Genomic DNA, 72,089 nt, shown 5'->3' with positions numbered 1-72,089 from the left:
AAGCTGAGGATAACTTTGGAATAGACGCCCACTGTAGTCCATGCTCTCCCCAAAAGGGTTAAAATGCATCGTGGGAAAAAGAAGCTCCAACTCCCCTGTGTGTGTGCGCATGCATCCTGTAAACACGTCAATAAAATACACGCACTTCACATTGTGTTGCTTTTCAACACACAAAAGTGGAGAGGAAGTGGAACACACAATACGACAAGCGACGTGACGCTCACGTGACGCGGTCCCGTGTGACAATGGCGCGCTCCGCGGGGGGTTCAAAGTGCACAGCTGCGCGCATCTGGCATCTCCGGCCACTCACCCCGGGGCATGCCGGGAAGAGAAAGAAAAGCCTTCTCACGGACGCTAAATTTAAAAAATTCCGACAACGCGTGTCAAATTCACGCACGGCGAGAAAGGAAGCGGAAAATTTTATGGAACTTTTGACTCTCGTCTGCCATCGACGGCGATAGATGTCCAATTCATTTGAATTGTAGCGAGCATTCTCCTCTCAGGTCGAATGGACTGGATGTCAATGGCAGTCAATGAGTTAATATACATGATTATTTCATTAATATGGCAGTACATTTTAAATAAAAGTATGCAAATTACAACAATTCATGATTATACCATACCTGTTAAGTTGTAGGAATTGCAAATAGGGAGATTTCTGTTTGCCAACCCCGATGACGCGCGCGCGCGCGACAATCGCTAAGGCAAAATGCAACCATTTTTTTTCAAGTTCATTTTGGTCACAACACTTGTGTAAAAATTAACTACACTGTCAAAGAACCTCTTTTTGGTGGCATCAGAGATAGTCTTCAACTTGCTCCATGTATTGTCTGGCATCATGTGATACTGCTATGTTGCCTGTGTCATGCCAGTTCTCCTTGTTCCTGTAATCAACATCTAGGATATCCTCAGCTTTCCTGATCACATCCATTTGCACAAATTTGGACATCAGCTTCCTCAGCAGCCTCTTCATCTCATCAACCATCACTCCAATTAGGGTTTCGTCAGACTAAATCAGCAAGATTAAAAACATTAATTACATCATTTAGAAAATTAATCATATTTGTTTTTAAAAGTATCTTTGTCATGGCAGTTTTTTAATTGAATTGTAACCTAGAATTGAAACTTTATATTTTTTGTTTCAGCACAGTAATAATGATATAATGTAATAAAGTGTATAGTATACACTTTAGCTTTAGCATAATAGCGAATCTAAATGATTAAACTTCAAGTAAGTAACGATACGCTTTCTCACTTAAATTCATATATTGTGGGGGTAGGACCGCAGTGGTTTAATATTCCATGATGTTTGATCCACGAAAACACAGAGTAAAGCAGCGACTTCTTCCTCGTCATCGTTCTCACATCATTAGCTCTAATGCTATTAGCATTAGGCTAGTTAGCTATCGCTGGCAGGTAAGACTTACGGTGTAGGCTCACTATCTACAGGTGTAGGCTCACTATCCTATTCCCCTCACTATCCACTCGCTCTCGCTATATGATTGGCCGAAGAGTCGAAATGCTCTCCCGTGATTGGCCAAAGAGTCGAAATGCTCTCCCGTGAAATGCCTGTTTAAAAATGTTCCCGTTGTTACTTCTTGCGTTCGCTTAAAAGTGCTCATTTAAAAAGGAAAATCGATGGATGATGCTACAAACAGAGCGTATTATTAACAAATGCTAAAGTTGTATATTCATATAGCGAGAATAAGGAACCTCAAGGAACCTCACTGACAAGCGCAGGCCCCCGGGAGTGGATAGTGAGGGGAATAAGATAGTGAGCCTACAACTGCAATTACGTTGACGAACGTCGTTTTTCCCGAATACTGGAGGCCGACCAGGGTCAGCTCCATCTCTTCCTTCCAAAATAAAGACTTGAACCAGTCTAAAAGCCGGTTTATTAGTGCCAGCATCTTGGGAAGTCGGTGGTGCTTCGCCTCTTCCCTCCCTGTCAGATGTATGGGTTGGGCTTTTCCAGCTCTGAAGGGGAGGGAGGGGAGGGAAGTCGGAGACGGCCAGGCTATTCGTTGTTGGTCACTTTCCGAATTGGGCCGAATGGTATCGTTACAAAACGGTGACAAACAAAAACGTAAAAAAAAAAAAAAATTGACATTTTTGGAAAATCGGGAGATTTGGCTTTCTAATCGTGAGGCGTGAGCATTGGGGTCAAAATCGGGAGTCTCCCGACCAAATCGTGAAACTTAACAGGTCTGTTATACAGCATGCAACAAATCGCACTTATAATTAAAATTATTGATCGTTACGCAGCCAGAAAAAAAACTCCCAAAATGATTTATTTGCAAAATGTTTTATCATTTTTTAAATGTTCAAGTAAACTTACAGTGCTTGCCAACAGTATTGGCACCCCTGCATTTCTGTCAGGTAATGCTCAATTTCTCCCCAAAAATGATTGCAATTACAAATGCTTTGGTAGTAATATCTTCATTATTTTGCTTGCAATGAATGAAAAAACACGAAAGAGAATCGGAAAAAAATGAAATCATTATCATTTTAATAGGGCTGTCAAAATTATCTCGTTAACGGGTGGTAATTAATTTTTTTAATTAATCACGTTAAAATATTTGATGCATTTAACGCACATGTCCCGCTCAAACAGATTTAAATGACAGCACTGTGTAATGTCCACTTGTTACTTGTGTTTTTTAGTGTGTTGTCGCCCTCTGCTGGCGCTTGGGTGCAACTGATTTTATGGGTTTCAGCACCATCAGCATTGTGTAATTATTGCCATTAACAATGGCGAGCTACTAGTTTATTTTTTTGATTGAAAATTTTACAAATTTTATTAAAACGAAAACATTGAGGGGTTTTAATATAAAATTTCTGTAACTTGTACTAACATTCATCTTTTAAGAACTACAGGTCTATCCATCCATGGATTGGTTTAACAGAATGTTGATAATGTTAATGCCATCTTGTTGATTTGTTATAATAAACAAATACAGTACTTATGTACCATATGTTGAATGTATATATCCGTCTTGTCTTATATTTCCATTCCAACAATAATTTACAGAAAAATATAGAATATTTTATAGATGGTTTGAATTGTGATTAATTACGATTAATTCATTTTTAATCTGTAATTAACACGATTAAAAATTTTAATTGTTTGACAGCCCTACATTTTACACAAAACTCCAGAAATGGGCCGGACAACAATATTGGCACCCTTTGAAAAATCATGATACTTGTCTAATTTGTGTAATTAACAGTACTTGTTACTTACCTGTGGCACATAACAGGTGGTGGCAATAACTTAATCACACTTGCAGCCAGTTAAAATGATTTAAAGTTGACTCAACCTCTGTCCTGTGTCCTTGTGTGTACCACATTGAGCATGGAGAAAAAAAAGACCACAGAACTGCCTGAGGACTTGAGAGGAAAAATTGTGAGGAAGCATGGGCAATCTCAAGGCTACAACTCCATCTCCAAAGACCTGAATGTTCCTGCATCTACCGTGCGCAGTGTCATCAATAAGTGTAAAGCCCATGGCGCTGTGGCCAACTTCCCTACATGTGGACAGAACAGAAAAACTGACAAGAGATTTCAACAAAAGATTGTGCGGATGGTGGATAAAGAACCTCGACTAACATCCAAACAAGTTCAAGCTGCAAGCAGCATGAATTCATACAATCCGGTGGCATCTGAATAAAAAGGGACTCTATGGTAGGGAACCCAGGAAAACCCCACTTCTGACCTAGAGACATAAAAAACCTAGGCTGGAGTTTGCCAAAACTTAGCTGAGAAAGCCAAAAACATTTTGGAAGAATGTTCTATGGTCAGATGAGACAAAAGTAGAGCTTTTTGGGAAAAAGTAGCAACATAAAGTTTACAGAAAAAAACAGGCCTTCAAAGAAAAGAACACTGTACCCACAGTCAAACATGGTGGAGGTTCCCTGATGTTTTGGGGTTGCTTTGCTGCCTCTGGCACTGGACTGCTTCACCGCATGCATGGCATTATGAAGTCAGACGACTACCAACAAAATTTGCAGCATAATGTAGGGCCCAGTATGAGAAAGCTGGGTCTCCCTCAGAGGTCATGGCTGTTCCAGCAGGACACTGACCCACGACACACTTCAAAAAGCACTAGAAAATGGTTTGAGAGAAAGCACTGGAGACTTTTACGTGGTCAGCAATGAGTCCAGACCTGAATCCCATAGAACACCTGTGGAGTGATCTGGAAATTGCAGTTTGGAGAAGGCACCCTTCAAATCTCAAAGACCTGGAGCAGTTGGCCGAAGAGAATGGTCTAAAATTCCAGCAGAGCATTGTAAAAAAGTCATTGATAGATACCGGAAGCGGTTGTTCGCAGTTATTTTGTTTAAAAATTGTGCTACCAAGTATTAGGCTGAGGGTGCCAATACTTTTGTCCAGCCCATTTTTGGAGTTTTGTGCAAAATGATGATGATTTAATTTTTTTTTTTCATTCTCGTTTGTGTTTTTTCATTGCAAGCAAAATAAATGAAGAAATTACCACCACAATCATTTTCTGGGAGAAATTGAACATTATCCGACAGAATTGCAGGGGTGCCAACACTTTTGGCCAGTAGTGTATATCAGCCGGCTGATATATTGGTCTACCTATAAAGGAAGTGACCGAAAATCAACAAGAGATGATGTGAAATGCCCCAAAATAAACTCGTTGCCTGGCATTGGCTGCCACTGATGGCCATAGACGTTCATTCCCACTTCAAATGGATTGGACGTCTACCAGTGATAAACTTAATTCCAATTCCCTGCCTGACCTTTCACCCCTGACATCATCAGCATCAAATTATTCATCCAAATGTGTTCCTTTGGTGTCCTGAGAGCGGAAAAACCAAGAATGCCACAGGAACTGTGTTTTTGCGCGTGTGGGTGTTTGCTCTATTGTTGCGCGTCCAGCTGCGCTCCAGTCAAACAAAGAACTTTTGTTACATGCACAACTCCATCTGATCGGTTCATTAACTGCAATTTTTGTAGTTTTTCTACTTGGTAAAGTTTGCAGGAGAAGAAGAAGACCAAACATCAATTCCCCGGGACATCTTTTTGGCTTGAAACCAGCAACCTTGGCAGCAAAAGCGCAGCTGTAGATATCCCGAGCCTTGGTAGGCCCCGCCCAAGTATGGTGTAGCCCCGCCTCCTCCTCTGCCTTGTAGTTCACACACATTCAAACACACATGTGCAACAAGTCTGTGCGGCATGTCGGCCTTTAGTGTGTCAGCGCTCACGCTTGTCTTGGTCATAGCTGCAGGTGAGTTGTTATTACTACGTTATTACTACTAATATTACCGATATTCTACCTGTGCGGCCATTGACGGCGATAGACGTCCAGTCCATATGGATTGGGAATGTTCATTAACCCATCTCAGGCAAAATGGATTGGACATCTTATCGCCAATGGGTAAAGAAGCATGTGGCTGTCAATCATCTTGAGATTGCTTTGACCGTAAGCTGCGTGATTGACAGCTGATGACGTGTGGCCACTCCCCTGTCACTAAATTGGATCGATAGACTTCACTTCGAATCAGCACTTGAACTTCAATTGTCAGTTCTTATATTGCTTGTGCATGTGTAAGATTATGTGATCTGACACGGACAGATGATGTCCAGTTGTGTTTCCTATAAATGGGAGAAAAAAAGGCCGTATTGTATGATTCACCCGCATGTTTTCTCAATGGGTCATGTTCAGACTCCCACTTGTGTTTCAGCCGTCTTATCTCTTCTTGTCTGAGCACGGAGCCTTGTTGCGCCTTGTGTTCACTCTGTGCGCGCGCGTGTGTGTGCGTACGTTCAGTTTGCGAGGCCCAGGTGACGTCATTTGCAGAATATGAAGACGATGACCTGAACGGAACACTTCGCTACAGCTTCTTCAGTGAGTCAGCAGATGGGAACACCTTCACTCACTCACACCCTCACTCACTCACAGACTTACAAACGGAAAAAATCACAATCATACACTCTGAAACTCACTCATCCATTCATACGCGCACAGGGCTTGAAACTGGCTTGAATTTTTTCCCGGAACTCCCTACCTAAACCTAAAAAAATCACCGAAATGCAAAGAAAAGTGATTTTGGCAGTTATACAGTGTTATGAAAAAGTATCTGAACCTTTTGGAATTTCTCACATTTCTGCATAAAATCACCATCAAATATGAACTGATCTTTGTCAAAATCACACAGATGAAAAACTGTCTGCTTGAACTAAAACCACCCGAACATTTATAGGTTTTCATATTTTAATGAGGATAGCATGCAAAGATGACAGAATGATAGAATGGGGAAAAATAAGTAAGTGAACCGTCTGCCTAAGGAGACTTAGAGCAGTTAAAACCAATTTTTTACCAATTTGATTCAGGTGTGTGCCCAATCACTGATGGGTGGTTTAAAGCTGCCCTGCCCACAATAAAACACACACCTAGTTAGAATTGTCTTGATGAGAATCATTGTCTGATGTGCATCATGGCTTGGTCAAAAGAGCTGTCTGAAGACAATCAAGGATTGTTGATTTGTATAAAGGTGGGAAAGGATACAAAACCATCTCTAAAAGTCTGGATGTTCATCAATCGACAGTCAGAGAAGTTGTCTACAAATGGAGAGTTTGGCACGGTTGCTTCTCTCCTAAGCAGTGGCCGTCCACCAAAGATGACGGCAAGAGTTCAGCTCAGAATACTCAGAGAGGTAAAAAAGAACCCTAGCAAGTCTGCTAAAGACTTACAGAAATCACTGGCACAGTCCAATATCTACGTGCACACATCAACCATATGTAAAACTATAGCCAAGAAGGGTTTTAATGGGAGGACTCCATGGAGGAAGCCACTGCTGTCTAAAAAAAACATTGTTACTCATTTAATGTTCACAAAGAGGCACTTGGACACTCCACAGAGGTTCTTGCCAAATATTTTGTGGACTGATGAAACCAAAGTTGAATTGTTTGGGAATAACACACAACATCGTGTGTAGGAAAAACAGAAGAGCTCACCAACATCTTATCCCCGTCGTGATGCATGGTGGAGGTAGCATCATTACTTGGGACTGTTTTGCTGCCTCAGTGCCTGGACAACTTGCAATCATTAATGGAAGACTGAATTCAAAACTTTATCAAGATCTTATGCAGGAAAACCTGTGGCCGCCTGTCAGACAGTTGAAGCTAAAAAGAGGATGGATGCTGCAACAAGACAATGATCCAAAATACAGAAGTAAATCAACTTCAGAATGGTTTCAGAAGAACAAAATATACGTTCTGGAGTGGCTAAGTCAAAGTCCAGACTTGAACCCAATTGAGATGCTGTGGCATGACCTAAAGACAGCAATTCATGCCAGACATCCCAGGAATCTGACTGAACTACAGCAGTTTTGTAGAGAAGAATGGGCCAAGATTAGTCCTGATCGATGTGCCTGACTGATCTGCAGCTACGACAGCTTCTGGTTGAAGTTACTGCTGCCAAAGGGGGGGGGGGGGCACAAAATATTAAATGTCATGGTTCACTTACCTTTTATTCCCTTTTCTGTCATTGTTTGCATACTATCCCCATTAAAATATGAAAACATGTAAATGTTTGGGTGGTTTTAGTTAAAACAGACACTGTTTTTTCATCTGTGTGGTTTTGACAAAGATCAGATCGCATTTGATGGTGATTTTATGCATACATTTGAGAAATTCCAAAAGGCTCAGAAACTTTTTCATACCACTGTACCTATAAAACACAACAGGTTTCACACATGCATTTGGCTACTGCATTAGACTTCCTCAAATAAGGCATATATGGAAAAACTGAGTTTCAAAATTGTATTTTCTCAATAATGTGCAAAATAAGCAAACAAAAAACACTATACAGGAACCCCAACCTCCATCTCCAGTTTTATTTTCCCTTCATTTCCTTACATCTAAATTCAAAACCTCAATTTTAACTGCTTAAGAACATAGGATGTACATTAAAATGTAAGATAATGTAAATATTGACTTATATTTTATTTAACAAGGGCGTAGGTTTGCATAGGGACGCTAGGGCATAACTTTTTAGGATGCTCAATTTGTCCCTACCAATTTTTAAGCAACTTTATTTGCATTATATAATGAGTTCAGTTATAGACTGTAGGTAATTTAGATGGTCTTCCGACACCTTTTCGCTTACTGGATGGGCCAGTCCATTTTATTTTCATCAAACGCACATTTGATTGGTTGATGACTTTTACAACATTTCAACAAGATGCCGCTTCCTCTACCCAATTCGAAGAGGAGGGATATTAGAAGTTTTTTTTCGGCCAGCAACAGCCACTGTGAGTAAAAAAACTTCAATGTTGTGGAGGTGGGGAACACACCACAAATTGTGCTACTGAAAGTAAAGTAACATAGTGGCATAACATTAAACTGTGAATTTGCCAACCTGAAAACTAGGAAGCTGCTTAGAAGTGTCATCCTGTATGTGTTTTCTTCTGTTAGCATGTTAATCAAACTGTGAGAAATATAGTGAACCGAGGTTTACCCTCTCCTCCCCAATTTTCATTTTATTAATAAGCACCGTTCCGCCCCTGAATTTTATACCGGAACGGCGTTCCAGACTGTTCCAGCCCACTTTCACCCCTACAGACACACACACCCACTCACACATGCACATACAGACTCAAACAGAAAACATTAAAAAACATATCGATACACACTCTTCAAACTTTTTCACTCATAAACACCAGCACAAAATATCCTTCACAAGCAGTGGCAGTTCTAGGATTTTTCTGAAAAGGGCCAAGGGGGGGCCACATGTAACCCTCAGGGGCCAAGTGTCGCTGCCATCTTTGTTCAGTGTTTGTTTTGGTCAACAAGGTAATACGCAGATTATCCTGCATGTGGCGGTAAAAACATCAGGCAAAGATGAACAAGTAGGGTTTGTAATAAAGGTATTCCCCAGGTTACAAACGTATCAATTTCTGCGTAAATCGGAATTAACCCTTTAAAGGGAATCACTGACAGAAAGACTTGTAGTTCTCAAAAGATAAATCTTACTATGAGTTATAATAATTTGAAATTCAAACCCCTCTTCTTTTCGTTTTTATAAAATTTGAAAAATTAGTTCTGCCCTTCCTATTTGAACTCGAGCAGAAAAGTGATGAACAGGACAGCACTGTCGATAGATATTTCACACAACAAGCAGCAAAGCAATTAAACGAAATTGTTTCCCGTTTGACGGAGGTGCGCGTTGACCACAGGACTATTCTTCCGTGTGACGTTAGAGTCATGATTTTTCCATGTAAAGCAATCGCAACCCACATGCGTTGTCTGTCTGTGTGGTAAAACCTGAAAGGGGAAACGCAACCGAAAAAAAAGTGCGGCTGGCTTGACCTCGGAATTAAAAAATGTGGCTCACTTACTTCAGACAGCAAGCAGACAACAATAACGGGGATTGTGTAAAAGGGTTTATTGAACACACCAAAAACACACGATTGTGAAAAGGGAGACACAAAAAGAGTGTGTGACAGTAGGTCTGGATCAATGTAAAAAAAAAAAAAAACGAGGGAAAACCGCGTTGAGAGGCAGACAAACGGAAAAAAAAAAAACAAGGCAATGATGCAACTAGCAACGAGGGGATATACAAGCTGTCAAATGGCAGTAAGTCAATTTCTCGGCAAGCCGCCGAGGATCGGTTTAGAGATACTGCTGGTGAGCTGGAGTCGGATGCAGGTATGACGTTGGGAACTCAACCCACAGCTCTGTAACAAAACAATCTAACCAGCAGCAGTCTGACAAGCTTCGCTTGCTAGCTAGCACAGCACATTCTCCCAGTCCAGCCCAACCGCGTCATCACCATCAGCATGCAGTGCGTGCATAAAACATGGTGCCCTTCGTAGGTCAAAACGTACTAAATTTGATAGATTTTTAAATCAGTGAAAGTAATATATGTGTTTCTTATCACATATTATAAAGAGAACAACTGTCAATTATCAGAGCCTATAAGTGTTCAAGTCCCAGGTTTCTTTTAAGTACCCCTAAATCTCAAAATAACCATCCCAAAAACATGTATTATACGTTAAACCTGGGAAATATGACAAAAATCTTTATCACGATAAGTTTTCTTATCAGTCAAAATCGATAATTATCACCATAATTTTTTCTTTCAAATTTGAAGTCTGATTTTTGCCCCTGAGTCAAAGTTGACAAAACCAGATGCTGTTTTAACAAATCTTTAGTGCCAGAACAAAGATGCATGCATGGTGACAAACAACTACACATTTCACAAATATGAGAAGCATTGCACAAAATCTGAGGCAGAAATCGAATCTAAAAAAAATAATAAGCATAAATAGACAAACTAATTTTAATTAACACTCAGCAACAAGTTAGTCTTTTGTGCATGAAGTCTTAAAGTGCGTATGACATCAAAAAGCATGTTTATATCCTATTTTCCGCGGTATTTTATGCTCCTGAATAGGGTTGTTTCGATCATGTTTTTTTGCTCCCGATCCGATCCCGATCGTTTTAGTTTGAGTATCTGCCGATCCCGATATTTCCCAATCCGATTGCTTTTTGTTTTGCTCCCGATTCAATTCTAATAATTCCCGATAATTTTTCCCGATCATATACATTTTGGCAATGCATTAAAAGAAATAAATGAATGAATCTCGGACGAATATATACATTCAACATACAGTACATAAGTACTGTATTTGTTTATTATGACAATAAATCCTCAAGATGGCATTTACATTATTAACATTCTTTCTGTGAGAGGGATCCACGGATAGAAAGACTTGTAATTCTTAAAGGATAAATGTGACTTTGTATATTGTGACTAAAAATTGCCATCTAGTGTATTTGTTGAGCTTTCAGTAAAGGATACTGTAGCCATTTAACTGTTCTGCCCAAATGCATGATGGGAAGTGCAACCATGACTGTGCGTAGTGGTACCAATTGATATATCTTCTCTGCGTCGAGAATTAACATAGGGCGTTAAGAAAAAGATCAACTACTACCTTTCTTCCCCACATTGCTTCCCACGATATTTCTAATTGTTGAGAGAGGGATTGTAAGGCTTTAGCCAATTAAAAAAAGGCTCCAGAGACTGCCAAAATCCACTCTACTCATTTTACGCTGCCTTTTAGCTCTATATATAGGTAAAACGGCGCCATTATAGATTGAACGTGACAATGCGTGAGTGGGTCGTGCAGCGCATGCGTTAAATGCGTCAAATATTTTAGCGTGATTAGTTTAAAAAAAATTATTTACTGCCGTTAACGTGATAAATTTGATAGCCCTACTTTAAGCCAAAACTAAAGACTCTGGATGAGTGTAAGACATTTTGTCTGTAACGTTAAATACAATTAGAAAACGATTTAATTAAAAAAAAAATATATATATATATATATTAAAAAAGTCATGTCCGATATTTTTTTGCCGATTCCGATCCTTTGAAAATGATGTGATCGGACCCGATCGCTGATCGATCGGGACATCTTCACTCCTGAATGAAATGGACCGCTTGGATGTGTGTGAAAGCGATCGATATATTTATTCAGTTTTTTTAATCTTGAGCCATAAAAATGAGCGACTTCCTGGATTGACGAGGTTTCCGAGTGTGACGTCAGCGGGATAGTCATCTTCAGTATACATCCGATACTACAGTATGCAGAACGACTGCGGATTCCGTTGATTTTGCGGTTTCTTTTTCGCATCACGCCAGCCAAATGTGCTGGAGAAACATTTTGCTGCACCAGGAAGAGGCATGAGCATTGGCGTAAACAATTCTGACAGCTGTGGGACCATTGGACTTACGAGGAAGTGAGTAAACATCGTGTTTTGTATTATGTCAAATACTGTACTGGGATCATGGCACACGTTTTGACATGGAAGTGGCTTGCATTTTGTGGCCGGCGATCGACAGCTTGTCGACCCCCCGGTCCTCTTTGCGTGCCCTCCGAGAATGCGCTTTCCTCAACTTGGTCATGAGCTGCTCCGTGCTCTGATGTTGGCCGAGAATGGGCTATTTTCGGTGTTTATTTCCGACGACGAACACTGCCAGCCCGCCGTTGTTTATGCTCTTCCCTCCATCTCAGAAGCTTGGGGGTGGTTGGGGGGGGGGGGGGGGGGGGGTTTGTTGAATGACAAACGCTGGTGGCATAAAATATCGTTCGGGAGGAGCAAGAAGTGGACAGTTTTGACCATTATGGAGTAATTTTGCAATGTTGAACTGAATAAATGCATTTTTAATATTTCATATTCCATTGAGCACAAGACTTATTTGTCCCGACCATACCATTTATTTAGCAATTGGGAAAAAAATACTTGGATAAAAAGAATATCCAGTAAAAATATTGGAGTAGAGAGATCAAAAGAATGACATTTTGCGGCTCTCTTCGTCGCATTTTCCTCATTATAAATAATTCCCTCTCAATAGGTTGAAGTCTAAATCAGATGAAACTTTTTTGACAAGCCATTTTAAACACAAAAAGCAGCATGAATATTTAACACTCTACTCTACAAATAACATTATCTCATTCTCTCTCACTTCAGAAAAGAAAGATTCGCCGATTTGCCATGCTTTGTGCTAAAATGGGAACAGGGACCATTCAAATTAGAGGTGGGGCCAGTGCCCCTGTGGCCCCACCCCTAAAACTGCCACTGTTCACAAGCGCATACTCTCAAACAGAAAAACTTACTCATTCACATGCACATCAGACACAAAAGCTCTCTCACTCGATTACTCACACAGAGACACACACAAACTCACCCCTTTCAAACACACACACTCAACTCAAATAGAAAAACACTGTCATACACATACAGACCCACAAAAATCACTCGCTTGCTCACTCACTCAGTCACATACGCACACAAAGAGAAAAACTCACACAAAAAATTCACTCACTCACTCACTCACTCACTCACTCACTCACTCACTCACTCACTCACTCACTCACTCACTCACTCACTCACTCACTCACTCACTCACTCACACAAAGACACACTCCATTCATGTGTCCACTTGCGCTTGTAGGCAACACAAGCAGCGAGGCCCTCGACGAGTTCCTGAAGAACCGAACGCACCTTCTGGACTCGCAGGAGGACGACGATGAAGAAGAAGTGTGGGTTGCCACGACAACGCCGCGCACCCGGGGGGGCGGAGTGACCGATAAGACGTCGTCGTTGACCTTGGCCACATCGGTGAGAACCACCATGATCTAAGCGTCCAACGCCACTGATGAGTCTCTGCAGACTTTGTTCACTGCCCTCTTTACCGGATTGGTTGCTATGGACAGCAATAGATGACCAATCCATTTGAGCTCTGAGGGTTGGCCGCCAATGAACGAATCATTGGCGGCCAACCCTCAGAGTTCAAATGGATTGGACATCTAATAGTGATAAAGTAATTGTTGGGAGGATGCGTCATAGTCAGAAGAAGAACAAATTTCATTTCTAGACTCATTGGCTGCCATTGACGGTGATAGACGTCCAAACCATTTGGACTGAAATGAACAGTATGGTCACAGATTACTTGAAAATCATTTGATTACACCTCAAAAAAGTAATCTAGTTACTTTACTGATCACTTTATTGTCAAAATAAGTAAGTGAGTTTAAAATTAAATATTGGTTACTTTTCACCAATTTTCCTCTCTTTGCCGCCTCAAGAATGACAAAAGAAAAATTTCATCGCATGTAATTGACTTTCCAATAATTAAATTTAAAGGGGAAAATCTGAATCTTTCACATAACCCTTAATCTTCGAGTTAGTGAAGGTGTAATTAGTTGATGGAGTTGATTTCAACCACCACTGCGTCGCGCTAGCTCAGCCACTCCGGAGCTCTGAAACTAACAAATAACGGACAAACGGCATGGAATTTTAAAAAATCAACTCCACCGACTAATTAAACCTTGCTAACTCGAAGATTACGCCTAATGTCAAAAATTCTGAATTTCGGGTTAGGGTTAACAGCATATTAGTGCCAATGTAAAACAATGCCAATTGACTGCACAATAATCAACGACACACAAATGAATTGCACAGTCCAATAAACACAAAGGTGGAGGTGGGTGCGGATGAGCGCGCACAACCCGGACGTACGCCGTACACACACGCGGTCAATTTGGCCACAAAACGTGGCGGCAACTCAGCACCTTACACTCAGTCGGACTTACAACACATCCCTCACGGCATTATTGTGCAACCTGAATATGATGTAAACAATGGTTGCCGACTTTGCGTGGAAGAGTGGGAGCAACGACTACCTGCTGTTGCAACGGCAAAGCTATGAAACGCGTGTAGCGGTTCCAGCCTATCGCTGGAACTCTCAAGAATGAAGGAAAAAATATGTTCATTCATGGATGCACACAGATCAACATTCCCTCGCACATTTCAACAGGTGGCTGCATCCGGCTCGAATGTGCATTTCTGATTCCCAAAACACTTAGCGCGTGTGACTCGAGACCAAAATGGGATTTAACCATGAGCAATTACCATGGAAACGAGCACGTCACAGGAAGCTTTTTACCATTTTCTAGTTGTTTCTTGTCTACATGACTACAATATTGATTCTATTTACATTATGAGACAATAACAAAATAGAAACGCATAGACACTAAGGACACTAACTTTAATCAGTTTACTGGTTTGGAAAATGAACACGTTAGATTACTCATGACTGAAAGAAAGTAATCAGATTAGGGCTGTCAAATTTATCGCGTTAACGGGCGGTAATCAATTTTTTAAATTAATCACGTTAAAATATTTGACGTTCATGCGTTGTCTCAAACAGTTGACAATGACGCCGTTTTAAATGCGAGTGGACACAGGCATTCATTGGACCGCGCCTTTTATAGGTTTAAGCTTTAGCAGCCACTTCTAACAGTCATGGTTGCCTAACTTCCCATCATGCATTTGGGCGGAGCAGGAGACTTCGTTTTCTTAACACACTTAATTGAACACAACGCAGAACATATTGTATACCATTTGCAGCCACTACTGACAGTCATGGTTGCCCAATTTCCCATCACGCATTTGGGCAGAGCAGGAGACATTCGTTTTCTTAACACGCTTAAATTAACACAACGAAGAACATATTGTATACCATTTGCAGCCACTACTGACAGTCATGGTTTCCTAACTTCCTATCATGCATTTAGGCGGAGTAGGAGACAATCTTTTTCTTAACACGCTTACCTGAACACAATGCAGAACATACAGTACTGTATACCATTTGCAGCCACCAGTGACAGTCATGGTTGCCCAACTTCGCATCATGCATTTGGGCGGAACAGTTAAGTCGCTACAGTATCATTTAGTGAAAGCACAACAAAAATAATATTCCTATCTCTCAAAAAATATGTTCACAAAAAGAAAAGCGCTCAATGCAACGAGAACTGGCATTCCCAATCAAAATAGCCATGCAAAATACACATAAAACTTACTCAGACTTTGCCTTGGTTAGATGTCTAATTAATTTAAAACTCGCCATTGACACCTTGTGGTGTATTTCAATCACTACCTTACGTAGTTAAAGACACTGTGGAAGAACGGCAGGGAGCCCATGTGACGTCACGCTCAGCGACGTCAACAATTGCGAGCTATTTATTTTTTTGATTGAAAATTTTACAAATTTTATTGAAATAAAAAAAAACTAAAAGGGGTAGTATAAAATTACTATAACTTGTACTCAAATTGATCTTTTTAGAACTAACTACAAGTCTTTCTATCCGTGGATCCCTTTAAAAGAAAGAATGTTAATGCCATCTTGTGGATTTATTGTTATAATAAACAAATACGGTACGTATGTACTAAAGTATGTTGAATGTTTATGTCTGTCTTGCGTCTTATCTTTCCATTCAAACAATAACTTACAGAAAAATATGGCATATTTTAGAGATGGTTTGAATTGCGATTAATTACGATAAATTAATTTTTAAGCTGTGATTAACTTGATTAAAAATTTTAATCGTTTGACAGCCCTAAATCAGATGTAACGCATTAGTGACAACATTGAGAACTCGAAACTGCAATTTCTGGAAAAATTACTCTGGGTCTTTGCTATGTGGAGACACAGATCTTAGCCCCACCCAGGTTTGTTTGGGGACATTTCGGGGACGATATCAGGTCACTTCATTTGGGGGACACGTCCTGGTCATAACAGGTCACTTCCTGTTGATTTGGGGACATGTCCAGGTCATATCGGGTCATTTGGGGACATTTGGGGGGCGTGCCCTGGTCATATCAGGTCATTTGGGGGGCGTATCCTGGTCATATTAGGTCATTTGGGGACATTTGGGGGGCGTGTCCTGGCCATATCAGGTCATTTGGGGACATTTGGGGGGCGTGTCCTCGTCACATCAGGTCATTTGGGGACATTTGGGGGACATGTCCTATTGATATCTGGTCATTTCCTCTTGATTTGGGAAAATTTGTTTTTTTGCCATTGAAAGTGAGTGAGAAATTTGGACGTCTATGGCCGTCAATGGCATCGACATCCATATGCGTCAAAGGAATCTAAGTACATTGGCATCAATAGAACTGATATACGTACATGGCCGTCAATGGCATCAATGCACTGTAAATTCCATTCGAAATTCCAGTGGAAGTGAAGGGGAAATTTGAACCAACGTTGCATCCCATTAAAAATGAATGGGAACGTTTTTGGCTAATTTCCGGGAACTGTAAATTTCAGTGAAAAATCGGCGTTTACGGGCGAACGGAAAAATTTTCGGGGTCGTCAAAAAATTCCCTGCGTCATGTGAAAATTCCCGCCGTTTCAATATTCGAACGGTGCCGATCAGTCAAACGATCGGGCTATACTGCGTGCCGAAGAAATCCCATTAAAAAAAAAAAACAGAATAACACTATATGGGTCTTTTACAAAGTCTTTTACAAAGACCCAGATAATGAAAGAAGTCCACCTCCAAACCAAAACAGTGTAATAATGCTTTTTTCTTTTTTCTTCATGTAGGCAGTGATGATGATGATGTTGATTGTCACGGAAACACACACGTGACCTGCCAGCCCTCCCGCAGTCAACGTCAATCACAAACACACATGGAGAAAAGTCTGTTTTTATCAATGATGACATCATTAACACACTGAAATACGAATGCGCTAGCTCTGTTGTTGTCATTTTCAACCTCAGCTCTTCAAATAAAAATCCACTTTTTTACATTGACTTTTTGACTCCAATTAAACCCCAGCGCCATTAACAATGACGTAGCGTACATCCAGCCTTCTGCTGTGAATGGAAATGAGTTTGCCATTAGTAGACACCCAATCCTTTTGAAGTGGGAAGGTTGGCAGCGAAGGAACAAACCGGACCCTCCCACGTCAAATGGATTGGACGTCAATGCTAACCACTGTGTTCGTTTGCCCTTCCTAGTCAAAATAGATTAGACGTCTCCTGCTGTCAATAGCAGTCACTGAATAAATAGCTTTCCCATTTACAGTGGGGCAAATAAGTATTTAGTCAACCACTAATCGTGCAAGTTCTGTCACTTGAAAATATTAGAGATGCCTGTAATTGTCAACATGGGTAAACGTCAACCATGAGAGACAGAATGTGGGGGAAAAAAACAGAAAATGACATTGTTTGATTTTTAAAGAATTTATTTGCAAACCATGGTGGAAAATAAGTATTTGGTCAATACCAAAAGTTCATCTCAATACTTTGTTATGTACCCTTAGTTGGCAATAACGGAGGCCAAACGTTTTCTGTAACTCTTCACAAGCTTTTCACACACTGTTGCTGGTATTTCGGCCCATTCCTCCATGCAGATCTCCTCTAGAGCAGTGATGTTTTGGGGCTGTCGTTGGGCAACACGGACTTTCAACTCCCTCCACAGATTTTCTATGGGGTTGAGATCTGGAGACTGACTAGGCCACTCCAAGACCTTGGAGCCTTCTTACGAAGCCACTCCTTTGTTGCCCTGGCTGTGTGTTTGGGATCATTGTCATGCTGAAAGACCCAGCCACGTCTCATCTTCAACACCCTCGCTGACGGAAGGAGATTTTCACTCAAAACCTCTTGATACATGGCCCCATTCATTCTTTCCTTTACACAGATCAGTCGTCCTGATCCCTTTGCAGAAAAACAGTCCCAAAGTATGATGTTTCCACCCCCCTGCTTCACAGTGAGTATGGTGTTCTTCGGCTGCAATTCAGTATTCTTTCTCCTCCAAACATGAGAACCTGTGTTTCTACCAAAAAGTTCTGTTTTGGTTTAATCTGACCATAACACATTCTCCCAGTCCTCTTCTGGATCATCCAAATGCTCTCTAGCGAACCGCAGACGGGCCTGGACGTGTACTCTCTTCAGCAGGGGGACAGGTCTGACAGTGCAGGATTTGAGTCCCTGGCGGCGTATTGTGTTATTGATAGTAGCCTTTGTTGCTGTGGTCCCAGCTCTCTGTAGGTCATTCACTAGGTCCCCTCGTGTGGTTCTGGGATTTTTGCTCATCGTTCTTGTTATCATTTTGACGCCACGGGGTGAGATCTTGCATGGAGTCCCAGATCGAGGGAGATTATCAGTGGTGTTGTATGTCTTCCAATTTCTAATAATTGCTCCCACAGTTGATTTCTTTACACCAAGCGTTTTAACCTATTGCAGATTCAGTCTTCCCAGCCTGGTGCAGGTCTACAATTTTGTGTCTGGTGTCCTTCGACAGCTCTTTGGTCTGGGTCATAGTGGAGTTTGGAGTGTGACTGAATGAGATTGTGGACAGGTGTCTTTTATATCGATAATGAGTTAAAACAGGTGCAATTAATACAGGTAACGAGTGGAGCCTCGTTAGAAGTTAGACCTCTTTGACAGCCAGAAATCTTGCTTGTTTGTAGGTGACCAAATACTTATTTTCCACTCTAATTTGGAAATGAAATCCTTAAAAATCAAACAATGTGATTTTCTGTTTTTTTTTTGTTTTTTTTCCCCACATTCTGTCTCTCATGGTTGAGGTTTACCCTTGTTGACAATTACAGGCCTCTCTAATCTTTTCAAGAAGGAGAACTTGCATAATTGGTGGTTGACTAAATACTTATTTGCCCCGCTGTGGTTATAACTTAATTTTACTCAATGCATTGATTTGCCCCGACCAACATGGCTGCCTCAAGGCCATATTGGTAGGGGCAAAGAAAGATCCTTTCATGCTTCTTTCGTGAATTTGAATGAATTTATCACTAGTGGACATGCAATCCATTTGAAGTGGGAGGCTGGCAACGAATGAACCTTCTCCCAGCCCTCCCGCTTCAAACGAATTGGACGTATAGCGCCGTCCGTGGCAGCCAATGAGTTCAGGATGGAATAAAACCTTGGAGTTGTCAACACTGGCGAGTTAAAGGTACGCACGTGGCGTGTGAGTGTTGACAAGGACCCCAGTGGGCTTGGTGACAGCCGCCCCTGGCCTTTTGTTTATTTTAGTTTGTTGAAGTCACCAGAAGACGAAAACGCAACGGGGACACGAAGCACGGTGGGAAGGAGATGACCCCGAGGCGATTGAGGGAGTGCGACACTCCCGCCAGATTGTCAAAGATGACAAACCGCTTTTTGGACTGAATCACTTGAAAAAGGAACATCGTTTGTCTTCTTGGGGAGGTCAAATCACACACATACAAATAGACAAAACTACACACGTTCACGCAAACATACTAGTAAACTACATAAGCACATACACACACTTGCAGACGCTACACTCACACAACCAAACACAGAAATATACAAACACACTTGTAAAAGTTCACAAGCACACAGACAAAATTACACAATCACATAGACACAAAAGCAATAGCACACAAACTACATACACATATTTGCAGGCACACACAAACACACACTAATCCTCAGTGGTGGATGAAGTACTCTTCTTTTTTTTTCTTTTTTTTTAAGCTTTAGTAAAAATCAGGGGCGTCACTAGGTTTTAAGAACAGGGCGGGCTTAGCCCCCAGGAGTTACACAGGATGCAAGTGAACGTAGCGTACAAGCACAAAACTTCACAGACAGTTTACAAAGACTGAGAATATACTGTATTTTTTCTTGGCTTCTTGGCTCCACTTTCTAATCATTACTCTCCAACTCACCTCTTAAAGTGTGTACGACAGGAGAAAAAAAGTCTTAAATAGCATTATTATGTGAATAAGAATCATGTTTTAGGACGATTCGACTATATACAACAATTTGGCAAAGCGCAGATGATGAGAAATTAGTTTTTTAGTCAAATATTTTTAATGGTTTTTCCATAACAAAGCAACATATAACAAACAGTATAGAACAACATAGAATAAACAAAAACAGGCTATTAATGCTATCCAAAAACTAACATGGAAGCAGTAATCAGTGCACACACTAAATGACCAAAAAAAAAAAAAAAACATAGACAAACCATACACAAGTACATAGTCTGGGATATCAAATACGGCTACTTAATTTGACGATTCCACTCCAAAGACTCAGGGGGAGCACAGGCTCTATGGGTAGGTAGGCAGAACTGGGCAGCACCCGAGAGTATTTCATGGGGGGCATGTAAATTCAGCATTATTTTCAAAACAATATATGGGAATCTGAATACATTGGAATATAAAGCAGAGGGGAAGGAGACTTATAGAATAAATAAATAAATTGATAAATAAATAAAGGGAAAGCAAGGCTGTAACACACTGGATGGTTGCTAAAGCTAGGTTTTAAATTCAGTCTGAAAAAAGGTTAGAAATGGATGCCATGTTTTTTATTAGTTTTTTAATCTGCCGGTTAGCCAAGCCTACTATTACATGGCTCTAGCGTCCCCAACAGGTGGATGACGTCGGCAGGAGAATTGTTTCATCTGTTTTACTATAGACCCCAATCACGTGACGTCACAACTCCGCCCCCCTGACTGGTGCCGCCATATTGTCCGTCACCTCATCATGTTTACATATTACCGCTACGTACATTCCTCCTATTACCGCATGTTTTTCTGCTTGTCTAATGAATCACCGCCTAGTAAACGAACCCAAAAACCTTCCTGACAATCGTTAACATTGATTAATCAAAATGGTGAAGGCATGTGTGGCGGTTGGTTGCAGTAACAGAGAAGATAAACGGTTATTTTAGTACTTGCTGTGTGCCAATTTTTAAAAGAGCAAATCTCTAAAGCAGCACGGTTTGTTTACCTCGGTCCACAATGCGTTTGTGTCGACAGCCGTTAGACAGTGGCGAAAACATCAATATAATGCCAACACGATCGCAGACATCATCAGACGGAGACTACGAAGCCCGTCGCCACGGTCACGCAGCAAGAAGGTGAGCGCAACAACAGGTGTTGTGCCGAAAAATAGCCGCCCTTCGTGAAATGTCCCCCCGGAAACGGAAACGACTTTCTTGTACCGTGAATATGTATTATTTTACTCTGCTTGAACTAATAAATGTCATACCTGTGATTGTCATTGAGATATGGTCGTGAAAACCTGTAGACTAATACACTGTTCAAAGATGGGTATGTGGCCCAGTCCACGATTTGTTACTAAAATACATTACTAATATTTTGTGTAATTTAATTATTCAAAACTGATCTTAAAGTCGTAAATCCATTACTGTAATGCTTCCATGAAAACATTTAATGTTTTCACGTCAATAAGACGTTATAAATAAGCGCTCATGGCAGGGGGAACATTTCATGCGGGGCAGCTATTTTTCGGCACACACCGGCCCGTTGTCGATCAAATTTCATTTTACAATCGTGACAACGGTGACGCTCAACTGACCAAATGTCGGTTTATATTCGGGCCGGTGCCGATTTTGGGTACCCGACTCCTCATCGTGACATAAACTGGAGTATGATTGGAAATTTTGTGGTCTCAGGACGAGCTCTGATGCACGGGACGGGACTGGATGGGAGGAAACATCGGTTTGGGCATCAAATATGGATCTGGCGACTGGATCGACCGAAGCTTTTCCAAATAACGACTTTTATGCAACTTATCCAATGAGTTTACAGCGTCTGAAAGCACCGGGGCTTCCATAATTTGCAAATGAATCCACCTTTAGAAACTACGATCATTGACAATACGGACACACAATGACGGACAATATGGAGGCACAATACAGCGATCACGTGATTGTGTGACGTTGGTGATTGGGGTCTTTTCAGCCCATTGAGGGGGAATTATTCAAAACGAGGAAAATGCGACGAAGAGAGCCGCAAAATGTCAGTCTCTCCAATATTTTTTACAGGATATTCTTTTTATCCTAGTATTTTTCCCCAACAGCCAAATATATAGTATGGTCATGACAAATAAAAGTCTTGTAGTAAATGGAATATGAAATAATAAAAATGCATTTATTCAGTACAACATAGCAAAATTACTCCATAATGGTCAAAACTGTCGACTTCACCTTTACTGTCGCACCTCCCAAACGATATTTTTATGCCACCGTAGTTAGTCCGGCTTTTGTCATTTCCCTGCCGGCTTCGGAGAATGTAAACAAACCAAGAGGCCTGACAGATAGCCGACATGCTAACCCGAACCGAGTGATGATCGGCCGGGCGGGTTGCCGATTGGCGGCGAGCAAGTTAGAGCTCGTCGTTGCCCTGCTGAAGGCAGAGGGCTCGTTTGCGGGGAAGCAGCTGGACAATGACCGCCGGACAAACCGGCTGACCTCGGACGAGAGCGTAGCTGCCAAATGTTCAACACGAATATGGCAAAATAATGGTTTCGTACACGGCCAAGACGTAAACAGCAAGAGAGTCATAGGAGAGCGGCTGCAGTTGTTGTGCAGCTAACATGACAGAATGTGTCTGGCAGTAAGCTTTTCTACATGCCCATCCATGATCAAACGTAAGTAAATAGTCCTTTATTTAGAGAAAGTTTGTAGTGTTTACTTTGTAATTGCTGTATTTGCAGCCATTTTTAACACAAAGTTGCAATTTCTGATCGATCGGAAAATTTGACAGAACACCGGGCATATGAAGAGGGTAGTAAGCTGAGTATAGTGCTCTCCCGACGGGGTGATGTGTGATAAGCCGCCGGCCGTCGGCCGAGTGGACAAGGAGCATGTCAGCCACAAAATGCAAGCCACCTACGTATTGAAATGATCCCAGTATTTGACATAATACAAAACACGATGTTTACTCACTTCCTTGTAAGTCCAATGGTCCCACAGTAGTCAGGCTTGTTTTGGCCAATATCCACTGGTGAATGAGAACCTTTTAAAAAGCCAAAAAGGCTCACACGCCTCTCCCTGGTGCAGCAACATTTTTCTGCAGCTGTTTGGCTGGCGTGATGCGAAAAATAACGATTTAATTCGCAAAACGAGCTGAATCCGCAGTCGTTCTGCATACTGTGGTATTGGCTGTATACTGAAGAGGACTATCCTGCTGACGTCACATTCGCAGTCCTCGTCAAAACAAAACATTTTAATGGCGCGGGATTCAAAAAACTAAATATATTAGGGCTGTCAAACTTATTGCGTTAACGGGTGGGAATTAATTTTTTAAATTAATCACATTAAAATATTTGACGCAATTACCGCACAAATGCCCCGCTCAAACAGATTAAAATGACAGCACAGTGAAATGTGTACTTGTTGTGTTTTTCGGAGTTTTGTCGCCCTCTGCTGGCGCTTGGGTGCGACTGATTTTATAGGCTTCAGCACCCATGAGTATTGTGTAAGTAATTATTGACATCAACAATGGCGGTCTACTAGTTTATTTTTTGATTGAAAATTTTACAAATTTTATTAAAACGAAAACATTAAGAGGGGTTTTAATATAAAATTTCTATAACTTGTACCAACATTTATCTTTTAAGAACTACAAGTCTTTCTATCCATGGATCGCTTTGACAGAATGTTAATAATGGTAATGCCATCTTGTTAATTTATTGTTATAATAAACAAATACAGTACTTATGTATGTTGAATGTATAAATCCATCTTGTGTCTTATCTTTCCATTCCAACATTAATTTACAGAAAAATATGGCATATTTTATTGATGGTTTGAATTTCGATTAATTGCGATTAATTACGCTAATTACGCTGTATTAAAAATTTTAATCGTTTGACACCCCTAAAATATATCAATCGCTTCCACAGACATCCAAGCAGTCCATTTCATCCAGGAGCATAAAATACCGCGGAAAATATGAAATAAACATGGTTTTTGCTGTCATAGGCACTTTAAGTAGCTCCTCTGCTCTGACTCCTACGGGTCAATAAAGGCGATGGAGTGATTATTGTTAGTGTATTATTATGACTATCCACTGATGATAATCATACGTGAATGACTTCAGCTCCTGTACTCATCTATGCGGAAATTGAGAAACACAGGTGATGCTCCAGAAGGAAGTCACCCCTGGATAGTGGTAAAAAGAATGCACACTAGCTAGTAGCAGCTAAGTAACAGCGTTATTTTTGAGCTGGGATGTAATTTTTGAGGTAATCCGTTCGCAGAGACCGACTACCCAAAAAAAAAAGGTAGTACTAGCAATGTCACAGGGAAAACGTGGACTGGATTTTCAGAGATGTGGGTGGAATGGATTGGATAGCGACGCACTGAAAGGGCGCTCTACTTTACTCTCTAAAGGAAACTGACAGCTTTGCGATCATATTTAAGTTAATGACTGGTTATATGATTATACATTTAAACTAATCTGGCAACCATAGTGATATGTCAGCATTTTTGTAATGTTTTTTTTTTTTTTTTTTTTTAAATAAGACCAAATTATTTAGGGGGGTTTAAGAATATCATAGGGAGGGATGAAGCCCCCCTAAAATAGGCCTAACGACGCCACTGGTAAAAGTACAGATATAGGGGCAAAAAATGACTCAAGTAAAAGTACAAGTATCAAAGAAAAAAATACTTAAGTCAAAGTATGAAAGTACTTGCTTTGAAACTTACAAGTAAAAAGTAAAAGTATTTTCTATACCTCTTCCCCCCCATATCCCGTGATAGGGTGGGTCGCTGTTCATTTGAAGCTTGGGGTCCTCTACCAGAGGCCTGGGAGCTTGAGGGTCCTGCGCAGCATCTTTGCTGTTCCTAGGACTGCGCTCTTCAGGACGGAGATGTTTGATGTTTCTCTAGGTATCTGCTGGAGCCACTTCTTCAATGCCGCTATAACCACGGGCACCACTGTTGCTTTCATCTTACAGTCTATCTCCAGCTCCTCCTTGAGCCCTTGGTATTTCTCTAGTTTCTCGCGTTCCTTTTTCCTGATATTTCCATCGTTGGGGATGGCTACATCGATCACAACGGCTATCCTTTGCTGCTTATCCATGATATCGATGTCCGGTTGGTTGGCCACGACAATCTTATCAGTCTGTATCCGGAAGTCCCATAGGATCTTAGCCCTCTCATTTTCCACCACCATGGTTGGTGTTTCTCCTTGCGATCTAGGGGTCTCCAGTCCATACTCTGCACAGTATACCAGCTACTTGGTTATGGCGTTCCATGCAGTCTTTTCCTGCCAGTATCTTACACTTAAAATTTCATGATTTTCAGACTAATTTAGAATTTTGAAATTTTTTTGGGGAAAAAAAAATGATGGCTGCAAGTCAACACATGCATCTGCAGGTTCCATAAGAAAAAAAATTACACACATTCATTTTGAATTTTCTTTCATTAGGACCTTATTTTTCAAATTTTGGGATTCTCTGATAATTGCTTCATATTGCAGGTATTTAAGGGCTAAGCAACATTACTCCGTGTGACCCGTACTTCCAATTTTCTAAATTGGCGACAATCAACAACAAAAAAGTTGACTGTGACGGCCGACGCTTCAAGGATAGGTGGAAATTGGACTATTTCTTCACTAAAATACGCAACAACTGTGTCTTGCCTCATTTGCAAAGAGACAGTCGCTGTTTTTAAAGATTTCAATGTGAGGCGACATTACCAAACAAGACACGCTGACATGTACGACAAGATTACAGGGAGCAGCGAGAAATTGAAGCAACTTGAAGCTAGTTTAATTTCACAGCAGTAGTATTTCGCAAGAGCCTGAGAGTCAAAAGAGAACGCCGCAAAGGCTAGTTGCGGGAATGTTGAAATTATTCATTAAAAAAAATAATAAAGCAAATGTGACACACTGAATGGCTTGCTAAATTTTGCTTCGATATATTGTTCTACGTAAAGGACGTCAGCCAAGGTCGGCCCCCCACATTTTTACCAAGCCAAATCTGGCCCCCTTTGCAAAAAGTTTGGACACCCCTGACCTACACCCAATAGAGCACCTCAGGGAAATTATGTTTAGGCGCGGCAAAGTTGCTTCTCAGACTGTCCAGGAGCTCAGTGATGCCCTGGTCCAGATCTGGAAGGAGATCCCCCAGGACACCCTCCATCATCTCATTAGGAGCATACCCAGGCATTGTAGGGACGTCATACAGGCACACGGAGGACACACACACTACTGAGCCTCATTTTGACTTGTTTAAAAGACATTACATCTATGCTAGATCAGCCTGTAGTGTTTTTCCACTTTCATTTTGAGTATTCAACTCCAAATCCAGACCTCCATGGGTTGATACAATTGATTTTGAATTTATATTTTTTGTGTGATTTTGTTGTCAGCACATTCAACTATAGAAAGAATGAGTATTTAATAAAAATATTTCTTTAATTTTATATCTACAATGTTGTACTTTAGTGTTCCCGGTAACACTTTACAATAAGGGTCCCTTAATTACCATTGGTTAATGCATTTTTAGACTATAACTCATGTTTAAGTAACATTACAATAATTCATTTAATCCCTTAACTAACATTTATTAATATATTAATTAACATGAATTAATGCATTAGTTAATGCATTTTAAGACAATAGCTAATGTTTAAAGTAACATTACGATAATTAATATAATTGCTGATCTAACATTTATTAATATATTAATTAACATGAGTTAATGCATTAGTTAATGCATAACCAGACAGTAACTAATAGCTTGGTAACATTAAACAAAAAATATAGGCCTATATAGGGTTAGGGTTTGTTAACTTAAGCATTTATAATTTCTTAGTTAAGGGACACATGTGCTACACTTTACAATAAGGGTCCAAAAAGCATTCAGTAATGGTTAATAAAGGTTAAGGGGGGGGGGGGGGGGACTTAAGCATTTATAATTTCTTAGTTAAGGGACTCATGTCCTACACTTTACGATAAGGGGCCAAAAAGCATTCAGTAATGGTTAGTAAAGGTCAAGGGGGGGGGGGGGGGGGGGGCTTAGGCATTTATAATTTCTTAGTTAAGGGACACACGTGCTACACTTTACAATAAGGGTCCAAAAAACCTTCAGTAATGGTTAATTAAGGTTAAGTAATACTTATGAGGTACGTTTACGTGAAATAATACCATACTTAAGGTTAGGTTATAATATATATTATATATAATAAATGACTTAACATTAATTCACATATACATTAGTGCATTAATAAATAGTTATTAATGTATACTGGTACTAGTAAGTGATTATGTTATTTTAAAAGTAGAAACATTGCTCTGTGAGTCCTTGGGTGCTGCTAACCTAACCTTAAGTATGGTATTATTTCACGTGAACGTACCCCATAAGTATTGCTTAACCTTAATCAACCATAACTGAATGTTTTTGGACCCTTATCGTAAAGTGTAGCACATGTGTCCCTTAACTAAGAAATTATAAATGCTTAAGTCCCCCCCCCCTTGACCTTTACTAACCATTACTGAATGCTTTTTGGACCCTTATTGTAAAGTGTAGCACATGTGTCTCTTAACTAAGAAATTATAAATGCTTAGTTAACAAACCCTAACCCTAAACCCAAAACCCTTACCCTATATAAGCCTATATCTATTTTTAATTTAACCAAACCATTAGTTACTGTCTGGTTATGCATTAACTAATGCATTAAAACTCATGTTAATTAATATATTAAATAATGTTAGATAAGCAATTATATTAATTATTGTAATGTTACTTAAACATCAGTTATTGTCTAAAAATGCTTTAACTAATGTTAATTAGGGGACCCTTATTGTAAAGTGTTACCGTGTTCCCTTTCTTTTTATGAGCAGTGCATATACACTTGGCTGAAACACTCCCACTAAATTACACAAAGAAAAACACACGCTTGCAGCTGCATTACAAATGTACACAAAACTACACACATCCACTACACAAGCACATACACACACACTTGCAAATGCAACAGTCACACAATCAAACACACAAACCCACATACAACCACACACTTTGTATTTTAAATCACTGGCTGCCACAGACTTAATAGACATCCAATCCATTTGAAGCCACCCTCTCACTTGAAATGGATTTGGACGTCCTCTCAAGTCAAACTCACATCAGAAAGATGATTGGACACCACATGACTGGACATTTATCACCGTCAACGGCCCCGATAGAGTCGGCCTCTGGTTTTCCACCACTGGACCCGTGACCGCGGCGTCCGCTCACCTTGCGGCAACCTGTTGAATATTGAGCGAACGGCGCCTTCATCCATCAACGATGGACACACTTTTTGAGGTGACGCCAGCGCGACATGCCCAATGACGAGTGGCCGGGCGAAAGGGGGAGAGAGAGAGAGACGAGCGGTCGCTATAAAAGCCAAGATGCCGCCAGCACACACCACGCTTGTCGCCACGACGATCAACAGGACAACCACAAGACAAGAAGAAGTTGCCATCTCACAACCAGGTGATGTTTCTGTCATTTTTTCTTTGTTTATGTGGGACGTATAGGTCTGCCTCGCTGAGTTTCGGTTCTGAGTTTGAACCCCAGCTTTCGCCCTATCCGAACCGTGAACCTACATAGTTTTTCAGCAGGTACGCTGGCATGCTTTGTCGGGACCAGTCCATTATTTGTCAAGATATACAGAGATGTAGTAACCGATCCGATGTTTTTTCTATCGACTCGATGAATCGACGAATCAACAATCGCTCGAATATTTTGATAGTCGATGAAAGACATTGTTGACTTAAAAATAGTTGGAAATACCTGCTCTATTTTGAGACTTTTTACCAGGAAATGACCCATCATTTTAAAAATATAATTGCAAATACTGATTTTTAAAAAAAATGACATTAAGTAGTCAGTTGCCCTATAAAGGGTTGAATTACTGTAGTCTAATAATGACTATTTAACCGATAACCAATACACCGATGTTATCCAACTCCAAAATCTGATACCGATATCAAGCCAATACCGATATATGCAGCCGTAAACTTAACATATTATTTCTAATTGTATTGTGATGCCCCACTTGGGTGCTTTAATCAGGGCCGGCCCAGGCCATTTGAAAAAATGCAAAGGGGCCCATATTTTTGGCCCACCATTTCGTCACAGTGTACTGTGAAACCCATACATGCAATCCAACCCATACGTCCATATTTTGTATATGAATCAGATTTTATTGCACTGCATACTTCAAACTTCTCACCCCAAATGATTGTCAGTACTTACAGTAGATAGCGCCAAACCTTTTTCTAAAAGAGGAAAGAAAGAAGTTAAGGAAGAACTTTTATTTTTTTTAAGCTTGTAATCAAGTATCAAAACTTGCAAAAGTCAAATAAAGCAAGCTGCAGTAAACAAAATAGAATATAGATTAAACAATTGCCAGATTGGAGGCCCCCTAGTGGTCAGGGGCCCTAAGCAGCTGCATAGTCTGCGTATAGGCTGGGCCGGCCCTGGCTTTAATATTGATAAATGTAACAAATTCAAGGTTTTCAAAATAAAATAACTATTCTGTGAAAATTAACAGAAACAACTTCAACTGAAGTTATAGAAACGGAGCCAAAATAATTTCCCATGTAAATATCTTGAAATGAGCCAAAATTTCTGTAATTAACATAACCAGCCACTAGAAGGCGAAAAAAACATTGCAAATCTGGGCAGGCAATCCAAGGACGTTCCAATGCAATGGCAATTCCCAACATGAATTTTGCTGGGCTTTTGCACAGATTTGTTTATTATAATGATGTGTTTTATTACTTTTCTTAGTAACTATTTCTTTCTGGTGACGTAGTAGTTATACAGTAAAGCGATGAATTTATAATTCATTTAAGGGTATAATAACTAATCGATGAAATCGATTAATAAATTAGTTGCCGACGAATTTGATGATCAGTTTTTGCCAGCAGCTATGAGCAGTCCTGTTTGTTGGTTTCAAATTTGAGGCTGCACGCGCACGTCACTGATTAGAGCGAGTGAGAGAGAGAGAGAGAGTTCACTGTTAAAGTCTGAGTTAGATTGTCTTGAGTCGTGTGTGTTTTGAGATCCAGTGTGCCTCAGTGAAGAGGTGGGTAAATGAAGCCAATTGTATTTTTTGTCGATGTTACTACTTAGCACGAAGCACTAAGTTACTTAGCGATGATGCTAATCAGTGTCTGAAATATCCGTTTACTTTATAAGGAGGAATTAGAAGCATATTAGCACTTGAGTTATTGTTAGATAGTAAATTTGTTTAATTTCTTTTTATAAAGAAACCACACATATAAATGCATTCATACAACAGCTTAGTCTCCTTAGTTTCAACACAAACTGATTCAAATCGTAAATTGTCATACAAGAGAGTGGGCTTTGAATTTGGATTGTATTTATGAACTACGCAGCCCCTAAAGTCACATCGACAGAAATAAGATAAATTTAAACCGTACTGGTATACAGATAGTACCGTATTGACCCGAATATAAGACGGCCCTGATTATAAAACAACCCCCTCATTTTCAAGACTCAAGTTTGAAAAAAGACTTTTTGAACACCCAATTAATTTTTATACAGAAAATAATTACAGTACATCCGAAACAAATGATTATAACAATATATTTGAGAGAAAAAGCATGTTATTTTGCTTCATTCAAATCTTAGTATCTGAACATTTAAATATGTAAACTAAAGTGCAATCACATTCGTAAATGAATGGCTTCTGAATTTTCAAATGTAAATAAAGTAATCTATTGCGATAAAACAACAAAATTGCAATAACTGCATTAACCATCAACGTGAAGTCTAACTATAACTGTAGTCTTGAAACAAATCTGAATAAGGAAAAACATTGCAATAAAATAATGCAAACTGGTTAAACTCGAGAGTAGCTGAGATCCATCATGACAGAACATCGCTTCAATGATATCTGGCGCCATCTAGCGTCGTGAATGGGTATAATGTCTAGACCACGAATATAAGACGACCCCCTCCTTTTTAGTCTTATTTCAATAGAAAAAACACTGTCTTATATTCGGGCCAATACGGTATATGGTGCGCATCGGACACCAGCAGTTTTGGCGTGCTAAAAATGATAATACTGGATTAAGTTGAGCTTTACTTTAATCTTGCACTCAACTAGCGCCTGAGCCTAGCCTCAAACGATATAAAAAAAATAATAAATGAGGATCTGAGTACAACAAAAAAACAATGGCTAACTTGAATAGCAAAAGTCCGCTAGCTTAAATGCTATACTGGTCCTTCTCAAAAAATTAGCATATTGTGATAAAGTTCATTATTTTCTGAAATGTACTGATAAACATTAGACTTTCATTTATTTTAGATTCATCACACACAACTGAAGTAGTTCAAGCCTTTTATTGTTTTAATATTAATGACTTTGGCAAAAAAGTCAAGACAAACCAAAAATCTCTATCTCACAAAATTAGCATATCATGAAAAGGTACTCGAAAGAAGCTACTAACCTAATCATCTGAATCAACGAATTAACTCAAAACCCCTGTGAAAGATTCCTGAGGCTTTTAAAAACTCCCCCCCTGGTTCATTACTCAAAACTGCAATCATGGGCAAGACTGCTGACCTGACTGCTGTCCAGAAGGCCATCATTGACACCTTCAAGCAAGAGGCTAAGACACAGAAAGACATTTCTGAGCGAATAGGCTGTTCCCAGAGTGCTGTATTAAGGCACCTCAGTGGGAAGTCTGTGGGAAGGAAAAAGTGTGGCAGGAAACGCTGAGAATGCCCAATTCCAGACCTTGAGGGACCTGCAGAAACAGTGGACTGAGTCTGGAGTAGAAACATCCAGAGCCACCGTGCACAGGCGTGTGCTAGAAATGGGCTACAGGTGCTGCATTCCCCAGGTCAAGCCACTTTTGAACCTGAAACAGCGGCAGAAGCGCCTGACCTGGGCTACAGAGAAGCAGCACTGGACTGTTGCTCAGTGTTCCAAAGTACTTTTTTCAGATGGAAGCAAATTTTGCATGTCATTCGGAAATCAAGGTGCCAGAGTTTGGAGGAAGACTGGGGAGAAAGAAATGCCAAAATGCCTGAAGTCCAGTGTCAAGTACCCACAGTCAGTGATGGTCTGGGGTGCCATGTCAGCTGCTGGTGTTGGTCTACTGTGTTTTATCAAGGGCGGGGTCAATGCAGCTAGCTATCAGGAGATTTTGGAGCATTTCATGCTTCCATCTGCTGAAAAGCTTTATGGAGATAAAGATTTCATTTTTCAGCACGACCTGGCACCTACTCACAGTGCCAAAACCATTGGTTTACTGACCATGGCATTACTGTGCTCAATTAGCCTGCCAACTCTCCTGACCTGAACCCCATCGAGAATCTGTGGGATATTGTGAAGAGGGAGTTGAGAGACACCGGACCCAACACTGTGAATGAGCTTACGGCCACTATCGAAGCATCCATAACACCTCAGCAGTGCCACAGGCTGATGGCCTCCATGCCACGGCGCATTGAAGCAGTCATTTCTGCACAAGGATTCCGGACCAAGTATTGAGTGCATAGCTGATATAATTAATTGAAAGTTGACTTTTTTTGTCTTAAAAAAACACTTTTTTTGCGTCAGGGATACGCGGGCAGGCTGGTGGTGTGGACCCAAATGCAGGGAAACAAAACGTAGAAAGGCAGGTGGCGGTGAACTCAAAAATTGTTTAAATAATAACTAACAAAAACAAAAAGTACAACCAAAAGCACTGGGGATCAAAAAGGCAATGTTTAAACAAAACTTACTTAATCTGAGGGACTAGTACATGAGGGCTTGGACAGGACATCGACTTTGACATTTACAATGACGCAACAAGGAGTGAAAAGAAACTGGGAGCTTACATACACACAGAGACAAGGGGTAACGAGACAACGAGGAACAGGTGGGTGACAATGAAGGATGCAGATGGGCGGATACACTAGGAGCAGGCACTACAGGTGATCAATCAATGGGCAATCACAGGAACACACTAGGAGGGAACCAACACAAAACCTAACATTTTTGTATTGGTCGGATGAAATATGCAAATTTTTTGAGATAGAGATTTTTGGTTTTTCTTGACTTTTTTACCTAAATCATCAATATTAAAACAATAAAAGGCTTGAACTACTTCAATTGTGTGTAAGGAATCTAAAATATATGAAAGTCTAATGTTTATCAGTACATTACAGAAAATAATGAACTTTATCACAATATGCAAATTTTTTGAGAAGGACTAGTAAAATGCTAATGTTTACCAGATTGTTTCTTGTGTGCCTTACGTGCCCCCACCAAAAAATATAGGAAACCATGATGATAAATAATCACTTGCCTGCTAAAGGATTATTGGTCCACTTTTAAATAGCTCTCCACTGTTTTGACCACTGTCCCTGAAAGGGGTTAAAAAATGAATATGTTATTGGCTGCTATTGACGGTAATGGACGTCTAATCGGTTTGAACGATCGCGGCCATCCACCCCGGTTCAAACGAATTGGATGTCTTTCGCTGTCAATGGCAGAAAAGGAAAACTCATTTCTCTCAAGTATTGATTCCGTCTGTCGGTTTTCCTTTTTTTTAGCGACAATGGAGAGCCTGCGAGCGTTCCTCTGTCTGTACATGTGCGTGTCACTGCTGACCCTCAGCCCCTGCCGGGGTCAAAAGTCGGCCGCGCCGTACGATGACGACGACCTCTCGCGACTCGCCAACGACGAGCTGGTCAGTTAACCGTCGAGTGCGCGTCTTACTCCGATTGTGAAAATTGATCGAGTGACTCATTAAAGTTTCGCTCATTAGTCGCCCGCTAGCGTAGCGAGCGATCATTAGCTCGCGCTGACGTATTTGCCCTCCGATCGATATGGTTTGTTCACGAACAGGCGGAGGCGCTTCAGGACTTCCTGGACGAGGCGGAAAGTCGAAATGGCCTGTCAGTGGAGAAGAAGGCCAGCGTCATCCCCAGGGTGAGAAGTCTGTTTTTGCTTCCTTTGCAGCACCTTGCTAACGAACGGACGCCGCCATTTGTGCATCAGTGCGACGTGGGCGAACGCTGCGCCATGAAACATGGCCCTCGCATCGGCCGATTGTGCGACTGCCTGCGAGGGACGGCGTGCAACACCTTCTTCCTGCGCTGCTACTGAACGCCGGACCGCCAAATGCATCACGACACACGTGAATCCAATTTGACGACACTTGACACTCTATGGCTTGATTTTGCAACACAAGTACAATTTAATGCGTTTTCGTATTGCACACCACTTTATGATACGTCACAACAGTTTACAACACTTTACTACACTTAGCAAGATTTTGCAACACTTTACGGAACGTAACTTTTCAGTCCAACTTCCGACATTTTACAACACATTGTTGTTACCAATACAATAATATTCATTTTACATCACTTTATGAGCCTTATTCAAGTTTACAACACCTTGCAACACATTCCAACCCTTTACAACATCATGTTATTACAAATTTGACAACGCTTTACGACACAATAAAATAACTTTATAACATGTCAAATTATTTTATAACACCTGACAATTCCTTATTGTTGTTACCAACAGAATAAATGTGTTTTACAACACTATAGGACCCTTCACTAAAGTTTACAACACTTTACAACACATTTCAACTAGGGCTGTCAAACGATTAAAATTTTTAATCGAGTTAATTACTGCTTAAAAATTAATTAATCGTTCAAACTTCAAACCATCTATGAAATATGCCATATTTTTCTGTAAATTATTGTTGGAATGGAAAGATAAGACACAAAATGGATATATACATTCAACATACGGTACATAAATACTGTATTTGTTTATTATAACAATAAATCAACAAGATGGCATTAACATTATTAACATTCTCTTAAAGTGATCCATAGATAGAAAGACTTGTAGTTCTTAAAAGATAAATGTTAGTACGAGTTATAGAAATGTTATATTAAAACCCCTCTTAATAATTCCGTTTTATTAAAAGTTGTCAAATTTTCAATCAAAAAATAAACTAGTAGCTCGCCATTGTTGATGTCAATAATTACACCATGCTTACTCATTGTGCTTAAACCCATAAAATCATTTGGACCCAAGTGCCAGCAGAGGGCGCCAAACACCAAAAAAGAAGTAACAAGCGGACATAACACTGCTGTCATTTTAATCTGTTTGAGCGGGGCATGTGCGTTAATTGCGTCAAATATTTTAACGTGATTAATTTAAAAAATTAATTAACGCCCGTTAACGTGATAATTTTGACAGCCCTAATTTCAACGCTTTAGAGCAAATTAACCACTTTACACAACTGTACTAGATGTTACAACAACATGTTAGTACAAATTTAAGAACACTTTATTACACTTTTAAACAGAATTTACAGAACTGAACACTTTACAATTCCACATTGTTATTACCAACTCAATAGCTTCAGATTACAACTCTTTCCTGAAGTTTACTACACACATTCCAACACTTTACAGCAAATGAAACACTTTACACGACTGTACTAGACGTTACAACAGCCATGTTATTAAGAATTTGACGACGCTTTACAACACAAAACAACACTTTCCTCATTGTCTTGCTGTCTGTCACTTTCATTTTGGTAAATAAATATTCTTGATAAATCTGCAAGTGTCACATGGCTTCCAGTCTGTCCACCAATCAATGAGCTTGCACTTTTTGGTCTTAGTCATATATTAGTCATCTCATAATGTGTTTGTCTCGTTTTTGTTGATGAAAACTCGACTCATTTTGTCTAGTTTTAGTCGGTGTTTACAAGAAATTTTTCATCTATAATTTTTTTTTTTTTTTTAATTGTTCCATAAATAAATAAAGATTCCCTACCATTTCAAATGAACATTGACAGATGAACAAATGTTGTAGCATCTACAAGGACAACACCAACTTGGTGATAATACACACTCAGCAGGAAAATCACATTACTTCCAATTAATTATACCCACCTGCATGCCGTGAACACTACATAAAAAAAAGTTGTCCGAGTGTTTAAGAGGACGCTCACTGTTAGCATTAGCACTAATTCTTACACAAATCCTATGCTAACGCTATTAGTTACATTTAGTGTGTGATGATCACTCAGCACAGACCTTTGAAGGCTAAAGCAACATTTCATATTCTCTCTGGCCAAAAAAACAAATCTTACCGTGTGTGCAAGCCTGCATGGAGACTGTAGTCGACACACTGGTGAGTCGGGGGAGCACATCACTAGTGACACAACCATAAACTGCTACGATACAGCTAACTACACATATAATGTCATAAATTGTGACCATGTGATGGAAACTATTGCGCATTTTCGTCTTGTTCTCGTCTCGTCAGATGAAAACTGGTATTTGGCTTGTTATGTTTCAGTCTCCATTTTCGTTATCGTCAACGTTGACGAAAACAAAGCTGGCTTGCACTGTGTCTGGCTCCGCCCCCTCAAATTCTAAATCCAAATGAAGAGAAAAAAAAATCAAGATTTTTATATCACTTTAATCTAATAAGCGGACGAAAGTAGTTTTGCCGTTAATAATAAATTATGTCATATTCCCTTATTTTTCCTTAATTATTTAAAAATATTTTTTGATTTTGAGAAAAGGAAAGAAACAAACACTAAATATTATTCGGTACGAGTGCAAATGGATTGGACGTCTATTGCTCTCAATGGTAGCTAAAGAGTAAACGGTAAATATTCTATTCAGCAAATATTTGAATTTTTTAAAGGTCTATTATTTTTCTGACATGAGGTTTAATCTTATTAAGTTGTGATTGATTGTCTGATGTTTTTTTTTTAATTCAATAAAAAATGTTTTCTTTTTTTTAAAGATCACTACAACAACAACAAAAACAGAAATATCATTCGATGCCAGTCATGGATTGAACGTTGGCCGCCATCAACGGCGCCGAAACATTCTGGCCGATTAACGACGTAGCCCGGACCTTTGATTTGAAAAAGCTCTTTGTGAGGACACCAATCAGAGATGTCGCTGCGTTGCACTTATCAACGACCTGACATTTCCTTTCCTTTACTGATAAGAGGCCTTCTTTTCCTCCATTACGCACGCATGCATGCAGGCCAAACTATTCATCTATTAGCAATGTGTGTGCCGTAAATATGAAACATGAAAAGAAAGGGTGGCCTTTCAAAAAGGCAGCACTTTCAAAGGCAAGTGAGCGGCGATTTGGCTTTTTTTTTAATTGGCATATATCCAAAATGAAGAGAAGTTATCCTTCTTGAAGCGATAAAAGAAAGAAAAAAAGCAGAAGAAGAGAAAAGGAAGCAAGACAGCGGTGAGTGTACTACAGTGGGGCAAATAAGTATTTAGTCAACCACTTATTGTGCAAGTTCTCCCACTTGAAAATATTAGAGAGGCCTGTAATTGTCAACATGGGTAAACCTCAACCATGAGAGACAGAATGTGGAAAAAAAAAAACAGAAAATCACATTGTTTGATTTTTAAAGAATTTATTTGCAAATCATGGTGGAAAATAAGTATTTGGTCAATACCAAAAGTTCATCTCAATACTTTGTTATGTACCCTTTGTTGGCAATAACGGAGGCCAAACGTTTTCTGTAACTCTTCACAAGCTTTTCACACACTGTCGCTGGTAGTTTGGCCCATTGTTCCATGCAGATCTCCTCTAGAGCAGTGATGTTTTGAGGCTGTCGTTGGGCAACACGGACTTTCAACTCCCTCCTCACCCCATGGCATCAAAATGATAACAAGAACGGTGATTAAAAATCCCAGAACCACACGGGGGGACCTAGTGAATGACGTACAGAGAGCTGGGACCACAGTAACAGTATCAGTAACACAATGCGCCGCCAGGGACTCAGATCCTGCACTGCCAGACGTGTCCGCCTGCTGAAGAAATTACACGTCCAGGCCCCGTCGTGGTTCGCTAGAGAGCATTTGGATGATCCAGAAGAGGACTGGGAGAATGTGTTATGGTCAGATGAAACCAAAATAGATTTTTTTGGTAGAAACACAGGTTCTCGTGTTTGGAGCAGAAAGAATACTGAATTGCATCTGAAGAACACATACCCACTGTAAAGCATGGGGGTGGAAACATCATGCTTTGGGGCTGTTTTTCTGCAAAGGGACCAGGACGGCTAATCTGTGTAAAGGAAAGAATGAATGGGGCCATGTATTGAGAGATTTTGAGTAAAAATCTCCTTCCATCAGCAAGGGCATTGAAGATGAGACGTGGCTGGGTCTTTCAGCATGACAATGATCCAGGGCAACAAAGGAGTGGCTTCGTAAGAAGCATTTCAAGGTCCTGGAGTGGCCTAGCCAGTCTTCAGATCTCAGCCCCATAGAAAATCTGTCGAGGGAGTTGAAAGTCCGTGTTGCCCAACGACAGCCCCAAAACATCACTGCTCTAGAGGAGATCTCCATGGAGGAATGGGCCAAAATACCAGCAACAGTGTGTGAAAATCTTGTGAAGAGTTACAGAAAACGTTTGGCCTCCGTTATTGCCAACAAAGGGTACATAACAAAGTATTAAGATGAACTTTTGGTATTGACCAAATACTTATTTTCCACCATGAATTGCAAATAAATTCTTTAAAAATTAAACAATGTAATTTTCTGTTTTTTTTCCCCCACATTCTGTCTCTCATGGTTGAGGTTTACCCATGTTGACAATTACAGGCCTAATATTTTTAAGTGGGAGAACTTGCACAATAAGTGGTTTACTAAATACTTATTTACCCCACTGTATGTTACTGTAGTTTTATGTCCTAATGTAGTAGAAGCCGGGCACTTTGAGTGTCCTAAAAAGCACTCTATGAGACCGAGGCATTATTATACTTTTATTAAATATGCTATTGCTCCAAGTCCAACTGTCCCACTCACTTGCACACGCTCGAACGGCCCCAAGTTGCTTGTTGCCCGGGGCCCCCGGGGACCCTTGCTACGCCTCTGGCTGCACCAGGGAGAGGCGTGTGAGCCTTTTTGGATTTCAAAAGCTTCCCATTCACTGTGGATGTTGGCCAAAACAAGCCCTACTACTGTGGGACCTTTGGACTTATGAGGAAATGTGTGAACATCATATTTTGTATTATGTCGAATACTGGGATCATGGCACACGTTTTAATTAGGGCTGTCAAAATTATCGCGTTAACAGGCGGTAATTAATTTTTTAAATTAATCACGATAAAGTATTTGACGCAATTAACGCACATGCCCCGCTCAGATTAAAATGACAGCAGAGTGTAATGTCCGCTTGTTACTTTTTTTTTGGTGTTTGGCGCCCTCTGCTGGCGCTTGGGTCCAACTGATTTTATAGCTTTCAGCACCATGCGTAAAAGGTGTAATTATTGACATCAACAATGGCGAGGTATTAGTTTATTTTAATAAAACAAAAACATTAAGAGGGGTTTTAATATAAAATTTCTATAACTTGTGCTAACATTTATCTTTTAAGAACTACAAGTCTTTCTATCCATGGATCGCTTTAAGAGAATGTTAATAATGTTAATGCCATCTTGTTGATTTATTGTTATAATAAGCTAATACAGTACTTACGTACCGTATGTTGAATGTATATATCCGTCTTGTGTCTTATCTTTCCATTCCAACAATAATTTACAGAAAAGTATGGCATATTTTAGAGATGGTTTGAATTGTGATTAATTATGATTAATTAATTTTTAAGCTGTAAATAACTCGATTAAATATTTTAATCGTTTGACAGCCCGAGTTTTAATGCTTTGTGTTAAAAATGGCCGCGAATACAGTAATTATAAAGTAAACACTACAAACTTTCTTTAAATAAAGGACTATATACTTATGTTTGATCATGGACGGACATGTAGAAAAGTTCTCCTCAGACACATTCTGCCATGTTAGCTGCACAACAACTGCAGCCGCTCTAGTATGACTCTCTCACTGTTTACGTCTTTGCTGTGTAGTAAAGCATTATTTTACGCCATATTCGTGTTAACCATGTGGCAGCTATGCGCTCCTCCGACATTGGCCGTTTTTTTCCCGGCGGTCATTGTCCAGCTACTTCCCCGCAAACGATCTCTCCTGCCGCAGAGGAATGACGAGCTGTAACTTGCTCGCCGCCGGGTGGGTTGCCAATCGCTGAAGACAGTCGACAACCCCGCCGCCGTGTAAAAATTCCGGGGTAGTTTGTGTGATTTTTCGCTTCGAAAAGGGAAGATAAGTTGAGACATCACTCGGTTCGTGCTAACATGTCGACTAGCTGTCATGCCTCCTGTTTTGTTTACTCTCTTTCCTCCGTCTCCGAAGCTGGGGCAGAGAAATGACAAAAGCCGGAATAACTACGGTGGCATAAAATATTGTTCGGGAGGTGCAAGAAGTGGACAGTTTTGACCATGATGGATTAATTTTGCCATATCGTACTGAATAAATGCATTTTTAATATTTCATATTCCATTTAGCACAAAACTATTATTTGTCATGACCATTCCATTTATTTACCAATTGGGGAAAAATACCTGGATAAAAAGAATATCCTGTAAAAATATTGGAGTAGTGAGACTGAAACAATGACATTTTGCTGCTCACTTCGTCGCGTTTTCCTCGTTCAGAATAATTCCCCCTCAATGGGCTTAATTCTAAATCAGACGAAACCATGACCCTGCCGACGTCATCCTCCTGTTGGGGACGCTAGAGCCCTGTAATGGTAGGCATGGCTAAACGGTACATTAAAAGACTAGTTTCTCGTCATCTACGCTTTGCCAAATTGTTGTATATAGTCGAATCGTCTAAAAATATGTAGGCACTTTAACTCAGTGCTTCTCTGTTATTTTCTGTTACACACCTCCCACCCCCCCAGGAAGATGTAAATGTTTCACGCCCCCTTACTCTCTGCCGCCACTGTAAATAGTATCATTTATTTATAAAACTATTATTATAAGTACATCTCTGCTGTTATGTTTTGTATTAGTTTCCTCCAAGTGTGACTTGTCCCTGAGAGGATTACCACCCTTTGAGGATATCATTTAAATTCTTAATAAAAGATGAAAAAACGTTGATAGGTGGACACTGTCAGAAAGAAAGCCGGACAGAGAACAATGGTTGTCATTTTGAAAGTACTTTCATTTTGAAATGACACATCAGATTTTCATGTGAGTATTTTAGTTCAAGTCTTGAGGTAGGCTAGTACGCCTTAACAGTAGAATGGTTCTTAGATATCTCACAATTTTTTGAAAATACATTTTAAGGCTAAGTGACAGGGGATAAGAGCAATTTTCAAATTAGTTTTATTTTGAAATGACACATCAGAATTTCATGAGAGTAATTCAGTTCCAGTGTACCTCAGAAGTTGAACAGTCCTTGGCTATCTCACAATTGTTTTATAAATAATTTTTGAAATCAGAATAAATGAGTGATAAAATGATAAAAGTAGTACTTTTACTTTGAAATGGTATGTCTGAATTCAATGGGAGTACTTTTGTTGGAGTCTTGGTACACCTCAGAAGTAGAATGGTCTTTTCTCACAATTTGTTAAAAATTAATTTTCGAAAGCAGGCGAAATGAAAAGTCATATTAGCAAATTCATAGTACTTTTATTTTGAAACCCCAAATCATTTTTATATTACAATACTTTAATTTGAAGTACAATGGTCTTTTCTCACAGGTTTGTTCAAAATTTTCGAAAGCAGGCGAAATGAAAAGTCATATCAGCAAATTTATAGTACTTTTATTTTGAAATCCCAAATCAGTTTTATATTACAATTAAAGATGTCCCGATCGATCGGGTCGGATCACGTCATTTTCAAAGTATCGGAATCGGCAAAAAAAATATCGGACATGCCTTTTTTAATATTTTATATATATACATATATATTTTTTAATTAAGTCGTTTTCTAATTGTATTTAACGTTACCGACAAAATGTCTTACGCTCATTCAGAGTCTTTAGTTTTGGCTTAAAGTAGGGCTGTCAAATTTATCGCGTCAACGGCGATAATAACATTAAAATATTTAATGCAATTAACACATGCGCTGCACTACTCACTAACGCATTGTCGCAATCAATCTATAATGGCACCCTATTATATATACACAGAGCTAAAAGGCAATGTAAAATTAGTAGAGAGAATTTTGGCAGTCTTTGAGGCCTTTTTTTAATTGGCTAAAGCATTACAATCACTCTCTCAACAATTTGAAATATCGTGGGATGCAATGTGGGGAAGAAAGGTAGAAGTTGATTCGTTTTTTAAATTTTTCTAAACACCCTATTTTATTTCCCAACGCTGAGAAGATATATCAATTGGTACCATTACGCACAGTCATGGTTGTACTTCCCATCATGCATTTGGGCAGAAGTTAAAAGGCTGCAGTATCATTTACTGAAAGCTCATAAAAATCCACTAGATGGCAATATTTAGTCACAATACACAAAGTCACATTTATCCTTAAAGAATTACAAGTCTTTCTATCCGTGGATCCCTCTCACAGAAAGAATGTTATGCGCGGAGCGATGCTGGGGGTGGCGCATGTGACTTGGGGAACATACTTTTTCGCCATAATAGAATAAAGTGTAATTGCAGATCCACTGAGTGGGTGGCAGTGGCGCTCTCATTTTCAGCATAAACGCAGTATTTTTTAACCAAACAAGAGCACACAGCAAAGAGCACTGGAGATATGAAAAGCTAAGACGAAGAAATATGATGAAGCGTATGTAGCATTTGGCTTTTGGCTTTGACTTTTAGTACAGTGAGAGACGAGGAAAGACCAGTCTGTTTACTTTGTCTAAAATGTTCGCAGCGGACAGCAGGAATTCTTTTTTTTCCCTGGCGAAAACATGCCAAATATTGCCAACAATCGTCCCGCTTTGTCAGTGTTACTTCCGTAAACCAGCGAGCACTGTCAGCATCACATAAGGAGGCATACCAATTTGCTCAATGCAAAATAACCAAATACCACAGCAAAGGAGCTGATATTACCCGCAGCAAAAATAAAAACTGTCTCTCCGTCCAATGACACTGTTGTTTTTGTTTTATTGTTTTTTGTTTTTTTCTAGTCTAATAGTTTGACATATTGTCCTCTCAAGTTAATGTTGCTAATCAATTTGAATTTATGATTATTTATTGATTTTATTTTATGTTTTTCAGTCTCAAATGGTCGAAAAATTTATCTTGAGTCTATTTGTACAGTATGGATGTTTTTTTTTTTTTTTTTTTTTTTAATATTAAAAAGGACACAATGTTATGCAGAGGTGTACTTATAATAATGAGAATTTTATAGACAGATGATACTAAAGTATATTTACAGTGGCAGCAGAGAGTTGGGGGGGGGGCAGAACATTTACGTCTTCCTGGAGGGGGCGTAAAAGAAAATAATTGAGAAGCACTGCATTACTGCAATGCACAATGAACCAAATGAGAGGCGGTCTTACTTGGTGACTTAGTCTTTCCGACTGGAGGGGGCAAACCTGACCGCAGTAAAAATAACTTAAGTGTCAACTTCCGAATAGCTGTCCCGTGTCACTATTCCGCAAAGGGTTTTTTCTTTTTTCTTATATTCAGTTCTCCTTTTAATGAACACAGCTTAGTTTTTTTTTTTCCAACTTTATTTACACAAAAACAACAACAAATAATGGGCGAACAATTCACATACAATCAACAGATTTACAACAACAACAACAAAATAATAAATAAAATGGGCGGGGTCATTTTTAACACAAGCCTAGTACTGTTTGCAAAGTCTTTTGGTCCTTATAGCTTTGGGGTTCAAAGAGGAACTTAAATCGTCCAAAAATAAAGAGAAAACATTTTCCCAAAAACATGAAAATTTGGTCTTTGATTAGCATATTTAACACAGTGAATGTGAAATTCTGCCAATATTAAAATAAGATTTACAACATATATTTTATCCATTTCTGGTTCTTCAACATCGGATAGGCCAAATAAAATATGTCCAAAAAAAAATTTCAATGATGGCACAACTTTGGAACTATTTTTAATTGTTCAGGTCAACCCAAAAGATGTGGGAGTAAGTACATTCCCAAAACAAATGGGAAATAGTTTCCTCTGGATTTGCACAAAAAGAGCATAATGTCTCAATATCAATTTTAATTTTAACCATTGTCGTCTTTACAGGATAACACCTGTGAAGTAATTTGAGTGTGATTTCTTTTACCTTATTTCTTAATAAATATTTTCCAGGCAAAAGCCAAGTAAGTTTCCATTCAATATTTTCGTATAAATTATTCCAATAAGAAATTGCTGCAGTTTTGGAAACTATCTCCTTTTGAATAAGTCCTCTCAAACAATGGTTGGAGACAGAATATTCAAGAGGCGTAACAAAATTACTATAAGATAAAAAAAAATTATTGATAAGTGAAAAGTTGACCATCTTCGTTCAATAATTGACTAACTAAGAATATGTTATTTTTGACCCATCTTTCAATATATAAAGATCTATTTCGAAACTGTATATCTTGGTTGTTCCACATGTAATATCTATGTGGTGTTTATATATCATTGACCGAACACAGCTTAGTTTTTTTTTTTTTATTATTGAACAATACAAAAACATACAAATAACAAACAATACAAAACAACTAGTTCACTTAGAATATAACCCTCTGAACATATTTACATCATAAGACATACAAAAAAAAAAAAAGTAAATAAATAAATAAAAATAATAATTCAAGAGGTAACTAATTAAATACTAAACAATTTTGCATGAGCTTCTATAGTAGACTTGCATTTTTGTATCATATTACGTGATGTGAAATATGAGTCAAATTCAACCCAAAAAATTTAGGTTTATGAATATGAAATTTACCTTGCAATATATAAAGATTTAATATAGTAAATGTTTTTTTATCTTTGGATTCAAATACAGTAATGATCGTTTTTCCCGTCAAGTCAATGTTTTGTTTAGTTTGACAAAAAATATATTTTTGAAGATCTGTCCAAAACTTTACTCTAATGGGGCAACCATAAAGCAAATGAGTCACGCTTTCAGGTTCAGCCATACAAACAGTGGGGCCTCCAGAAATTTTTCATTGGGGTGGCCAGATGGGGCCACTTAAAATCTTGGGGTGGCACAACAAAACTAAAAGCCATAATTTCAGGTTTTCATTATATTATTGCAGTAAAAAGGTCAGGGGAAAACTATCAGAAAGACTTAAAGACACGGCTACAGATATACTTTGGTGTATTGTGTAATATTTGATGTTACTAATGATTTAATATGCATTGTCCATGACTGTCCAGTCAACATATTGAGTTCCACAACAATTCTGTTTTATTGTGTTATGTATATATTAGGCATAAGGTGTACATTTACCAAAACAAAATAATTACTAGGGAAAAGCAGGTGCTGGCCGATTTGCATTTGGGATAAAATGCATAACTGATGCTACAACAATATAACGATATACTGGCAAGCGGGGTGGCCAGTGGGATGGCCAACAAATTGCCACGGCCACCCCCTGGGGACGCCACTGCATACAAAATGTACATTTGTTGTTAATATCCTTAAAACGAGACAAGTACACGTTAGTCGGGTATATATTATGTAAAATTTTCAAGTGCAATTCCCTTACTTTGTTAGAAAGAAACAGATTACAAGGAACAAGCCACGCCTCCCTCCATTTTATATTGTCAAACTGTGCATTCCAAAAGAATTTCCCACAAGGTGCAGTTTTCCTTTTACTATAGAATGATTCCCCTATATGTTTGTTTGTACATTTCTTGGTTAAAAGATCTACAGTTGTGGTCAAAAATTTACATACACTTACATACACATAATGTCATGGCTCTCTTGAGTTTCCAGTTATTACTACTACTCAATTTTTCTCCGATACAGTGATTGGAACAGATACTTCTTTGTCACAAAAAACATTCATGAAGTTTGGTTCTTTTATGACGTTATTATGGGTTAACAGAAAAAGTGATCAAACCTGCTGGGTCAAAAATATACATACAGCAACACGAATTAGCAATTTTGACTTCTCTGAGGCCATTTAAATAGGGCTCATTGGATGCAAACGCCCACAAATGCTACAATGGGAAAGTCAAAGGAGCTCAGCATGGATCTGAAAAAGCGAATCATTGACTTGAACAAGTCAGGAAAGTCACTTGGAGCCATTTCAAAGCAGCTGCAGGTCCCAAGAGCAACAGTGCAAACAATTGTTTGTAAGTATAAAGTGCATGGCACTGTTTTGTCACTGCCACGATCAGGAAGATAATGCAAGCTATCACCTGCTGCTGAGAGAAAATTGGTCAGGAACGTGAAGATTCAACCGAGAATCACCAAAAAACAGATCTGCCAAGAATTAGAAGCTGCTGGAACACAGGTGTCAGTGTCCACAGTCAAGCGTGTTTTGCATCTCCATGGACTGAGAGGCTGCCGTGCAAGAAGGAACCCCTTGCTCCAAAAGTGGCACCTTAAGGTTCGACTGAAGTTTGCTGCTGATCACATGGACAAAGATAAGACCTTCTGGAGGGAAGTTCTGTGGTCAGACGAAACAAAAATCGAGCTGTTTGGCCACAATGCCCAGCAATATGTTTGGAAGAGAAAAGGTGAGGCCTTTAACCCCAAGTACACCATGCCTACCGTCAAGCACGGTGGTGGTAGTATTATGCTGTGGGGCTGTTTTGCTGCCAATGGAACTGGTGCTTTACAGAGAGTGAATGGGATAATGAAGAAGGAGGATTACCTTCCAATTCCTCAAGATAACCTAAAGTCATCAGCCCAAAGATTGGGTCTTGGGCGCAGTTGGGTGTTCCAACAGGACAATGACCCCAAACACACATCAAAAGTGGTAATGGAATGGCTAAATCAGGCTAGATTTAAGGTTTTCGAATGGCCTCCCCAAAGTCCTGACTTAAACCCCATTGAGAACTTGTGGACAATGCTGAAGAAACAAGTCCATTTCAGAAAGCCATCAAATTTAACTGAACTGCACCAATTCTGTCAAGACGAGTGGTCAAAGATTCAACCAGAAGCTTGCCAGAAGCTTGTGGATGGCTACCAAAAGTGCCTAATTGAAGTGAAAATGGCCAAGGGACATGTTACCAAATATTAGCGCTGCTGTATGTACATTTTTGACCCAGCAGATTTGATCACTTTTTTCTGTTCACCCATAATAAAGTCATAAAAGAACCAAACTTCATGAATGTTTTTTGTGACAAAGACGTATCTGTTCCAATCACTCTATCAGAGAAAAATCAGAGTTGTAGAAATAACTGGAAACTCAAGAGAGCCATGACCAGTGTTGGGAGTAACGCCGTTATAAATAACGCCGTTACAAATAACGCCGTTACGCAACTGCGTTATTTTTATAGTAATGGGGTAATCTAACTAATTACTTTTTCCGCCGTTACAACGCCGTTACCGTTACTGACGGTCAAAAGCGGTGCGTTACTTACTCTGAATAAATTGAAGAAACTACTAGCCGTGTCAAGTCGACTCTCTGCTCTGTTGATTTGTCATCAAGACTTGGGGTGCGTTCAGGTTCGAGAATAGCGCACGTACTTCTGACTCCAAGCTGTTTGTCCCTGCTCATTCAATTCGACAATGCTTTCCAAAGTTTGGTAACGTTTCTGTGTTTGCTACACCTGATGCTAGCCTCGTTCCCATCTCCCACTGTCAGCCAGCAATAATTCTGCTTCCATCTTGAGGACGGCAGGTGCTTTGAAGGTGACGTGAATTGTCGGGAAACGAGCCTACCTAAATGCAGCCCCTCGAGAGATGCGATGGAAGTGATTGTGATTGGCTGAGGGTTAGAGTCATGTGTCATGGCCCATGACATTATGTTCTTTACAAGTGTATGTAAACTTTTGACCACAGCTGTATATTATTTAAGTAAAGGATCTCATTACCGGCTGCCGCTTGGTCATTCTGTCCTTTATACTCTTTCATTAGTCCTGATATTCCACTGGGGATAGAGTCAAACAAAGAATGTTTACATAAGAAAGAAGCTGTCCATCACCTTTAAACAAATCTTTCAAGTATATAATATTTTTATCAATCCAATTTTTTATGAAGAGTGATTTGTTCCTTTTTGTTATATACTCATTATTCTAGATAATATATTTGTGTGGAGAAAAATTGTGAGTGACATAACTTCTAAGACAACAAGGCTTGTTGATAAAAAAAAACATACACTTTGACGATGACAAATACAGTATTGTGACGTCATTTCTGGTTGCCGCCCGCTATTGGTCACGTGATTTACCAGAAAGGCGCACTAGGCGAAACTGAAAGTAAAATAGTCACAACAAAGTCAAAAGAGCCAGTCCACTGTGTGTGGTCGATTTTCGACACTCGAGGGGTGAAAAATGCTCTCCAAGGCGGCGGCGCTGTTGCTTGTGGTGGCGCAAATCCAAAGCGTAAAGCCTGGTAAGCGCACTTTCCTTCCTTACAACATTTTCAAATCTATCTCACTGTGACGCACTTTGCCGAGGCGACGCTCGTTCTGATAAGGAAATGGCGGCCGACAAGGAAGGACGAAATAAAACAATATGGCAAGCCGTCAGAAGAAATGGATTCTGAGTTTCTGTTTGTAATGCTTGTCTGCAAATATTGAAGTAAAGTGAACATTTTTCACTATTTTGCTTGGCATTTTACAAGGCTTAAAGAGCTATTGGTGGCCCTTTTTTATTTAGTTGAAATATTCCAAATAAAAATGAAGTTATAGTGGCAAAGGTCCACTGATCTAAATGAGGATCAATTATAGTGGATTCCAAATGTTTTATATGGAGGACGAAAGGGGACATAATTAAATATATGAATATATGTCTACTCAAATGTGTCATTTATTTATTAAAATGGGAATTAATTTAATGTTAAAACATATAAATATTTCAAAATTTAATGAATAATTTTATTACATGGACTCATCTTCCAGCACTTCTTGAATTTATTTATCTGTCCAACCCGACGCCAACCAAAAGCCGTCACCGCAACGCAGAAGTATAAACTGGCTTGAGGTTTATTTACATTATCATATAATGACATGTCAACGCTGGCTGCAGTGTGCAGTTGCTACAAACCACGCCTCCTACAAACAACGTCCCTTCACAACGGAAGACTTTTGTCTCTAAAAACGCCACTAGAGGGAGACAAAACTCGTGCACTTGTAATTTGGTGATTTTGAACCCGTAGCAAAGAAAAAACACCCGGAGAAGACAAAGAAATCACTTGCAAAGGGTAAAAAAAACAATTTGTAGAACAATTTATTAGATTGTGTTTTTTTTCATGTTTACGTCACAACGTAAAATTTAGGAATACAAGTTTTTTTGTTTTGTTTTACAAGTAAAACGTCATTTTACTGGGATTTTTCTTTTTTACAACTAGGTTACAGCATACTGACAACCCGACGCCGTTGGCAATCTTACAAATAGTGACGTATGCCCTTACAAATTGGTGACTAATCTTACAACGTTGTATATAGCGTGCATTATGAAAAAAAAAAAAAAATTTTTTTTTGAATAATATGAATTTATTGGTAATATTGTAACATATAACCTGGTGCAATCAAAAAACAATCAATCCAATATCTTCAGCTACATCACAATTACTAAAATTTAACAGTGACTTTTGTTATAATTGTATGTAACACTTTTGGCAATTTCTATCATGTCTTGATGGCTGCACTTCAGCCTGCAGTTCAGTTTGACTTGAAGGTCGTTCATTAGTAGAGGCGTGCGAAATGTCCGATTCTTAGATTATTCGCCATTCGGCTGTGGAAGATTCGAGAACGATTCACAAACATCCAAATTCCGATTATTGAATTATACCAGGTAAAGCGGAAATAAAACACAGTCAGCGCGGTCTTCAGGACCGAATGAATTCCACATTTTCTGGAAACAAAGCGTCTTTAGAAATAAGACTTGTTTTAACCAATATACTTTGTTCTCACAGATTTCTGTACTATTTTGCATGTTTGTAGTGTTACCGCTGTACTTAATCATGGTTTTACACGTTCTGCATATGAAATACATGGTAGCGAATTAGCAAATTAGCTTAGCGCTTGGCGCTAACTATTCACATCTCTAAAACAACAACATTAAAGACTAAACAGTACAGGAGGGTTCGTGTACTCACCTCTTATAGACGCACACGGGTCTTAGCAACACACTCAGGGCATTTTTTTATTGAAATGCCTAAAAACTACTGCTGCACATTTGAAAGACAAGGAGCAACAAACTATCTCTCTTCCCCTCTTGCTCTAAAAAATAACTTGCTCAGGATAGCGCTTCTGTGCCTGCCTGCCTGCCTGTCTCATACACAAATTTATTTTCCAGTCTTTTAAAAAAGGAGTAAATCTCTGTCTCAGTAACCGGCAGCATCCATCATAACGTGCGTGCACCTGTTAACGGTGTGCTATGAGCGGCTGCCATAAACATCATGAGGGAAAATAATAATTTTTGAACCTTTATGAATCGTAAACAAATCGTCACGTGTCGAATCGCGATGCATATAATAATCGATTTTTTGGAACTCCTCTACTATTTACACGTTACTTACTGCTGATTTTAAGTCGCTTCCTATTCATTTGTGGACATTCTTAAGTCACTTCCTTTTCAATAACTCAAAATCAATATGAACTGACCTGCAATTGGTCCAAAAACAACAGGAAGTGACCCGTAAATCAACAGGAAATGATGTGAAATGCCCCAAAATGAACTCGCTGCCTGTCATTGGCTGTCACTGACAGCCAGAGACTGGACATTTAGCACCGTCAATGGCACTGAAACCAGCCAGTCTTGTGGGCATTTACAGGTCAATTCCTCTTTATTTTAGGGCATTTACAGGTTACTTGTTGTTGATTTTGAGTCACTTCTTATCTGGGAAATGCCCCAAAAATGAACTCATTGCCTGGTATTGGCTGCCATAGACGTCCAATCCGTTTGAACTGATTCATTCGCTGCCACCCTCCAACTTCAAAAACTTTGGATGTCTACTAGTACTCATTCCAATTCACAGAAGAAGCTTGTTTTTCTGTTTATTAGTTGGTTTCAAGGATATCCTAGAATGACTTGAACCATGTATTGATAATTGTTGTCTCGCCATATCGTGAGATCATCGTTAAAAAAAAATAAAAATTGTGTGTGGTTGTTTAAGTGTGCTAACTCTGTGTGAACCAAGTATGAGCTATTTATTTTTGTATTTGTTTTGAAGAATAAGAATCATGGTGACAAGGTGTTCTCAAATGTTCCAAATCCTTTCAAGGATGATTAGTATAAGATTTTGGGACATCCAAACAACAAATGTTTTTTTTTTCTTCTTCTTTTTCTCAGTGACCCACACGCTCAAGTACATCATCACAACGACGTCTCAAATTCCAAACTTCCCAGAGTACTTGAGTGTCGGGTATGTTGACGGCGTACAGATTTTTCACTACGACAGCAAGAGCAGGAAAGCAAAACCCAAACAGGATTGGATGAACAATATCACAGCGGAGGATCCCAGGTACTGGGAGAAAGAGACGCACAAAAGCATCGCTAACGAGCAGGCGTTAAAAGATAACATTGCAGTTGCTAAAGAGCGCTTCAACCAAACTGGAGGTTTGCGGTTTGATTTTGGAGAATTTCAAAACATTTCATGCACCTGTTTGGCTTATCTGTGGACTCACGTCACATGCCTGTCTCTTAGGTATTCACATGGTCCAGGTTATGTATGGCTGCGAATGGGACGATAAGACGGGCAAGGTCGACGGTTGGGAACACTACGCTTACGACGGGGAAGACTTTCTATCCTTTTATTTGAAGGAGCTGAGATGGATCGCGGTCAAGCCGCAAGCTGTCATCACCAAACAGAAGTGGGACAGTGATGAACGTTATAATCAACATACGAAGCATTACTACACTGCGCTTTGTCCTTTTTATTTGAAGAAGTTCATGTACTTTGGGAAGGACTTCAAGAGAACAGGTACAATCTTGGCACGCCACCCCCCCTACAGGAAAATGACATCCACCACATTCTCTCAAACACATTGTGGTTTATCTCCATTCACAATTTTTTTTTCTTTTGTCACATCATGCTTTCTATCCATATTTTCTGTCTAACATTTTTAGTGATGAAATGCAGGTAGTTCCGCAGGTTACTAACGAGTTCCGTTCGTATGCTGGCGACGCGACCTGAATTTCCGCGTAAGTCGGAATGAACCCTTTAAGTACCCCAAAATAACCCTAAATCTAAAAATTAACTATCCAAAAACATGTATTATACAGTGTATCACAAAAGTGAGTATACCCCTCGCATTTCTGCAGATATTTAAGTATATCTTTTCACGGGACAACACTGACAAAATGACACTTTGACACAATGAAAAGTAGTCTGTATGCAGCTTATATAATAGAGTACATTTATTTACCCCTCAAAATAACTCCAAATGTAGCCATTAATATCTAAACCCCTGGCAACAGAAGTGAGTACACCCCTTAGTGAAAGTTGTCAATATTGACTTACAACATGTCAACTGTCAATATTTTGTGTGGCCACCACTATTATCCAGAACTGCCTTTACTCTCCTGGGCATGGAGTTGACCAGAGCTTCACAGGTTACCACTGGAATGCTCTTCCACTCCTTCACGACGACGTTGCGGAGCTGTTGGATATTTGAGACTTTGCGCACCTCCACCTTCGGCTTGAGGATCCCCCAAAGATGTTCTATTGGGTTCAAGTCTGGAGACATGCTTGGCCAGTCCATCACCTTTACCCTCAACCTCTTCAGTAAAGCAGTGGTCATCTTGGAGGTGTGTTTGGGGTCATTGTCATACTGAAACACTGCCCTGTGACCTAGTTTCTCGAGGGAGGGGATCATGCTCCGCTGCAGTATTTCACAGTACATGTTGGAGTTCATCTTTCCCTCATTGGAATATAACTCTCCAACACCTGCAGCACTCATGCAGCCCCAGACCATGACATTCCCACCACCATGCTTGACTGTAGGCAGGACACACGTATCTTTGTACTCCTCACCTGGTCGCCGCTACACATGCTGGAGACCATCGGAACCGAAAAAATAAACTTCGTCTCATCACACCATAGGACATGGTTCCAGTAATCCATTTGCTTTGTTGACCTGTCTTCAGCAAATTGTTTGCGGGCTTTCTTGTGTACCGTCTTAGGAAGAGGCTTCCTTCTGGGGTGACAGCCATGCACCCCAATTTGATGTAGAGTTCGGCGTATGGTCTGAGCACTAACAGGCTGATCCCCCACCTCTTCAATCTATGCAGCAATGCTGACAGGACTCCTGCGACGGCCTTTTAAAGAAAGCATTTGGATGTGATGCTCAGCACGTGCGCTCAGCTTCTTTGGACGACCAAAGCGCTGGATGCTCTTAGCCACTGTACTGCAGTGTTGGCAATCTTCTTGTAGCCTTGGCCACCTTCATGTATCGTGCAACAATACATCTTTTAAGATCCTTAGAGAGTTCTTTGCCATGTGGTGCCATGTTGGAACTTTCAGTGACCAGTATGAGAGAGTGTGAGAGCTGCACTACAAACTTGAACACACGTGTTCCCTATGCATACCTGGATCTAGTAACACTTACGAGTCACATGACATTTTGGAGGGAAAATGACAAGCAGTACTCCATTTGAATATTTAGGGATGTAGTTTCCAAGGGGTGTACTCACTTTCGTTCGTTCGAAAATGAATCAACTCTGTTATATATGCCGCACACAGACTACTTTTGATTGTGTCAAAGTGTCATTTTGTCAGTGTTTTCCCATGAAAACATATACTTAAATATCTGCAGAATTGCGAGGGGTGTACTCACTTTTGTGATACACTGTAGATAGCGAACTAAGCTCCGAAATGATGATGTCAGACGTCCGTGTGGTTTGCTGGCTTTATTCAGCTTCTCATGACATGGACACTTACAGAATGAAACAAATATGAACATGCAATTAAATCAATTTTATCTTCGAAAGGAGCAATTCAAATTTGCGTTTATAACTAGCCGCTGATACATCAATAAGAATCCACACAAATGATTAGCATGTATCAGCGCATTATCAAAACCAATCACACTAACTCGCCCCAAGTATTCGACCACAATCGAAAACGCACAATAACCAGTACAAAAGGTGTTGTATTCAGGCAAGGGTGTAGGTTTCGGCTCAACTTTGAAAGGAAAGATATGACAGCATAACATGCATATACACTTTTTGCTGGGGACGGGACATTAATAAGACCAAACAGATTGGGTAAACGGGGGTCAGGCCTACATTTCTCACGAATCTGAACCTAACTGATTGATAGGCTAACTGATCATTGCAAAATAAATCTGTATTGAGTTATACCAGTGCTTCTCAATTATTTTCTGTTAAGCCCCTCATGGGAAGACACTATGTGCTCATGCGCTAGTCCTCATGGGAAACGCAGTCTTCAAAAAACTACCGTCTTTGTCCACCAGCGTCGCTAAAATCGACCAAAACTGTAAAGTTACCAAGTGTTGCTTTAAGACCACATAAACAAAACAAAAATGAAAATTGCGTTGAAGGTGGTAAACCTCGGTTCACTACATTTCTCACAGTTTAATTAGCGTTAACTCCAGAAAATACATACAAAAGTGGAGGGAACTTCTAAGCAGCTTCCTACTCGAGTTTTGCAGGTTAGCAAATTCACACAGTTTAATGTTATGCAAACTCTGATGCAGGTTGTAGCAAAATTTCAGTTGCAAAATTAGTGGTGTGTTCCCCACCATAACATTGATGTCTTTTTACATTACTTACAGTGGCTGCTGCTGGCTGAGAAAAAAAATTCTAATATCCCTCCTCTTTGAACGGGGTGGATGAGGCGGCATGGTGGTGACATGTTGTATTTTCGTCGGGTCAGTGCATGTGAGTTTGTGTGTGGTGGGGTTAGTCATTAGCCAATCAAACGTGAGTTTGAGGGGGGGAAATGGACTAGCACATTCAGCAAGTGAAAAAGGGGGAAATATAAGTCTGAACATAATGAAAATAATTCACTTAATAATGGTAGGGTCAATTGAATCCTTACAACATAAGGGAAGGCAATCTAAATTACCTATAAAACTGAACTCATTATAAAATGCAAATAAGGTTGCTTAAAAGTTGGTGGGGACAATTTGACCATCCTGAAAAGTTGCTAGTGTTATGTTCCTACCGTGCCTTTGCAAACCTACGCTCTTGTATACAGGTATTGCCTCTGTGTATGCTTCACAAGCAACAAATGTGTGCGCAGGCTTGCAGCTCTTTCCCTTCCCTCTTCGTGGGAGCAAATGGTTCTTCCTTGTGTGTGTGCGCGCCAATACGTTCTTTATCTTGTGTGTCTAGTTTATGGCGAATTATGAACACAAATCCATAAATATGAGTATGAATCTTTTATATACAAACATGAATGTGTAAATACGAGTACACATTTTTTGAGACTGATCTAACCCTAGATCGCACATTGCGATGGTGATGTTGAAACGATATATGTTGTGCAGGCATAATGTAACTGTATCCATTAGGGCTGGGCGATATGGCCTAAAGTAGGTATCATGGTAAATTGAGCAGATTTACCTCGATAACGATAAATGACGATAAATTCGCCCAAGCGTACTGTTATATAATTTGAAAATCTGTATCAATGCGTGAAATACAAATTAACGTTCTCGTTGATTTATTTACCAGCTTTCACAATTGTACATGCAGTCTAAACATTAAGTTAAAAAATCTTGTAAACAATAAGAATTCAAGTATGAACATTTATAACAACTTGTACGACATGAACAATGTACAACATTATAAAAATCAATATGACGACTGTGCAAACATGCCATTGTAACACTGACCAAACCCCTAAAAACAGACAACTTCTTGTTAATGGCTGCTGTGACATAATTACTCAACACAAGTGTTTACTGTAAGGTTTCAGGTTTTTTTTCCCCAGAGCATTTTTTAATATATGCACACACACATGCACCCCCCCACACAGACACAGAGACACATTAAGCCTATATTGCTCTTCTGCCAATGAAACATTTAAGATTTTATTATGGCAGTAATGACACAGAATGAAGCAAGCACATACAGAAAAATAGCTGTGGCCATTAAACGGTCATATTATATATTATAATTCACTGTTGCATTATAATTTTTCAGCTGTTTTGACAGGGTTAGAGCCGCTATTCGATTCCATCACGTTGATTTTATAGCGTTAGCCGCTAACGTTAGCTTGTGACCTGGCTACTAGTAGAAAGTACCTTTTTCTGAAATCGTGAGAACCAGGGAGGAAAGCGGGTGACAGCCCGTTTGAAGGCTGCCAGGAGTATACTTGACTCCATCACATAGCCTAACAACACCGAGTCAAAGTGGGATGAAAAGTCTGTATTTTCTTGTTTTATCAAATTGCCGAATTTACCGACATGGTCAAAATTACGCCGGTCATTGTGAAGAATTTTGGTGACAGTAAATTTTCGGTATACCGCCCAGCTCTAGTACCCATTGTCTCCTTGCTGGCCCTCTCTCTCTCGCACGCGCCAGAGCTTCCGCGGATCTCCTTGCTACAGAAGACGTCGCGGTCGCCGGTGACCTGCCATGCCACAGGGTTTTACCCCAGGGAAGCCGACCTGTTTTGGACGAAAGACGGCGAGCAACTCTTCGAGGACGTGGAGATGGGCGAGACCCTCCCTAACCACGATGGGACCTTCCAGACCAGCGCTTACCTGAAAGTGGTTGACGCTGACGCCGAATACCAATGCGTCTTCCAGTTGGCCGGCGTCCCGGACGACATCGTCACTCCGCTGGACCCCGTCCACGTGCTGAGCAATGAGTGCATCCGAGGTGAGCCGCACGCTTCCATCCTTGTCAAACATGGATGACATCACGTGTCTGTTGCTTTGTGTAGCAGGAGTACAGACCAGGTGGAGGATGACCATCACCGCGGTTACCCTCCTCACGTTGGCGCTCCTCTCTCTGGTCGCGATGAAACTGCTAAAAGGTGAGGGACGTTTGCACCGTCAGCAATTTTTTTTTTTTTTTTTTTTGCCGCTGTTGACTGTAACTTTGCTTATCTCTTTTGCTTGCAGCCAAATACACTCCAGCTTGTAAGTAAAAGGCTGTCCTTGAAGCTCAACAAAGCCAAGGTAGAGGTTGGATGTCCAATAAATGTTTTGATTTCTTTGTCCTCTGGCAGCCGTTTATGAAGAGTCCGAGCCCGCCTATCCCGAAAGCCCGACTAAAACCATCAGCTCGATCACCCCCTCCAGCGGTTCCACTTCCTCCAGATCCTCCTCCAGCAGTTCCAATTCCGATTCCTCCGATACCTCCTCCACCCCTCTTATTCCCCGCAAGCCCGCTTAGTGAGATGCGGTCACACGCCGTTGGAAGACGAGTGCTATTTCTCATCAGTCCAGGCTTGGCAGCACGGGGAGTAGTGATAGGGTCGGTGGAAGTTTTTTCGTTTTTCCCAGCCAAAACAGCAGTTTCTGGTCCAAATTTGTCATGCTTGCGCATTTTCTCCATACAAGGCGTGCACAATGGCAGTACACATACATGTTGGATAGTTGACTTATTACTACTAGGCCACTACAAAGACAGCATTCTATTTCACCTACAGTGTGTGTTGGAGTTTTTGTATTGGAACATGCACTTGACCATTAGGCCCTAATTTAAAAAACTCAAAATTCAAATATTTTCAAAACCAAAGCCGCTAGCAACCTAAAACCAAAACCGGTACCTCCCTTAAGTATATATGTCTCCATGAGCAGCGTCATAAAAAAATTCAAAGTCGTTCCCTAGTAAAATCCCGATTCATTATTTTTTATAGAAGTTGAACAAAACTTATAATGGCTATAAAATTCTCAGATTTTATGCCGCACAAAGATAAACAAAAATCACCAAATGCAGAGATAATCACTAAGCCTGTCGAAATATGCAATAATTCCATTTATCGCGCAGTATATAAAAATGAAGACGGTAATTTTCCTGCTGCGATTTATCGCCTCGTGTGCACGTGCGCGCGTTTGTCACGTGCACGTGCGCGCGCGTGACAACGCGCTTGCGGCAGATGTGTGGCAGACGTGCTTGACAGCGCTGTTTAAAGTTCAGCTTCCTTGTGCCACTCTGTTTTATTGACTTCTGGGTATGTTCGTTTTATACATTTGAGTTTGAGTGACCGTCATTTAATGGATGGAGGCAGGGCCGAGTGCACTGTCGGCGCACAGCAATGAGCGAACGGAATGAAGAAGAGGACGAACCAGTCTGCAAAATGTTTCTGGAGGTTGTTTCAACAAAGATGGCCAACAGAATAAATCTACATGCTCATTTGAAACACTATCATCCTCTCCAGTTTTCACTGCTTAGTAAGAAAACTGCATCGCAACAAGCGGAGCCTCCTCGTCACGTTAATTGACAATTAGAGGTATACGCTTGATGTGAGAAATACAGACGACACCGCGCAAAATAGCGTTCCCTCACGGAAAGTGAAGTCCGCTACATTGCTGAAGAAATGAGACCGTTTTACCTCTGTTAAATGATATTTGATACCTTTGGGAGCCAAATTTTTGTTACTGCTACTTAATTAGTCTATTTTTCTCTGTTGTTGTTGAAGTGCAATTACTGTTACTGCAACTTTATACCTATGTGCCTGAATGCTTCAGTTATTAAGTGCAATTTTATTTTTTCTTGAAAGAAGACATTTATTATGTGTTTCTGTGCGGTATTAATATTGTTGTCTTTTACTTGAAAGAGGCATGGTCTATTGTTTTTAGTTGTGATTTCTTAAAAGGTATTTTGTAATTTAAAAGTAAACATTTATTGCGTTTAAATGGGTGTACTTGATCTATTAATATATACTGTATTCTCACTGTGTTATTGTAAATCGGTTAAATGGTAAAAGGGGACGGGACTTGATAAGCATATGCTTCTCGTCAGCCCTTGTCTTTTCTTCGTTTTTTTCGGGTTGCTCATATCACATCCTGCAACTGTCAATGATACCGATGATGATGACAATAAATAAATAAATAAACGCTCAAAAATTTATTTTTTTGGGGGGTGGGGGGCGCAATATCATATATCGCAAAAATTTATGAGATAATTTATCGCCCACTAAAATTTGTTATCGCGACAGGCCTAATAATTACGTATATTTTCAGGATCAATCGTTTTTGCCCCCAATAGCAACTGATTTTTTTAAATGAATGAAAAGTGCAATTTTGACATAAGTTTTCAACAGCTAATAAATCACTCAATTTTCATATCAGAAACTTAATACTTGAGGAAAATATGCAGAATCATCTTAATTGTATTCAACAAAAGCAAAATTTGCATTTTTCTACATACAATCACAGCTTATTGAAGTTTGTGATTTCATTTTGTCAGCTACCTTTTCAACATTCACATAGCCTCTTGTGGGCCCCGGTCAGCTTCCTGGACTTGTACGAGTCCCTGTCCCTCGCTGTGTCCTTCCTGCCCTCCTCGACTCTGCTCCTCTTCTTGCCGGTCAGCTCCACTCCAAGGCCTTGTTCCTCCTCGCTTCTGAAGTCACATCCTTGCAGACGTTTGCACCAAAACAGTTAAAGAGGGACCTGCTGATGTGTGGCAAGATGGTGTTGGCCAGCCTGTGCCCATCCTGGCACCTGGAGCCCTGCGAGGTCGGGTCTGAGGCCACCAGGAACTCCAGCAAGTGCCTGTGGCTCATGGTAAGGGAGGATAACCTAACACTGCGCTCCTTCATGTCTTAACTTATTTCTCTGATCAATTATAGTCACAGTAGATAATCAAATTCTTAAATCAATATTCTGTAGCCACAAATATTATTCAAAATCTTTCCTTCTTCCAAGTTTTTTTTTTTTTTTTTTTAGGATTAATTAGAATAATGTATTGCTTAAAACAAGGCTGTTAAGATTATTTTCAGCTAGCTATTTTTCTTCCAAGAAATCTGAGAGAAATACACTTGAAGTGATGGCAGATAATTTCACTTATTGCCAATAGATTTACACTTAAAACTGACTAGTTTTAAGGAGGTTTGTTTTGCAGTGTATTAATGTTATATATGTTAGGAATGGCTTACTTTTAAAGGCATTTTTTTGCAACTTAGGTATTTACTCTTTAAGTAATTGTTGCCAAAAGTTTACCATTACACAATGTCAGACAATCTGTCATTATTAAGATGTTTGAATTGACGACTAGTTCATATTTTATGTTGAAAAAAAGAGCAATAAATTATATTTTTGCACAGTAACATTTTCTTTTGTGTATACTTTAAAATTTTACATAAATATTTTAATATAATTATCGGCTTGACATTATCGGTTATCGGTTGGAATGAGGAGGAAATTATAGGTTATCGGTATCGGTTGAAAAATGTATTACCGTGCATCACTAGTTTTTACGCTGGTCCAGTAGCTCCCGGTCTCACAAATCCTCAGTACATTGGACATGGCATGCAGCACTCCCAGCACGGGATCATACGGGAAGAGGGTGAGGAACTGCCTGGACTACTCTACGGCGTCCAAGTCGAGGGAAATTCTGAAACGAAAATCAAATATAAAAATGAAATTGGCGTCAAAAAAATATTTTCAGAGCCAAAGTTTCTTTTATCTTCAGCTAGTTGTGGACAATACTTGCCTGTAGTTTGTAGATATCTCTGTCTTGATATTCTCCTTGAGGTTCTCAAGGGAGGTGAACTTCGCGCTGTCTATGAACTTGTGCTCCAATTTTGCCGCCTCCGCAATCTGTATCAACCTCCTGGCCGTCGATTTTTGGTCTTGCAGCCCACAACCCAAAACTTCTTCCCCATGGTGCTGCAGTGGAGCAGCCACAGTAATAAGGCGGTGGGTGGGTCCCACACTTTTTCTGTATGGCGTGGATCCCGGGGCATGGCCTCCTCTTCGCCTGGGCTGCCGGTTACGAGGGTGGGGTCGGGGCTCCGGTGCCGCGCAGCCCCTCGGCGCTCTCTTGTTTCCGCCTTCCCCTCTCTTTTCTGCCCAGGAATCCTCCTTGGGCTCCGGCGCAGGTCGCTGGCTGAGTGCCGGTAGGTTGGCGGGGTGTCGCCCACTCGGGCAGGGACCACGTGGTCCCTTATCCCTTCCCTGAAGGCCGGTTAACCCTTTAACACCGGACGTGTCGGTGGCGAGACATCATCTTTGAAGCCTCGTCACGCTGTAATTGCGTCACCTACGTGCCACTGGTTGGTCTTGATGGAAGTGCGGAAGATGAGGTCCACCCGTTTTTATTTAAAGCAAATCAATGGTAAAACGAGATAATATCTACTTAGTTTTATAGTTTTAGCTCCCTCATAAATAAACATGAAAGCGTTGCATAGACCATGTGTTTATGTCCATATTTCCATCATTTCTTGTCCTTTTTCAAAACGTAAAGCACAATGAAAAAGCCAATGTGAGGTCACAAAAGAAGGAAAATTTGCGAAAATTTGCCGAGCGAGGCGCCATCTAACGAGGGAGGCGAAGTAGCGAGTAACGGCCGGTTGGATTGACGGAGCGACTTTGTGAAATTTGTAGGATGAATGAAAAAACAAAGTTTAGTGCAATCTAATGCATTATTTTATCAACTCGAGGAAGAGGATGGGCCAGATTTGTCGTTTTTTTCGGATGAGTTGGCGAGTGAGAAGAGTGACAGCAGTGGGCAAAGGGTGGAAGAAAAAAATGACGCCCCGTAGAGTGTGGGCTGTGTGACGTAGTAAATACTTTTTTAATGTCATATTTTTTTTAGTCATTTCAGTTTAAATTTAGATGTGGGTGTTCGAGAATCTTGAATGTATGTATAATGCTTCGATAAGGTGATAGGTGCAATACCTAACCTCATAATGAGATATTCCCCAAACCCTTTTTTGTATTGGACGGTATTTATATATATATGGCGGAAAAAACTGATGTGACTTGAAGTTCTGCTCCAAGACCCCCAATTTGGCCAAATTTCAAAATTGTCCGATATGCACGTGTGATCCATCATTGGAAAGCTCAATCTCAATCTTCTGGGGGAAGAAAAATTTTGAACAGAAGGGCATTTAAAAAAAAAAAAAAACGTTTTAAACAGCGAACCACTAACTGGAGGTGAGAGCGTGAGAGAGCACAATTAAAGACGCCATGATTTTAACAAGATATTATCGCGTACTTACCTCTTTTCGATCCAAAAACTCCATGTAGCATGTATCACCGAGTGTCAAGACACAGATGTGGATGGCCACAGCCGGGTTTTGGGGGGATTTTATGGGTGAAACATGGTAATATAACAAAGGTCGCGATGTAGAAATTGCAGACATCAAGGAGTGGTTGAGATTTTCTTTTTCATATATTTACCCTTTTAAACTTTTTCTTTCAATTTTTCTTTGTTTGGATTGATTATTTATCATCTAACATAACGGACAAAATGCGACAGTCCCAAAAAAATTACAATTAAGTGATAGTTATGAGGTAGTTAGCCGTGACTTTTTTACAGACACCATTTTTTTCATCGTGACGTAATTTGTTTAAAAGTTTAAAATATGCGAGTGAATAATTTTTTAAAGTCGTTTTTTTTTTTTAAATTCAAGCTAATAATGACAGACATTTTGAATAATAAATATAATTAATTACCTTCGTTTTATGGCTGGGTTGAAACAAAAGTGGTTGCGCAACGTCTGTAAACGGGGGTTTCCAGGGAAAAACGGACGAATTAAAAATAGTTCAAGGGCTTAATGCGCCATGAATCTGCTATGACGGCATATAGACATATTGTTCTATCAAACACAACAGTTCTTTTGGCTTAAAATACAACAGTTTATTTTAAAGAGGGGTGCAAGAGCAGAAACTGCTTTTTCAGTCTTGTCTGTGTTTTCCGCCACATACAGTACATATACACAGTGAGGAGCAGAAGTATTTGCACCCCATGTGATTTTGCGAGTTCACCCACTTAGAAAATAGGTCGAGGTCTGAAATTTTAATCATAGATGCATTTCCACTTATAGACTTTCTCTAAAAACAAAATCCAGAGCTCACATTGTATGATTTTGAAAAAAAATAATGTGTTTGTAATTTACTGGGGTTAATGGGTATTTGTACCCCTGAGAAAATCAGTACTAATTGTAGGAAAGCCCCATTGTGAGTGTGAGTGCTTCAGTTCAGTCGCTGCTACACTGGCCCTTCAAGGAGAGTGACGCGCGCACGAGTGACTTTCTCTCCTCCCTTCATTGGCGCATGCGAGTGACTCTTTTTTTCCTCCTTTCAATGCGTGCAGTTCGTTCCTAAATCTGCCGTCCTGTTTGTTGTCTTCCGGGTGTTGTGCGTGGATGAAAAAGGTGGGTTTGGAGTAGAACTGTACTTTGGAATTGTTTGAACACCTTTGGCAAATGATTTGCCTGTTTGTGGTCCGTTGCGTTGTTAGCCGCCACGAGCTAACCGCTAGCTTCCGAGCGCTAGCCGCCGCGCTAGCCGCTTAGCGCTGGTGCTAATCGTTGGCCCTTTTGGCTACATTCTGAAGGTTGATAGTTTGTTGTTGCCAATTCAGTTATCTAAATTGTTAAGTTAATTTCCTGCTCAGTTGGTATGCTCATTATTGTGCATGATTAGCAGTGTATTTCATTTATATTATGTTTAATGTTTTCCTGTTAATTTAGCTATAGGTTTATACAGTATGTATTTATATATTGTATTAGTGACATGTTACATGGTTGTCCTGTGTTTGCAGAAAACCACAACACAACATAAAACAATACAACAAATAAATCAAATCCTGAACTGTTGATCCGCTGATTCTCTGGCCGGAGTCGCACCTCCATAGCGTCGCCGGCTTTACACCTCACACCCAAAGAGAGGGATTCCCAGTAAAATTAGACCTCTTTTTCATGGTCCTTCGAGCCGGATAAAGCCACTATAAGACGCTATGGAACCAACAGAGCGTGATCACCTTCCTGCACCCCAGCCTTCATCCCAGAACGCTACAGAGGATCATGTCCGTCCTCAGCGAGAGCGACACCTACCCCGCTATCTAAGTGACTTCATGATGAACGATGAACCTCAACAACCAGATGAACCTCTAATTGATCTAGCCCCCCCATCTCCACAGCGGGCTAGCGAATCGAGGACCACATCCGTGAGGAGCAAGTACACGTCACGAGCTTCATCTCAAAGCAGCGGGAGGTCACGCCACTCCTCATCACGGACTGCCTCCGAAGTTGGTCCAGGTTCCCACCGCAACTCTCTGCGCTCAGTTGCCGGCATCCGTCTCCAAAACGCTCTTATCACCAGTTCAGGAAGCGATACTAACAGAGAACATCCAACGCTTGGAGCTCGAGGAGCTGCAGTCACAGATCAAGGAGGAAAACAATGCTGACTTGGAGTGCCAACGCCTAAACACTCAAGCCAGGGAAGCCCAACGCCTACAGCAAGAAACACAAGAGGCACGCGAAGCCATCGCTAAGCGTATGGACAGGCAGCGGCGACTCAAGAGGAAAGAGAAAGAGCTACAGGTAGCTAAGATAGTTACCTCATTACTTCAAAAGCCAGAGAAGGAAGGATCCAGTGGCGATGAAACATCACATAAAGACTGCCAATCTTCACCGGCTGCGGTTAACAACCTAACTGAAGGCAGTGCAGGCATAACCTCTTATCATCCTGCTCCTCTACCACAATCTTCTCGACTGCCTCATCAAGCTATCATGGGGCCCTCACTCCAGCTGGCCTACTCCGAGCCTCCTCTTGCACCACAGAGCACGCCGCTTCCATCAGCTCAGCCAGCACAGCACTACCCGAGGGCTGAACCTGTCATCAACCCTCGTGATATGAACACGCTACAACAGGTGGCTCACCCTGCTGTAACCTCCACTTCGGTGCACCCGCACCCCGTCACACCAGCTCAAGCTGGGCTCCCCATTCAATCACACCAAGCCTCTGCAGTTCCAACTGGTACTTATGGTCCACAGCAGTCTTCTACAGGACTCAAGACCGGACCACATTTCACCACCAGTTCAACTCTCCCGCACCAGCACATGAACTCGTTGGTCCAACCTGCGGTTCCCGTTCCTTCACGAGGCCCAGCTTATTCAGCACCAGAGACATTAAGTAACACTCTATATGGGGTTCCACCACCAATTCTACCTGTATTTGAACGTGACCGAGAGAGTGACTTTGCCCTTCTCAAGATGGCTCTGGACAACCTGATGGGCGGCAGTGGACACCTAACTGAACAATATAAGTATCAGGTGCTTCTCAGCCATTTGAAACTGCCCAGCGCTTTACACCTAGCTAAGGCCTATATGTACGACCCCCAGCCTTACACGACGGCCTTGCATGCTTTACAAGACAAATATGGCCAGCCGCGGCAGCTCGTCCAATCAGAGCTAGGTGCTATCCTCAACTCACCCGCCATCAAGTTCGGCGACGTTGAGGCCTTCGACTCATTTGCCCTCTCCATCCAGTCTCTGGTGGGCATGCTGGGGACACTTGAAGGCCCAAATGGGTTCGAGCTGAGGTGTGGATCCCATGTAGATCGGCTCTTAAGCAAAATGCCTCCCTCTTTCCGAGACAGTTTCATCGAATATTGTCTCAACCGCGGGGTCCTCCGAACAGGGTCCGACCTGACTTACACCCTGCCTGACCTAGCAACCTGGCTCCAGATGAAGTCACAAGCAAAGCGTCTTTCCAGTCGAGCAGCAGCGCTCTACCAGCACGAAACTCATAAGCCAGTCAAGAAAGATCGTGCTCCACAGTATAAGGAGAAGACCACGACCATCTTTCTCAACGCTAGAGAGCCTCCTAACCGATCACCTCCTGCTCATTCAAAGGCCAAGTTCAAATCCAACCCATATTGTCCTTACTGTGACAATAAAGATCATTTCTTAAACAACTGTGAAAACTTCAAGAAGCTGTCCACAGCTGAAGTTGCGAAATGGATCCGAGACGGGAAGCGGTGCTTCAAGTGCGGTCGCAATCACGCTGCCGAGAACTGTAATTTGAAGCGGCCCTGCAAGCTGTGTAAAGAACTACATCTCACTGTTCTGCACGAACCCAGCCAACAGATCCAAACCAGTGTCAACATGGTGACCACACCCACTGTGAGAGTCTACCTCGACAGGCCCAACCGTTCACAACATGTGATGCTGAAGGTGGTCAAAGTGATTCTTCGGAACGGCGACCGGGCTCTGGAGACTCATGCTGTCCTCGATGATGGCTCAGAAAGAAGCATCATCCTCCCTCAAGCAGTGCAGCAACTGAACCTGCAAGGACAACCTGAAACTCTCTATTTACAAACGATCCAACAGCACGTCGAACAACTCCAGGGCAGTACTGTCTCATTTGATATCTCTCCTTTGTGCAGGCCTTCCCAGAAGTTTCGGATCCATCACGCCTTCACCGCTAAAGGGCTCAACCTTGCCGAACACTCCTATCCAGTGGCCGCACTCCAGCAAAGGTATGAGCACCTCAGAGGACTGTCTTTACCGCCAATAGATCAGGTGCACCCCATGCTTCTGATAGGCTCAGATATGCCACACCTCTTGGTTCCCACAAAGCCAGTCCGTGCAGGTCCACCGGGTGGTCCAGTTGGAGTCTGCACCCAGCTAGGTTGGTCACTCCAAGGTCCAACCACACTTGTCCAACCTACATCAACTGTGCAGTGTCTTCATATTTCTGCCGCATCCCCTGCCACAGAACTCTTCAAGCACGTCGAGCTCCTATGGCAAGTTGATACGCTCCCTTATAGTAACCCAAGAGCAGCTACCCGCTCCAAGCAAGATCAGCAAGCTATGGTCATGCTTCAAACACACACCACCAGAGTCGATGTTGATGGAGTCCTGCGGTATGCCACCCCGTTACTAAGACGAGCCAATGCTACTCCGCTTCGTGCACCAATGGAAGCGGTGTTGCCCTGCCTTCGCAGCATCGAGAGGAAGCTTGCCAAAGACCCGAAGAGAGCAGAAGTTTACTGCAAAGAGATATGGAAACTGGAGAAGGCTGGCTACGTTGCACAAGTATCACCAGAAGAAGCTGAGCAGACTGATGAGTCGTGGTACATCCCTCACCTTATGGTCAACCACAATGGAAAAGACAGGATCGTCTTTAATTGCTCATTCCAACACCAAGGACGTTCGCTGAACGAACTTCTCCTTCCTGGACCCACACTTGGACCTACCCTGCTCGGTGTCCTCATCAGGTTCCGCCAGCATGCCGTGGCAGTCAGCGGAGACGTGAAAGGCATGTTCCACCAGATTCGTTTGCTACCCACCGACAAATCAGTACTGCGCTTCATCTGGAGGAACATGGATAGAGAGCAGGTGCCTCAGATTTATGAATGGCAAGTCCTTCCGTTTGGGACAACGTGTAGTCCCTGCTGCGCTATCTATGCACTCCAGCAGCTCATTCAAGACAGTGCAGAGTTCGAGCCTGGCCTAGCAGAGACAATTGAAGGGTCTTTCTATGTGGACAATTTTCTGCACAGCATGTCTTCCTCTGAAGAGGTCAAGAGATTGATCGACGACCTCCGCCAACACCTTCAGACTGGAGGGTTTGAAGTCCGTCAATGGGCAAGCAACATACCCACCGTGGTCGAGTACCTTCCTCCTGAAGCACGCTCTGAGAGCTGTGAGCTGTGGCTTTCCAAGAGTAGCAATGATCTTCAGGAACCTGCCCTGGGCTTACGTTGGAACTGTCTCAGTGATTCCCTTGGCTACAAACCTCGTCCTATAGCAACATCAGTACCCACACTGAGAAACCTATACCGGATCCTTGCTTGCCAGTATGACCCTCTTGGGTACATCGTTCCATTCACTACTACAGCGAAAGTTCTCATACAAGACCTGTGGAAAGAGGAAATCGGATGGGATGATCCAGTTCGACCTCAAACCCTGCTGGACAGATGGCGCACTTGGGAACAAGAGCTTCCTCACCTCATACATCTAGAGTTCCCCCGACCATATGCTCCACCACATATGGACACATCGACCGTAACACGAGCACTCCATATATTTTGTGATGCATCGGAGCGAGCTTATGGCGCTGTTGCATACATGCGGACTGTGAACGAACAGCAACAAGTCCACGTCTCGTTTGTGCTGGCCAGGTCTCGAGTTTCCCCACGGAAGCAATTGTCCATGCCTCGCTTGGAGTTGAGCGCTGCCCTTGCAGGGGCTCAACTACTTGACGTCCTCCAAAGAGAGCTCACGGTGCCTATTCACCAAACAGTCCTTTGGTCCGACTCCACCACAGTGCTCCACTGGATCAAGTCAGAGTCTTGCAGGTACAAAGTCTTCGTCGGTACACGAGTTGCGGAGATCCAGAACCTAACTGATCCCATCAGCTGGAGATACGTGAACTCCGCAACCAACCCAGCAGATGACATAACGAGAGGTCTAACTCTTCGTGAGTTGATGAGTCCGCACCGATGGCATCAAGGTCCAGACTTTCTCCACCAATCAGAGGAATGCTGGCCAACCATGCCTTCTGCTGAATCTGGATCTAATGACATTGAGCTGAAGAAATCTGTCAGAGTTGGGAACATGACAATTCTTCCGGGTCCTCCAGTCCCTGTTATTGAAGATTTCTCCTCATGGAAAGATCTCCTACAGGCCACAGCTAGTTCCCTTCACGGGGCGGCTAAATCCCAAGCCGAAAACCAGCTCTGCGAAGCGACTGATTATATTGCTGCTGAGGCTGCTCTTCTCATCAAAGCACAGCTCGACTCGTTTCCTGACGAGGTCAAGGCCCTCAAGGTAAACCGGCCTCTTCCGTCTGACAGTCACTTGTGTTCTCTGTCGCCAGAGTATGACGAAGTTACAGGTCTTCTGAGAGTTGGCGGTCGACTACGGCGAGCTGGACACTTGGAGATCGATGCAATTCACCCAATTGTTTTGGATCCACACCACCCTGTGACAAAACTGCTAATCCAAGACTATGACAGTACTCTTCTCCACCCCGGACCAGAGCGAGTACTTGCAGAAATGCGACGCAAGTTCTGGATTCTACGTGGGAGGGAAGCAATCCGCAAGCATCAACACTCCTGTCAAGAATGTCAGAGGTGGAGAGCTAAACCTGATGTGCCCAAGATGGCCGACCTCCCATCCTCAAGACTACGGCTGTACAAGCCTCCCTTTTACTCCACAGGCATGGATTGTTTCGGGCCATTCCACATCAAGATAGGCCGACGCCACGAGAAAAGGTGGGGCATCTTGTACAAGTGCATGACTACACGCTGCATTCATCTGGATCTTCTCGAGAGCTTGGACTCGGAAGCCTTCTTAATGTCTTTACGTCGTTTCATCTCCCGTCGTGGCACTCCATTTGAGCTGCTTTGTGATAACGGCACTAACTTCGTTGGAGGCGATCGTGAACTGCAGGACGCCTTCACTGCCATGGCACCCCCACTGAAGGAGCAGTTGGCCAAACAACGAATCACATTTCGCTTTAACCCACCTGCAGCACCTCATTTCGGTGGGACTTGGGAGAGGGAGGTGAAATCTGTCAAGACAGCCCTCAAGGTTATTCTGCAGGATCAGACAGTGCCCGAGACTGTGCTCCGTACAGTCCTCATTGAGGTTGAGGGCATCCTGAACGCAAAACCATTAGGTTACCTCTCCTCAGATGTCGCGGACCCAGACCCAATCACTCCAAACATGCTGATCATGGGACGTAGGGATTCGTCCTTACCACAAGCAGTGTATGATTCTACCAACCTCCTTGGCACACGTCGCTGGAAGCATAGTCAACTGCTGGCTGACCATTTTTGGTCCACCTTCATCCGACACTATTTGCCATGTCTTCAAGAAAGACAGAAGTGGAGAAAAGATGGCAAGCAACTATCAGCTGGCCAGGTGGTCCTCATCGTCGACCCGCAACTTCCACGGTCGCTTTGGCCAGTAGGTAAGGTCACTCAGACTCATCCAGGAGTGGATGATTGCATCCGCACTGCGACTGTACAAGTGAAGGACAGACAGTACCTGCGCCCTGTATCCAGGTTGGTGCAGATACCGTGTCTTCCAGATATACAGGACACTGATTAAGCTTTCCTATTAGTGTTCAAAGGTCTAGTTAGACCTCTGGGGGCGGCTGTGTAGGAAAGCCCCATTGTGAGTGTGAGTGCTTCAGTTCAGTCGCTGCTACACTGGCCCTTCAAGGAGAGTGACGCGCGCACGAGTGACTTTCTCTCCTCCCTTCATTGGCGCGTGCGAGTGACTCTTTTTTTCCTCCTTTCAATGCGTGCAGTTCGTTCCTAAATCTGCCGTCCTGTTTGTTGTCTTCCGGGTGTTGTGCGTGGATGAAAAAGGTGGGTTTGGAGTAGAACTGTACTTTGGAATTGTTTGAACACCTTTGGCAAATGATTTGCCTGTTTGTGGTCCGTTGCGTTGTTAGCCGCCACGAGCTAACCGCTAGCTTCCGAGCGCTAGCCGCCGCGCTAGCCGCTTAGCGCTGGTGCTAATCGTTGGCCCTTTTGGCTACATTCTGAAGGTTGATAGTTTGTTGTTGCCAATTCAGTTATCTAAATTGTTAAGTTAATTTCCTGCTCAGTTGGTATGCTCATTATTGTGCATGATTAGCAGTGTATTTCATTTATATTATGTTTAATGTTTTCCTGTTAATTTAGCTATAGGTTTATACAGTATGTATTTATATATTGTATTAGTGACATGTTACATGGTTGTCCTGTGTTTGCAGAAAACCACAACACAACATAAAACAATACAACAAATAAATCAAATCCTGAACTGTTGATCCGCTGATTCTCTGGCCGGAGTCGCACCTCCATAGCGTCGCCGGCTTTACACCTCACACCCAAAGAGAGGGATTCCCAGTAAAATTAGACCTCTTTTTCACTAATATTTAGTGCAAAAGCCTTTGTTTGCAATTACAGAGGTCAGTTACTTTTTGTAGTTCAGCACCAGGTTTTCACATATGGAAACTGGGATTTTGGCCCATTCCTCCACACAAATCTTCTCTAAAACTGTCAGGTTTCAGGGCTGTCGTTGAGAAAGTTTCAGCTCCATCCAAAGATTTTCTATTGGATTGAGGTTTAGAGACTGGCTAGGCCACTCCAGAACCTTGATATGCTTTTTAAGCAGCCACTCTTTGGTCAACTTGGCTGTGTGCTTCGGATCATTGTCATGTTGGAAGACCCAGCCACGGCTCATGTTCAGGTCTCTGGCTAAGGGTAGGAGGTTGTGGCTCAATATCTGACAATACATTTCACCATTCATCTTCTGCTTTATACTGTACAGTCGTCCTATCCCCTTTGCCGTAAAGCAGCCCCAAAGCATGAGGTTTCCACCCCCATACTTCACAGTGGGGATGGTGTTCTTGGGATTGTACTCATTCTTCCTTTTTTTCGACACACGATGAGTAAAGTTCTGAAAGTTCTCCTTTTGTCTCATGTGACCACAAGACTTGTTCCTATGACCCCTCTGCATCATTCAAATGGTCCCTGGCAAACTTCAGACGGGCCTTCACACGCACTGGCTTCAACAGAGGAACCTTCTGAGCAATGTATGATTGTAAAACATTGCGCAGTAGTGTTCTACTGACATTAGCTTTTGAAACTGCATCCAGCTCGCTTCAGGTCATTGACCAGCTCCTGCCGTGTATTTTGAGGCTGAGCCCTCACTGTTCTCATCATGAGTGATGCCCCACGAAGAGAGATTTTACATGGAGCCCGAGTCCAAGGAAGATTATAGGTCATGATTAGCCTTTTCCATTTTCTAACAATGCTGCAACTGTTGATTTATTCTCGCCAAGCTGCTTTCCAATTGTCCCATAGGCTTTTACAGCTTTGTGGAGCTAAACATTTTTTTTCTCTAGTGTCATTCGACAGCTCTTTGGTCTTGTCCACGGTGACCGTTGGATTATGACTGACTGTGGGGTTAACAGATGACAATATTGAGCTCAAACGGGTTATGGGTGGGTGGGTACCCATGGGGTAAAGGTTGAACATTTTTAAGGTAACGGACAACTCTTTGAGTGACATAGGTATTGCTGATTCTCAGGGGTATAAATACCTATGAACCCCAGTAAATTACAAACAAATTATTTAAGAAATCATACAATGTGATTGCTGGATTTTTTAGGTTATGTCTCTACGAGTGGAAATGCATTTGTGATTG

At 41.0% G+C, this 72,089-nt stretch overlaps 3 protein-coding genes across 4 annotated transcripts; all 3 read left to right on the top strand.

The window, feature by feature from the left end:
- The first annotated feature begins 28,528 nt into the window (after window positions 1–28,528).
- On the top strand, window positions 28,529–35,667 carry cart4 (cocaine- and amphetamine-regulated transcript 4). Its single transcript, XM_057828319.1, has 4 exons — window positions 28,529–28,605; window positions 33,688–33,824; window positions 33,983–34,066; window positions 34,136–35,667. The coding sequence occupies exons 2-4, from the start codon at window positions 33,693–33,695 to the stop codon at window positions 34,241–34,243; spliced, it is 324 nt and encodes a 107-aa protein (XP_057684302.1). The 5' UTR covers window positions 28,529–28,605; window positions 33,688–33,692; the 3' UTR covers window positions 34,244–35,667.
- Window positions 35,668–48,276: 12,609 nt separating this feature from the next.
- Window positions 48,277–62,546, top strand: LOC130910233 (class I histocompatibility antigen, F10 alpha chain-like). Of its 2 annotated transcripts, none has more exons than XM_057827318.1 (7): window positions 48,277–48,446; window positions 51,350–51,616; window positions 51,705–51,980; window positions 56,552–56,851; window positions 56,919–57,008; window positions 57,097–57,114; window positions 57,204–62,546. In XM_057827318.1, the coding sequence occupies exons 1-7, from the start codon at window positions 48,386–48,388 to the stop codon at window positions 57,368–57,370; spliced, it is 1,179 nt and encodes a 392-aa protein (XP_057683301.1). In that variant the 5' UTR covers window positions 48,277–48,385; the 3' UTR covers window positions 57,371–62,546. The 2 variants fall into 2 exon arrangements, with proteins under 2 accessions (XP_057683301.1, XP_057683300.1); XM_057827317.1 differs by having other exon boundaries at window positions 56,916–57,008.
- Window positions 59,564–71,874, top strand: LOC130910232 (uncharacterized). Its single transcript, XM_057827316.1, has 2 exons — window positions 59,564–59,709; window positions 63,695–71,874. The coding sequence occupies exon 2, from the start codon at window positions 64,431–64,433 to the stop codon at window positions 69,996–69,998; it is 5,568 nt and encodes a 1,855-aa protein (XP_057683299.1). The 5' UTR covers window positions 59,564–59,709; window positions 63,695–64,430; the 3' UTR covers window positions 69,999–71,874.
- The last annotated feature ends 215 nt before the right edge of the window (window positions 71,875–72,089 follow it).

This window comes from Corythoichthys intestinalis, chromosome 22 (genome assembly GCF_030265065.1).
Source record: "Corythoichthys intestinalis isolate RoL2023-P3 chromosome 22, ASM3026506v1, whole genome shotgun sequence".
In the NCBI taxonomy this organism is placed as follows: domain Eukaryota; kingdom Metazoa; phylum Chordata; class Actinopteri; order Syngnathiformes; family Syngnathidae; genus Corythoichthys; species Corythoichthys intestinalis.
The sequence above is the reverse complement of the archived record's forward strand: the minus strand, read 5'-3'. Positions and strand labels throughout refer to the sequence as shown.

Coding starts and splice junctions, on each gene's coding strand:
- LOC130910232 (XM_057827316.1), top strand. CDS start 64,431: ATGGACAGGCAGCGGCGACTCAAGAGGAAAGAGAAAGAGCTACAGGTA.
- cart4 (XM_057828319.1), top strand. CDS start 33,693: ATGGAGAGCCTGCGAGCGTTCCTCTGTCTGTACATGTGCGTGTCACTG. Junction 33,825..33,982: donor GACTCGCCAACGACGAGCTG/GTCAGTTAACCG, acceptor GTTCACGAACAG/GCGGAGGCGCTTCAGGACTT. Junction 34,067..34,135: donor AGGCCAGCGTCATCCCCAGG/GTGAGAAGTCTG, acceptor TTTGTGCATCAG/TGCGACGTGGGCGAACGCTG.
- LOC130910233 (XM_057827317.1), top strand. CDS start 48,386: ATGCTCTCCAAGGCGGCGGCGCTGTTGCTTGTGGTGGCGCAAATCCAA. Junction 51,617..51,704: donor GCGCTTCAACCAAACTGGAG/GTTTGCGGTTTG, acceptor CCTGTCTCTTAG/GTATTCACATGGTCCAGGTT. Junction 51,981..56,551: donor GAAGGACTTCAAGAGAACAG/GTACAATCTTGG, acceptor CGCACGCGCCAG/AGCTTCCGCGGATCTCCTTG.